The 72,089-nt window shown below is 35.0% G+C and overlaps 2 protein-coding genes across 3 annotated transcripts; one reads left to right on the forward strand and one right to left on the reverse strand.

The window, feature by feature from the left end:
• Window positions 1-22,851: 22,851 nt before the first annotated feature.
• LOC133311408 (bifunctional protein FolD 1, mitochondrial-like) lies at window positions 22,852-29,374 on the forward strand. Of its 2 annotated transcripts, XM_061512466.1 has the most exons (8): window positions 22,852-22,975; window positions 23,579-23,769; window positions 24,405-24,433; window positions 24,528-24,555; window positions 25,925-26,241; window positions 28,430-28,666; window positions 28,733-28,900; window positions 28,977-29,374. In XM_061512466.1, exons 2-8 carry the CDS (start codon window positions 23,589-23,591, stop codon window positions 29,145-29,147), a joined length of 1,131 nt encoding a protein of 376 aa, XP_061368450.1. In that variant the 5' UTR covers window positions 22,852-22,975; window positions 23,579-23,588; the 3' UTR covers window positions 29,148-29,374. The 2 variants fall into 2 exon arrangements, with proteins under 2 accessions (XP_061368450.1, XP_061368443.1); XM_061512459.1 differs by lacking the exons at window positions 24,405-24,433; window positions 24,528-24,555 and having other exon boundaries at window positions 23,579-23,799.
• A 5,836-nt stretch (window positions 29,375-35,210) lies between these two features.
• LOC133311356 (uncharacterized) lies at window positions 35,211-57,882 on the reverse strand. The gene is made up of 15 exons (XM_061512394.1): window positions 57,608-57,882; window positions 57,067-57,194; window positions 53,236-53,368; window positions 47,566-47,722; window positions 47,414-47,492; window positions 46,981-47,021; window positions 46,757-46,873; window positions 45,520-45,600; window positions 39,003-39,065; window positions 38,877-38,928; window positions 36,762-36,836; window positions 36,620-36,667; window positions 36,369-36,404; window positions 36,196-36,270; window positions 35,211-35,715 (listed from the first exon to the last, which is right to left on the reverse strand). Exons 1-15 carry the CDS (start codon window positions 57,765-57,767, stop codon window positions 35,626-35,628), a joined length of 1,335 nt encoding a protein of 444 aa, XP_061368378.1. The 5' UTR covers window positions 57,768-57,882; the 3' UTR covers window positions 35,211-35,625.
• Window positions 57,883-72,089: the final 14,207 nt, after the last annotated feature.

The raw sequence follows: 72,089 nt of genomic DNA on the forward strand, positions 1-72,089 counted from the left end.
ATCGTTGTGTTTGTTTGAAATATTTGACCTTTGTTGTTATCGAGGGTGAAGGCCTGCTCGGCTTTCGATGTTTAGATGGGAAGTTATTTTTTAGGACAACATATTGATTACTGGTGGTGGAGGCCTGCGCAGTCTTTAGGAGTAACATTCATGCCCGGTATAAGTTGTTTGTGCTAGGGGTTGCACATCTTGGTCTTAGTTATATTGTACTTAACTTAAGAAGTAAGTGGTCAATTTTGGCCATTGATTAAGCGGGAAACCTAAGTGAACACTGAAGTTGGATAAGCTTGAGGAATTCATTGCAAAAGGCATAGGAATACAAGGATTGCAAATAGGGGTGTAAATGAGCTGTGCGGCTTGTCAAGGACTCAAGGCTTGGCTTGATTTAAGCTTGGCTTGATTTAAGCTTGGCTTGTTTACTAAATAGAACGGGCTCAAGCTTTAAAAAAAACTTGTTTAGCAAATAAGCCCAAGCCTAATTTAATGAGGCTCGACTTGAAAGTCCGTGAGCTGCCCCGATATATTATTATAATAAATAATTGTCAATCTTCATAACCTTACATTATATACAATTATTCAGCATTCAACCAAACAGAAACAGAGATCAAATAGCAGAAATTCCCAAATAGCAGAACACCAACAAAATACTTCCAAGGATATACTTTACCAAATATTTCTTCGTCTTCCTGCAATTTTATAAAAATTGAGCCCCAAAAGGGGTGAGAAAAATCCCAGTAGTGTGGCAGAAATTCAGCAATGCAACAATGTTAACCCAGATGCAGAATTTCCAAAATTGTCACATCATCAAAAGGTTCCCGAACAGATGTCTAAATGCAACAAAGTGCGTATATAACGCCAGAATACTAATCAAAATGCGTATATAACGCCAGAATACTAATCAAAATGCGTATATAACGCCAGGATACTGTATGTTCATAGTACTAAGGTGCACATACTAGCTAACACAGTGGAGATTCCATTTGGCCCTTAACATAGGGGAATTCCAGCTGCGACCTATGCGAACTGAGCCACGGTTCCTTCTCCCTGGTACCTGAGGGATGTCTATATGATGCGTGCTCAAACATATGCTTACTTTTATCAAATACTTCGGTTTCCAAAACTGAATGCATAATGATGTATGCTATTATATGTTTTGCTTCGCACACACATGACAAAATGCAGTTTGATGATGTTCATGAGCATGACTAAATATCAGAATCAGATAATCATAGTTTACATGACTATGACAACAGAAATTCGAAGCATATTGTATATCCAAACAGAGTTTCCACAATTCATATTCCAAATCAAACTATCATTACCTTCAAACAGAATCAGAATGGAACACATGCACAACAAATCAAAAATCCATGCACTAAATTAACAGTCACAAAGGGTAATCCACCGAACACTTACTTGGTACTTTTAGAGTTCCAACCAAAATATCACCGAATCAATCCCCTTTGATTAGAGGCTTGCACACCTAATTCACCAAATACCAAATTAGAATTCTACACTATATTTCCTACCAAACACATGAATTTTCCATGCTCCCTAACTCGTGGATTTAATCGGATTTAATGCTTCTATTACAAGGTATAATTGCTTCTGACTTAAATTTCATTTACCACTGGTTATCAAGATACAAAACCAAGGTTTCTAACACATGTAGGTTCGGTTCTTTAGCTATCAACACAGGCTTCCAATTTTCAGTTACACAAGTGCCAAAATCCAAACTTCCTTAAGCATACAGGTTCGGTTTTCATTATCAACTAGGTGCTTATAAATTTTATCATTTTACAAAGCATGTCCTACAAGCATATGAGTGCGCTAATGAGACTTTTATACATGCTGTCCACACCAAATTAAAACACGCAAGGCTAGATCATTTTTTTGGTCCAAAAGGGCAGTCTTAAAGCATGATACGGAGCTCTCTTCAAAGCTCTACTTAAAGCATGTACCTCAAAAGCTCGCCACTCAGCCAAGGGGACAGCCACCAATTTTTGTTCTAAAATCCTCAAACGCCTACTCTCCAAGATTCAAGTTCTCAGCTGCATGCAAGAGGGAAAATTCCTATAAAAAAACCGAAAGGAGAATGGGGAAGCAAAGATGTAGAGAAATCACCACACCTCATTGAACGCTGGTGCTTGGACGAACTAAAAATAGGAGGGAATGGATGTAAGCTTGTGCTCCAATCTGCATGCAAGTGAATCTCCTCATCAAACCGAAGAGAGGAGGGATGAACAAGGAAATATAGGGATTACTACACCTCTTTTCCTATAGACATACGGCCGAACAAGGAGAATAGGAAGAAGAATATGTTTAAGTGTTTTGTTTTCTTCCTAGGTGCTCACGGTTTGTGGTGTAGATGAGAAGGAGAAGATGCAAACATAGTTCTCCTTGAGGTTCTTCTTTGTGAGCTTTCGATTTTGTGGAGGAAGATAAGGTTGGGTTTGATTCTGAATTGAAGAAGAAGAATTCATTTTCTTGTGTTGGTGCTTCTTCTTTGCGTTACGGCTTGGAGAGGAAAGGGGAATGAATGATGGGAGTTTGATTTAATTCAGAACACAATAACCAAACAAAATAGATTGCTTCCTCTCTGGTTAGGTGCACAAGAAGAGATAAGGAGGGATAAGATGATGGTTGATTGCATTTTTGGACAAGAGGCACAAAGCAGATTTCTCTTCTTTCTCATTGGTTGCATGGGACGGCTAGGGATGATTTAGTTTGAATACTATAACAAACAACCAACTTGCTTTCCCTTTACCTAATGCGCATAACTAGAAGAGGGTAAGGATGGACATGTGTTTTGATTCTTGTCCAATAACACACCAACATGCATAATTTGATTTGGATAAGCTAAAGATTGGCTAAAGGTTAAGCAAAAGAGATTGTTGGCTGATTATAATCCTCACTTTTAGGCTTGGGCCGTGGCCCTTTAAGGTCATTGGGACCAAAGCTTCATCTCCTAAAGGATCATTATTTCATGTAATTTACCAAGTATTATCTAGGATTCTATTATGTGTTGTAATTAAAACTTATCCTATCTTACACTTACATGTAGTTCAATTTCATGACATACATCCACCTTCCTAATTTCAATTTAAATACTTTCCTAAAAATTATTATTTCATGCACCCACTAGGTAGTAACTAAGGTTTCTACACATAATGTAATTAAAAATTCATCCTACCCTAATTGCGTATGGAGTTCGGATTCAAGACATGTATCCACATTCCTACTTGTGATTTATATAAGTTCCTAATCAGGCGGGATGTTACACTCTCCCCACTAAAATTTGAAGTTTGTCCCCAAACTTCGTCCTACTATCCCAACAATTGCTTAAGTCGAATGCCTGACACAATTTCGTTCATTGTATTAAATTCAGATAGTCATCTACAAAAGTAATCAGTCATTAATTTGGAGTGTTACAAACAGATTGTATTTTACATGTTCATTAGATATATGTATATAATAAAATTTTACTCACACGGAAGGGAATAAAATTTTTCCTAAGATTAATCATAACAAAGCAATTGTCTGATTTCTTTTTAAACCTCATCAAAGACCATACTACAACAAAGATGGGGTAGAACCGACAAAAATGTTACTAAACAAAATTTCCAGCTATCCAAAAATTGTAATGGGGCTCAGGGTTTTAGTGCATAATTAGTTGGCAAACTAAACAAATCCATTCACGCAATACTTCTTCACTATATAAACTTTATACTTGATGGTTGACAGAAAAAAAAAAAAAAAAAAACAGCCACCTAGGTCTCCACTTTCATGATCTCCTTTTAAGACCCAAAGGAATCTTATTCTAGTGCCTAAACAAGATATGAACCTGGTCCTATGCCTTAACAATTCAATTTACAAGGTTACTTCACCATTGGTAACATAACCAGAGTTTCACGATTCCAATTCAGACAAATTATACAACCTGGACAACACCTGCCTATTACTTGCACAAAAAAGAAGATAATTAACTAGTATCTCTCATTACAAATGTTCAGCTTTGCTATGGACACGTTACAATTAAGAGTCGCAACCACTTCCTAACTTACTCCTTACATATGATAAAATTTTAGTCCACTAACTAAACATATCAAATATTGACCTGATATTCAGACTCCGACATTAATTACCTTACTTGATAAACATCACACACAGAATTCCATGACCTAGTAATCTTCCAACAAATGCTCTTATTTTCAAATGAACTTAGCCCATCACCTTTGAGGTATAACAATTTAAAGGTATCAATTAAATGAGTAGTATAATATTTGATACTGTGTTACGGAAGGAAGGAATTACATTGATGGGTAGCGGGTTTTCCCAGCACACATGGTTTAGGAGCCACTTCTTATTAAACTCGGGATACCTGATTAAGGTAAGAGAAGAGGAGAGACATATAATGAAAGCTGTGTGTTTTTAAACTCTATCGAGGAAACCGTATTATAAGGACAAGAGTAGGGATACAGAGGTTCGGATGTACTAACTCCTAACTGTCATAATCACATGAGATGTTTAGCCTATTCATTCATTATATATATACTGTTTAAATACTTTCCTCGAATCAAGTGTCACAAAGTCTATTCTTCCAAACGTACTCAACAAAAATCCAGATACCAACCAGTCATGTATACAGCTAATCAATTCTAGTCTGCTTTTCGTACATATCATGTTAAATGGTACCTCTCATACAGTTCATCAAAACACCCATATGAGGAAACTTCCTCGAGCTTTCTGCTGTCCTAGGTACCTCGGATATAATTGACTCCACTGATCAGAGGATCCATTGACCATGATATGAACTTTCCAATCATTGATACACATTACAATTTTGAAACATCTTCCAATCGTAATTCACCAAAATAGATCATGCTTTCATAATTCAAGTTCATATTAATCACATTCAAATCCTAGTTGCAGTTAAATATCCATTTGAAGTGATAAGTTAAAAACACGGCCACACCCTTAGCAACAAGGTCAAAGTAAATTTTTCGATTTTTCTTACGTTCACGTTACAACAAGATACAGTTATTTTAGTTTTCTTCTTACAAAACTTTAGTCTCAAAATAACTTCAAAATGACTTCATGAGGGGTAAAACAAATTGAGTCACATGAACCCTTTGTAGCTTTCGTACTGCTTGATTTGAAATACAGCCAATAAGCAAAACCATACCCCTTACATCAATTCGGTTCAGATACTCTTCATAATACATACCACACATTAAATCCAGTTTTCAACATAAAAAAGAGTTCATAAGATAAAGTGCTCAAAATAAAAATATAACCCACCAGGTTTCCAAAATAAAAGAGTCTCCGAGAAGTAGTTAGACTAAACAGAACCCACACATTCAGATTACATGACAAAGTGAATTTCTTGAACACAGTACTCAAACTGAATTTAACTAGGCGTCACTACTATGGAGATTGCATACTAGGCGGTTAGAATAATTCAACCATTTCATAAACTCAAATTCTTATATTCGACCAACAATACAGTTTCAATTATTTTTCTTCATATGCTATACCTGACCAACCAATACCAAAACAAAAGTTTTCATACATTCAATTTATCAAACAGAAAACAACTCACTCTTAATACAAACTTAAACACCCATTCAGTCTCAAAAGATTATTCATTACTACCTGCAATCATATGGTGCTACAAAATTTAGTTTACTTATTCCAAATATTCAAGTCATTTCCTAGATTAACTTCTCACATATTTTCAAGCATAGGTACCAAAACCACCAACAAACTTTTTCATTAATTTATTCTCGGTGTTTGACAGTTTGATACCGCTGTGTTACCGAAGAATGTGTTGGTCAGACCCACTCCTGGTAACAGCTGAGATATCATTTCATCAAACACTGGGAGTCGTCAAAATTCCAGACTTCATTATTTATTCGTGGTTCAGGCATTAATCAATTATAATCTATCACACGTCAGACATCTCTCTTGAGCAGGTTTTCGTGCGTCGTTCATACGGTTTCTCCTTTCGTAATGCCAAACAACGAGTGGATCCTACTCATTGCATGGCATACACGACAGTAGACTCCAGGTTGATACACGATTCCCACTTCAAGACAGAATCTCAACTAACCACTCATACAATTATACAATTCAAACATTTCAATTCAGATGCAATACAGTACAATCAGGCAACTCTTGCGCAATTTAGTAATAGCAACGATTCAAGTCAAATATTGCGATGCAGGGTATGGACATCACAATCGAACAGGGCATATAATAAAACAATACATAGTGTTCAACAACCCGAACAGCATTCAAAAACACCAACAGCAAGACAAGTCAATCCAATTGAGCAGGTCAAACTCGATTACTTAACCATACTACACATATCACTGCATAACTGACTTCTACACCACAAGTCGACAGCAAGTTAAACCTATACCATACAACCTAATACATCAGAAAACTCGGCAATACATCATACGGTCATCAAGAATTAAAACTGCTCTGAGTAGATTGATTTTAAACTATTCTGAGTAAGTAATACCACCAGGTGATTTCAATATATCTCAAGATAACTCTGACATTGTAATCGTGCTAAATTCCACAATTTAAAAGAACAGTTCAACACACGCCAATCACGATTCAGACAATCCAGTAATTTAATTCTAACATATAGAAGCCAGCAAACAGTTCTACAACTATATTCAAACAGCAATGATTCAGCAAATATATACAACAGCAAACACTTCATCAGATACAAAAACCTTGAATCAAAACTGCTCTGATACCTTTTAGTGTGACACCCTCCCCTGTATGGATCCAAGGGAAGTGTCTGCTAAACTGATTAGAGATGTGACGTCAACGTATTCAAATTTTTGAAATGCAATTAGAAATCGCGATAAAATCTTGGGTTGTATTCACTTTTCACAAAAAAAAAAAAACAGCTAGAAACTTTCATAAACACGTTTGATGCTGAAATCGTCAATTTCCTAGAAAACCTGCCTGCCTTGCAAAAATTATAGAAAATCGAACATACAAGCTTTGAAAATGGAGTTAATATAATCTGAAAGTTGACATCGGGGGCTTTACGTGCATATAAAATTTATTCCATTCGGAGGTCTGTAGCTCCTAAAACAGGACTCGCAAAGTACTCAAACTAAATCAATGCAATTTTTCCAAAAACCTACCTGTCTTGCAAAAATCATATAAAATCAGGCTTACAAGCTTTTTACATCAACTTTATATAACTTGAAAATAGATATCTGGGGCTTTACGGACATATAAATAATACCTCATTCGGAGGTGTGTAGCCCCAGAAACAGAACTCGCAAGATGCATGAAAAATCAGTGTCCAACTCCGAATTTAGTACTTGCCGTATTTATTAAAAAAAAACATTCATGCCAAAATCCAATTGAACTCAGGTTGTGGCTAACAAAATTCTACCATACAGAACCTGAATTTTCATTAACAATTAATCCATAATGTGAACACCTAATTTTGTCCCAAATACTTAAAAAAAAATGACAAAAAATTATTTAAATTGTGAACCCTAAAAAAAAATGAGAATTAAAAAGGAGCATATTTCTTTTATAATTTGCAATCAGCTAATATTCAAAAAAAGAAAAAAAGAAAAAAGAAAAAAAGGAACTAGATGCCAATTCCGCACCGGACAACATACGCATGCAAGTCCAATATATGATTGAGGTAAGTAGACTGAGAGTAGAAAACAAAAGCAAGGACCGAAAGCAGGAAGTATTCATAAGAAAGGAAATTTCAGAAAAACGAAAAACACAGGTCCAATAAACATGGCTACAAGTTCCCTTGGTCGACGCCTCTGGTGAAGAAGACAAACGCCTTACCTGCATATACAACAAGAGAATCAGAGTTGTCTGTACGCCAAGAGAAAAATAACCAGAATTGATTTGGGGCTTAGCCTAAATAAGGCATGACAAGAAAGTAGGAGAAAAAGATAAAGGCTTCAGCACAAATTTTATAAGCATGGCGCAGAAAATACAAAGAGCAAGAGTACGGCTAGCAAGGAACCAAAAAAAGAGAGAGAAAGAGGCCATCCAGAAAAAACAAAAAAAAAAAAAACAAACGTCGTTCTTTATATAAAGAGGACTTAGGGTTTTTCTGGAGGGGAGGTTCTTTTCTTCTTCAGTCTTAAAAGAGAAAAAAGAAGAAAGAAAAAAAGGGAGAGAGCATGCAAAGGAAAATATGAAATCGGAGTAAGAGTTTGTAATCCATGGTAGTGAAAGGTATTGAAAGAAAAACACCACCAGAAGGAGAAAGGGGGGCTTCCATAAGTTAGAAAACAAAAAGAATTTTAGAGAAGATATCACAGGAGAAACACCAAAGAGAAAAGGTGTGGGATGACACCAAAAACCCACACTTCCAGAAGATGTCTACTGCACCAAAGTTGTCGTCTCCCTCGTGCCACCAATCTGTGTCGCAGGAAAGCTACACCACTGCAAGCTCCATCGGTCACCATTTACCGGTCGCTGCGTGATAACTCTCATTTCTTGCCGCACTGTCATCTGCACAAAATCTCATCACTCTTTTGTCGTACCCATCCATTGGCATACCTCTATCTCCAGTATTCAAAGGAAGAGAAGAATTTATTTGGTTTGACGCTGGGAAGCTATGCTACTGCAAGCTTTGGAAGGAGGTATCTTTATGATTTATTTGTTTTTTATCATTTATTATCTTACGTTTTTTTTATCACCTACCAGCTGTTCTTGTCACGTCATGCAGAGGTATCGTGTTACTAACTGAGTTCACATGGCTTAGTGATATATATATATATATTTTTTATTTTTTTTATTCCTTTTTTCTCTATCATATTAGATTTTTATCATCATCTTACATTTGTCATAATCTGTAAGTTTTAGCGTTTTGTTTTTTTGTTTTTTTTTTGAATGCTTAGTTTTAGCGTTTTCTTTTATCATCAGCCTAGACGGTTTCCTTCTTTTTAAGTAAGTAAATATAAATAAAAATCTGAAGTTATATTATTTGAATACAAAAATAACAAGAGAACTCATTTTTTTCTTTAAAATACTAAATGGCGAAAAGCAATTTCATTTTTACAAGGCTTTTATAAAAACGTTAACTCTCATATTGAATGAAGGGGTAAAATCACATATTAATTGGTTTGCTGTTTAATTTGTACTAGCCTACTGATTTAAAATAATAGTCACCGAAAATCTTCTTTGATTGCTAGACTAATGCTATTTATTTGTTCAAATCAATGTCAACCTCAGTTTTAAATACCGCCACTGTTGTTATTATTTGGTATGAAGTTTGGGAGGTAAGTAAAATTAATTTATTTTAATAGAAGGATTATAACTGAAGGTTCAAAATTTAATAGAATTTATCATAAACTTTATAACAATACAAGTCACAATAATAAAATCATTTTAGTATGTAAAGGGGTAGTTTAGCCGTGACGGCTTGTCAATCCCTTATGTTTTATTTCAGATCATTTTAACCGTGACGGTTTGATGATCTGAAACACATCAAATTTATTATATTTTCATATAAATTTAAAATATATAATAATATTAAAATTATGCGTAAGGGTGATTTAGCTGTGACGGCTTGTTTAATCCTGTGTGTTTGGTTATGGATCATTTTAACCGTGACGGCTTGATGATTCGTAACTCATTAAAATTATCATATATTATTTTTATATTAATTTAACCTTAAAATCATTTAAAGGGGTAATTTAGCCGCGACGGCTTGTCGATCCTATGCGTTCGTTCAGGATCATTTTAACCGTGACGGTTTGGTGATTCAGAGTTTATTCAAATTCATCACAAAATTCGTATTAATGAAAATAATCGCATAAAATTTATTTTTAGAAAAAGGGGTAATTTAGCTGTGACGGCTTGTCAACCCTGAGTATGATCAGAATTATTTTAGCTGTGACAGCTTGGTACTCCGAAATTTAAAACCAACCAACATAAAAATATTACTAAGAACGACGTAGCTTTGAATTCCTCATTGTACCGGAGGATACGTCGGAGTGGAACTCTTTCCGTCAAGCTAAAAATAAAATTTTAATAATTTAGTTTCCTCACTTCCTGAGTAATTATATTATTTTTTAAAAGGGATTAAGCACATATTTTTAAAAGCTATTAATAATTTACACATCTAATTTAAGGTAACCGTTTTTAAACGGATGTGTCAGGGGTGCAGTGGGATTAAGTTTCCACCCTTCCTTGAGCATAATTAGACTCCCGAACCTTTAATCTATAATTTTAAAAACCAGTTTGCAATAAAAGGTTTTCCAATTTTTCCAAAGTAAATAAAATTGGTGGCGACTCCATTTGTTTTAATTTTTGAAATTCGGGTCGTTACATATAATGCCTTATCTACGCTTAGCTGATTAATTCATACTTTACACTTAGAAACATAACTAGCTTAAGCTGAATTTCTGAATAACAGTACCAACATATACAGTTACAAGTATTCCATGCATAGACAAAATTTCATAAGTATGCAATACCTCACCACAAATCAGAATCCGAAATCATAATTGTCAATCTTCATAACCTTACATTATATACAATTATTCAGCATTCAACCAAATAGAAGCAGAGATCAAATAGCAGAAATTCCCAAACAGCAGAACACCAACAATATACTTCCAAGGATATACTTTATCAAATATTTCTTCGTCCTCCTGCAATTTTATAAAAATTGAGCCTCAAAAGGGGTGAGAAAAATCCGAGTAGTGTGGCAGAAATCCAGCAATGCAACAATGTTAACCCAGATGCAGAATTTCCAAAATTGTCACATCATCACATGGTTCCCGAACAGATGTCTAAATGCAAAAGAGTGCGTATATAAATTTTCAGTTACACAAGTGCCAAAATCCAAATTTCCTTAAGCATACAGGTTCGGTTTTCATTATCAACTAGGTGCTTATAAATTTTATCATTTTACAAAGCATGTCGTACAAGCATATGAGTGTGCTAATGAGACTTTTATACATGTTGTCCACACCAAATTAAAACATGCAAGGCTAGATCATTTTTCTGGTCCAAAAGAGCAGTCCTAAAGCATCATACGGAGCTCTCTTCAAAGCTCTACACGGTTCTTAGAGTTCTCAAGCATCCAATCCATGGCTGCTCGAGTGGACAGGAGCAAGGGAAATGAACAACAAAACAATTATCCTCTTATATCACACATGTAGTCTGAAACAGAGATGGTGAGAGGAGCTTGAAGTTGGGTCCTTACCTTCTTGCATGTACCTCAAAAGCTCGCCACTCAGCCAAGGGGAAAGCCACCAATTTTTGTTCTAAAATCCTCAAACGCCTACTCTCCAAGATTCAAGTTCTCAGCTGCATGCAAGAGGGAAAATTCCTTAAAAAAAATCGAAAGGAGAATGGGGAAGCAAAGATGTAGAGAAATCACCACACCTCCTTGAACGCTGGTGCTTGGCCGAACTAAAAATAGGAGGGAATGGATGTAAGCTTGTGCTCCAATCTGCATGCAAGTGAATCTCCTCATCAAACCGAAGAGAGGAGGGATGAACAAGAAAATATAGGGATTACTACACCTCCTTGCCTATAGACATACGGCCGAACAAGGAGAATATAAAGAAGAATATGTTTAAGTGTTTTGTTTTCTTCCTAGGTGCTCACGGTTTGTGGTGTAGTTGAGAAGGAGAAGATGCAAACATAGTTCTCCTTGAGGTTCTTCTTTGTGAGCTTTCGATTTTGTGGAGGAAGATAAGGTTGGGTTTGATTCTGAATTGAAGAAGAAGCATTCATTTTCTTGTGTTGGTGCTTCTTCTTTGCGTTACGGCTTGGAGAGGAAAGGGGAATGAATGATGGGAGTTTGATTTAATTCAGAACACAATAACCAAACAAAATAGATTGCTTCCTCTCTGGTTAGGTGCACAAGAAGAGATAAGGAGGGATAAGATGATGGTTGATTGCATTTTTGGACAAGAGGCACAAAGCAGATTTCTCTTCTTTCTCATTGGTTGCATGGGACGGCTAGGGATGATTTAGTTTGAATACTATAACAAACAACCAACTTGCTTTCCCTTTACCTAATGCGCATAACTAGAAGAGGGTAAGGATGGACATGTGTTTTGATTCTTGTCCAATAACACACCAACATGCATAATTTGATTTGGATAAGCTAAAGATTGGCTAAAGGTTAAGCAAAAGAGATTGTTGGCTGATTATAATCCTCACTTTTAGGCTTGGGCCGTGGCCCTTTAAGGTCATTGGGACCAAAGCTTCATCTCCTAAAGGATCATTATTTCATGTAATTTACCAAGTATTATCTAGGATTCTATTATGTGTTGTAATTAAAACTTATCCTATCTTACACTTACATGTAGTTCAATTTCATGACATACATCCACCTTCCTAATTTCAATTTAAATACTTTCCTAAAAATTATTATTTCATGCACCCACTAGGTAGTAACTAAGGTTTCTACACATAATGTAATTAAAAATTCATCCTACCCTAATTGCGTATGGAGTTCGGATTCAAGACATGTATCCACATTCCTACTTGTGATTTATATAAGTTCCTAATCAGGCGGGATGTTACAACTTATGTTTAGATGGGAAGTTGTTTTTTTAGGACAACATATCGATTACTGGGGTTGGAGGCCTGCCCAATCTTCGGGAGTAACATTCATGCCTGGTATGAGTTACCTAAATGACAATTTCATCATCTTAGACTTTATTTCATTATCTTAGACTTTTTGCTGGGGGAGGTGCTCTACCTAGTCTTTGTTGTTGTCGAGGGCGGGTACCTACTCGAACTTCTAAGACTTATATCAAGGGGTTGTGCATCCCGATCTTGGGAGTAACTGGAGGTGAGAATCGTCCCAGACTTTAGGGGTATGTATTTTGCCTGGAATAATGTAACTATGGGTGGATACCGGCTCAGTCTTCGAGGGTGTGTTTTTTGCCTGGAATAGTGTAACTAGGGGTTTGAACCGTGCCAATCTTTATTGTATACCGAGGGTAAAAACCGCCCCGGTCTTACACTTCTAGGGGTGGAGGCCTGTCCAGTTTTCTTTGTTACCAAGGGTGAAAACTTGCTCGGTTTTCATTGATACCGAGGGTGGGGACCTGCTCAGTCTTCGGGGGTACATTCCCCTCCCGGTATTATTTCCTGGATGGAAAGTTCATCATCCTAGACTTTGTTTTGTCGGATGGTGCGCATCCCGGACTTTGTGTTACCGAGGGTGGAGACCTACCCAGTCTTTGGCGAGTACATTTCTCTGCCCCGTATTAGTTGTCTGGATGGAAAGTTCATCATCTTGGGCTTTGTTTTGCCAGAGGGTGGCACATCCCGAACTTAATATTTTCCTGTGGTGAGAACCAACCCGGTCTTCTATGACTTGTGCCGAGGGGTTTCACATCCTGGTCTTAGTTATACTGTACTTAATTTAATAAGCAAGTGGTCAGTTTTGGCCATTGATTAAGCGGGAAACATAAGTGAACATTGAAGTTGGACAAGCTTGAGGAATTCATTGCAAAAGGCATAGGAATACAAGGATTGCAAATATAAAGATTACATAAGATGTCACCAGTCAGTAAAAAGACACAGTTACCCTATTGACTAGCTGTAGTACTTCTTAAGTTTGTCAGCGTTCCATGCTCTGGGGATTGCTTTTCCATCCAGTGTTTCTAAAGCATAGGTACCTCCTCCCAGCCTATTTGTTGTTCTGTAAGGGCCTTCCCAGTTGAGGGCGAGCTCCCCTTCACGAGCGTTTTTGTTGCCAATATCAGCTCTCCTAAGCACCAAGTCTCTTTCTTCAAATCTCATGGGGACGACCTTTTTGTTTTATCGGGCGACAAACCTTTCATTTAAGGCAACATCAATGAGCTAGGTTTTTTCTCTGCACTTCTCAACATGTCAAGTTCTAGTACTAGTGTTCCCCAACCATGAAAATGTTTAGTTTGTAGTAGGAAACATATCTAAGTCCATAACAGAAACAAAGGATGGAGATGGAAACAATATGGAAATAAACATCTTACTACAAGGTAATTGAAAACAAGAAAAAAAAAAGAAAGGCAAATTACATAAAACCACCTTGTACTAAGGTGACTTTTAAAAAACCACCTTGCACTTTTAATTAAAACAATTAATCTCCTTCTACTTTAAAATTAAAAAATTAAGCATATTTAACATTTTTAATACCAAAATATCCCTTCTATGTTGGCCATCGCCTTTCACACCTCCCTCTACCGGTAGCTTCCTCAACTTATTTTCTACCAAGTTCCCTCTTTTATACGGTGATGAATTTTTCTATTGCTTCTCTTTTCATCTGTTGTAGTTTACCATCGTTATATGAATCATTTTGGTATAGATTTTGGAATCCAATTAGATGAACAAAATAACCTATGTCTTCAGGTATGTCTCACTAAAGAAAACCTCCATGTAACTTCTCTCTTCACAAATTTCCATTTTCTTGTAGCTGATGTGATCAATTTTTTATTTATTTTTTGTGTTTATTAATTAACTAAGAATGGTGAAGATTGAAACTATACAGATGAGGGGATAATAGAGTGGCTATGGAAAAATGACTTGGTTGTGATGAAAATCATTGTCCTTATAAGAAATTTGCCATTAAGGGTGTAAATGGACCAGGCCGGCCTGCAGGGGCCTATGGTCTGGCCTACGAAAAGCCTGTTCTGGCCTGGCCTACGAGGTACTTAGAATAGGTCAAGGCTTGTATATGAGCCTGTTTAGAAACAAGGCCGTAGGCTAAAAAAAAATGCCTGGCCTTTTAGCCTGTAGGCCGGCCTGATTAATATTTAAATAAAACATATTTTACATATTTATTTATTTATTCTAAAAGTTAGATAACCTAATTGCTTTTGTTTTAGTATGCGCCGCTCTTCTCACTCACACTATCACCCAATTTCTTCGATCCCATTTTCTCTGAAGTCAGTAAGTTGAAGTCCCTCACCGCCGATCACCCATCTGTTCTCACCGCCGTTCATGTGTGATTATTTGCCTGTTCACCACCGCAACATCTTCGTCAATTTCGATTTTTGTGATTTATCAAGGTATACAAACCATAACCCACAAACCATTTCTCTGTCGATATGTCCCTGCTTCATACACTGTTTGATTTTCATGCACTGATCGATTGCATTTGCTATGTTGATGCAGAAGTGGTTTGGCTTTCAATAGATTAGGTGCTCAAAGTGATTTCCCAAAAGCAAAAGGCAGCCTTGAGGATTTTTTTCTTTGGATTTGCGTTCACCAAGCACCAGGTACTGCTTTTTTTCTTTTCTTTTTTCCTCCAAGAAAGGTGCAAGTAATGTGCTTATGCATGTTTTTCTTTGTTGCCTCTGTTTCTTTTTATCACCTAAATGTACAATTTTTAGATCTTTGTGAAGCTTACTTTGAGATATTTTGTTGTTTCTTTGTTTCCCCTGTTTCTTTTTATAACTGACGTGTACAATTTTTAGATCTTTGTGAAGCTTACTTTGAGATAGTTCGCTGTTTCTTTGTCTCCTTTTTTTGTATTTCTTATGGATATAACTGATGTGTTTCAAAAAAATTATAAATTTATATGCTTGTCATGCATTCCTTCCTAATACAAATTTTAGTGTTAACTTATATATAACTTCAGTTTATTTTTTAATTTAAATTTTAGATCATAAGCTGAGGTTTGAAGTAGTATTGCCAGAGTCCCTCTTCTATGTTAATGTTTAAGCATTATAGTTGTTTTGTAAATGAGGTTCTGATATGAATAATCGGTTAATGAGGTTAGGAATTAGGATAAGGGTCTGGAATATAGAACTCTGTAGCAGAGAAATCAGGAATGCCAATTTTCCATATGGTATGTCCATTTCTTGTTCTTGTGTATGTTCTTTTTTGGGAGTGTGAAATTGAAATGAGCTTTATGTATCAAATGAGTTATGAGATGAGATATTTAATATTTTGAATTAATTTGCATTACATTAATTATTTATTTTAACCTAAAATACAAAAACAAAAATCGGTTCATTCTAAACTGCTTTAAATTATATTAGATTGAATCAGATTTAAATTTAGAAACAAACTAGTTAGATAATGAAAATATGACTCGAAATTCTGTATTTATATAAACAAGGAAGATGATAAATATATATATATATATATATATATATATATATATATATATATATATATATATATATATATATATTGTTTTTTTCCCAAAAGATAAACACGTTGATGTTTCTTTTCAAAGTTTCATGGACTCAGCTGAACTAAGATTTTCGAATGAATGAAAAAGATACCTGTTGGCATAGATATTCGACATTGTGTGTCTTTCAGCAAATTTGGACTTTCTAACATTTTGTGCACTCATTGGTAAAGAGACACCTATATAAAGCTAAATGGAATGGAATGGAATGGATTCTTAAGGTGTTAGTCACTAACATGTATTGCTTTGAATGTAATAGATTGATTCTTAAGTTTGTGTTAGTTTCATGTATTTTTTTTTATTCAAGTTTGTCTGCTTTATATGTTTTGCAGGTTACAAGGTTTTTACCTCACTCACTCTAATGAACATAACTTTATTTTGCAGGAAGATGATGTTTCATAGATTCAAAAAGTGAAAGTGTATCAAAGTAAGAGGAAGATAAGAAGGCTCACTAGAAGATTGTGACATGCCAAGAAAAATTTAATATTTGTTGTCATGAATTTTTATAATCTATGTTCTTGTTAAAAATATGTTGTAGAATTTTTATAATTTGGATCCATGCTAGAAATGTTGTTTAATGAATGAGATATTTCATTTTTTTTAAAATTTAATTTGCAATATGGTAGGCCTAAAAGGCCTCATAGGCCATGTAGGCTTTTTATTTTTTAATAATAGGGCAGGCTTGGCCTTTAAACTAAGCCTTTGATAAGCTCGTAGGCCAGATAGGCTCAACATTTTTTTTTTGTAGACCTAGGTCATGAAGGCCAAAGTCTGTCATGCCCTAGCCTATTTACACCCCTAATTGCCATTGTTAGTCGCCCCTCACTGAAAAAATGATGAAAAATTGCCGAAAAGGATGTCAATCCCCTTTTAAACCAATCATAGAAAATTCTTGTAAGTATCATGTTCCTAGATCGCATCAACTATTTTGTCTGTATATGGTGTCTTCTCCTTAAACCTATCAACCATATTGTCATGAATTTTTATAATCTGTGTTCTTGTTAAAAATATGTTGTAGAATTTTTATAATTTGGACCCATGCTAGAAATGTTGTTTAATGAATGAGATATTTTATTTTTTTTTAATTTAATTTGCAATATGGTAGGCCTAAAAGGCCTCATAGGCCATGTAGGCTTTTTATTTTTTAATAATAGGGCAGGCTTGGCCTTTAAACTCAGTCTTTGATAGGCTCAACATTTTTTTTGTGTAGACCTAGGCCATGAAGGCCAAAGTCTGCCCTGCCCTAGCCTATTTACACCCCTAATTGCCATTGTTAGTCGCCCCTCACTGAAAAAATGATGAAAAATTGCCGAAAAGGATGTCAATCCCCTTTTAAACCAATCATAGAAAATTCTTGTAAGTATCATGTTCCTAGATCGCATCAACTATTTTGTCTGTATATGGTGTCTTCTCCTTAAACCTATCAACCATACATCCCAAAACATCAACTTTCACAGGGCACTAGGACTTTTCAATAGCAACATTATTCTTCCAATGCCTTCTAAGAAACCAAAAGTAATCCAGTGTTAAATTTTTGTTTGCCCCTGTCCTGATGACGCAACTATTTAAAAGTCCATGGCAAGCTTCAAATTTATTAGGGTGAGAGAAGTTGATAGTAAGCTTCTAAGCAAAATTCCGTCATTGCGAGAAGAATAAGATTTGAAGTTGTGATGATGGAATCCCATTAAAGTTAAACAATATTATTGATGATAAATATTGTGGTAGAAATTAAGAATAGAATACAAAGACGATACCATTATAAAAAGGTTTGGTTGGATGGAACTTGAGAGGTGGTGACCGATGGTAGGTAGAAGATGGTGAGTATGAGTATTTTTGTCTTAAAATTATAAAATATATTTAATTGTTATAATATTAAAGTTTAAAGGGGTTATTTATTTTAATTAAAAGTATAAGGTGATTTTTTGAAAAAGCATTAAACTACGAGGAGATTATGTATAATTTAGCCACAAAAAAAAATATAACATAAAAATAAAAGATTACTCAAAAAATTTTGTTTTGAAATTTTCTCTTTCTAGGACTAGTTATTTTTCTCTTTTAAATCTCCTCCTATATAGCACGAACACGGTCTTTTTTTGAAAATTTGCGTGTCGGACACGTGTCCGATACGGACACACTCCGACACCCTCGGACACGCGTCCGACACACGGTCAATATTTGGGGACACGCGGTCAACTCTCGGACACGTTTCGACACGTTTTTCCGACATGCAGTCAACTTTTTCGGACACGCGGTCAACGCTCGGACACGTTTTTTTTTTTTACTTTTATTTTTTTTATTTTTAAATCTTAATTTTATTTTGTTAACTAAATATAAAAGAAATAATTTATAAATTAATTTTTTTCTGTTATGAAATTTGACATGAAAAATTAACAAAGTACGAAAAATTATTTATATTTATGTTATGAAATTTAAATATTTGATTGGTTATATGACTTATTATGGACTCTTATATTTATTAAATATAAATTATATTATATATATTAAGAATTTTATTTAATATCAAAATGTGCCCCAACGTGTCAAAATATGACATTTTTTAGAATTAACATGTCGGCGTGTCGTATCGTGTCTCGTGTCCGTGCATCATAGATCTCCTCTATTCATGAGCTACAAAACCAACTCATCAGTCTTTTTGCTTAGGAATAAGTAAAATAATAATAATTTTATATGAAATTTAATATCATTAAAAATTTTAAAATATTTATATATAAACTTATATATCATTAATAAAATATTAATAATTTTAAAAAAAATTAATATAATTAAATTTATTAAAGTTTTTAAGAAAAACTATAATTAACATCTCTTAATAATTTGTAGTATAATATAATTATATTGAAATCATTAGGCTTGCTCACTTGTATAATGTGTGAGTAGTCTGAAATCCTGTTTGGTTCTGCCGCTGTTAAGTAGGGAATTGAGTTTACCCTAGAAAATCACGACGACAACTACAAACTATTGGTTCTATTATATACTAAAAGGAAAGGAAATAAAATGAGATATATATGATGTGGGACTTCTAAACCACTATTCTTAACATAATCCATTTGCTCTTGATTCATTGTTAATTTCAAAGTTCTTCCCTGTTGTTGCCAACTTTGCCATCCCTTTACTCTTCTTTTGTGACTCCATCATATATCTATATGGTTCACGCTTCTTACTTTTTATCATGACTCTTCTCTTTTTGTAGTTGCCTATTTGTTATCTTTGAAACATATCTTGTATTTATAAGTTTTAGGCCAATAATTTAAAATTTTGGTTTAGATTTATTAAAGCAAAGCATAATTTATTTTCACTCTTCCTTTTCTTTTAAATTTGAATATGTCCATATTTTATTAAGAATGCGAATGTTATTGTTTGGTATATATGCTTGTTACAAAGGATATGCTAGGAATATAGGAATTAAATGAATCCCGAATATCATTCTCAAGAAGAAAACGTAAAAATAAGAATTAAAGAAATTGAAACAGATGTAAAATATTAAAGAATGGTGGGTAACTGCAATGGAACTTAAGAACAATAAATTTTGTAGAGACAAAGAACAAGCATAATAAAAAAGTTTAGTTTTCCAAAGTCTAGATGAGACTAAAATCAAAGTTATAAACCAAACACAAAAAATGGAATACTGGAAAGAAAGTTGTTAATTGATGGAGAACTAGTTGGAGGATACTTTTTCCCATACCAATGTTATAGCATCAATGCGCACTGAGGGGTGTAAATAGATCAGGCTGGCCTGGCCCGGCCTTCAGCATGGCCTATATTTGGTCTGACCTAGCTTAACCTTTCTGAAAAATAGAATAGATTTAGACTTATAGAAAAACATTTTTAACAAATAGGCCATAGGCCAACTTTGTCAAGTCTGGCCTAAAGCCTTGTTGGTAGGCTGGCCTATTTAATTTTTTAAAATAATATAATAAAATACATTTTAAAATTATTTTTTAATGTAATTGTATTTCCTTCTTATTTTCCTCATTTCTTTGACTCTATTCCTTTCTGATATACATTCTAGAGCTGCGGTATTATATTGACTCTTTCTTGTTTTTCATTTTTTATTTCTTATGAGAAATGTAAATGCATGCATGAATGAAACTTCCTTTGCTCTGTACAATTATTTTCCTTGCTTAGTATCTTTATTTGGAGGCCTATAAGGCCTGTATGCCATATCAGACTTTATAATTTTTTTTTTTTTGGTACATTGCCAGGAGGTATCCCCATTCAACCTTCTTCGGGCACCATGCCCTCGGGGTACGGCCCGTTTGGGCTAGCCCCTCATTGTAACAGTGGGTGCACTAAGCTTCGCAACCGGAGAAAGGATGAGACTAATCCCCCAACCGAAGATTTTTTGGCTTATCTTCTGGCCCCCAAAGATTTTCCAAGAAACTGCTTGAGGCAGGGTTTGATCCCTGCACCAAGCAATCCCTTGGGAGCTCAGCTGCCAACTGAGCTACCCTTGGGGGTTGACTTTATAATTTTTAATAATAGGTCAGGCTTGACTTATAAACGAAGCCTTTAATAGATCAGATAGGCTAAAAAAATTTTACATAGACTTAGGCCAGGAAGTCAAAGCCTGGCCTAGCCTGATCCATTTACACCCCTAAATACGCTATAGCACGCGCCACATCAATTAAATGCTACTTAGGTTATTATAGCATAAGCACAGATTTCTCCAAGCAACTTAATTTAAAACCTTAGAATTTTATCTCACACATTTCTATGTTAGATCTAGGGGTGGCAATCTGGGTTGACTAGCCCCGACCCGTCCCGCCCCGCCACCAACTTGCCTAAAACGGGGCAGGGCGGGTTGACCCGCCAAAAAATATGTGTTGAAAAAATGAACCCACCCCGTTTCATGGTGGGTTGGCGGGTCAACCCCCAACCCGCCAATTAAAAAATCAATTAATTAAAGTTCAAAAATAAATTATATTTTTTGAATATTTCTAATATTATTTTATTTTATTTCACACTTCCCTATATTTTTTTAGTCTCAATCTTAAATTTATACTAATATTTGTCAAACATTCTTTAGGAATTTATATATAGATAACATTTGTCATAAATAAAATTGTTATTCTTTATTTTTTCTAGGAAGTACTAAGATAAAAAAAAAATTAGATATCACAAAAATTTAAGGACTAATGAAATACTACCTAATTGTAAAAAAAATATATATATATATAACCCGGCGGGTCAACCCGCCCTGCGGCGGGTTGAACCCGTTTTGACCCACTTCTAGGCGCGGTGGGTTGAGGTGGGTTGGTGGGTTGAAAACCTCAACCCAACCCGCCCTGTTTTGGCGGGTTGGCGGGTTGACCCGCCGGACTCAACCCATATTGACACCTCTAGTTAGATCCAGCTCCATAGATTCTTGGTTCCAAGCTCAAAACCATTATGTGAATGCTCTGACACGGCTTTTTTTTTTTTGAAAAAAATGTGTGTCGGACACCGACACGCTCCGACATGTTCGTCACGCGGTCAATATTTTGGGACACGTGATCTTACACGTTTTTCTGACACGCAATCAACTTTTTTTGACACGTGGTCAACGTTCTAACACGCTCTGACACGTTTTTTTTTCTTTTAGTCTTAATTTTTTTTATTAACTAAAAAAAATCATTTATAAATCAACTTTTTTCCTGTTATGAAATTTGACATGAAAAATTAATAAGGCACAGAATTTTTTTTATATTTATGTTATAAAATTTGAATATTTGATTGGTTATATGACTTATTATGGACTGTTATATGTATTAAATATAAATTATATTATATATATTAAAAATATTATTTAATATCAAAACGTGTCCCAACGTGTCGAAATATGTCATTTTTTAAAATTAACATGTCATGTGTGAATGTATGTTACAATTCCTTTCGGAGGATGCATATGAGTAGTTGTAAAAGCAAAAACCGCAACACACAACTTAATTCAATATCTACATAATGCGACTTTTCAGCAAACAAAATCCTAAGATAATTGCTACACAATGTTATTCATAATAACAAATGAAAATTGAATTAAGCAAATGATGGAAATGTTTTTGTTTTTGGAAATATTTCAATCAGTTCATTGTTTCGCAACTAATTTGATTCGGAACGGGTTCAAGATTAAGGCTTTAAACCCCTTTCAAAAGTGATACCAGAGAGATTCGAACAGATATTCTCATCCCTATTTGTTAAACTCTCGTGCGCTAACTGAGCTACCATCATTTGGTTACAATGAAAATGTTTAGCTCGTAGTAAAAAGCATGTGTAAGTCCGCAACAAAAACAGAAGATGGAGATGGAAACATTATAGAAATAAACGTCTTACTACAAGGTAATTAGAAACAAGAGAAAATAAAATAAAAATAGAACATAAAAACAAAAGATTACTCGAATTTTATTTATTTTTTATTATTGAAATTTTCGCTTTATAGGACTAGCTATTTTTCTCCTTTAAATCCCCTCTATTCATGAGCTACAAAACCAACTCAACAGCCCTTTTGCTTCAGGAATAAGTAAAATAATAATAATTTATATAAAATTTAATATCATTAAAATTTTTAAAATATTTATTTATAAATTTATATATCATTAATAAAATATTAATAATTTTAAAAAAATTCAATATAATATAATATAATTTGTAGTATACTATAATTATTACAATTTCTTGAAATCATTACTCAGTTGTATAATGTGGGAGTAGTCTGAAATCCTGTTTGGTTCTGCCGCTGTGAAGTAGGGAATTGAGTTTACCTCGGAAAATCACGTCGACAACTACGAACAATTGGTCTGTGAAGTGAAGGTACCTTCGTAGCTATCAGCTTTTCTGTTTACTCTCGTTTACCGTCAAATCCTTAATTGGTAAGTCAGTTGACTCGGAAATTAAATTTTGTAATTAGTGTTCTTGGCTGTTAATCATCATAGATTTACAGTTCTAGATATGTGTTTTTCTATGTATTAAAAAATCTGCTTCCAAGTGTCATAGGTTGGTGGTGGTATTGGTATAGCTACTTATCTAGTTATAGTCCATTTCAAATTCAAGCTTTGGCCTTTGGGTAACTTTAATTTGTTCAAGGTTTTATTTACCATGTCATTTGCCGTTTCTCTCCTTTGGTTAAAAGTATTTCAATTCAGTTTAATTAGTTCCTAAATTAAAGTTATGTCTGATGAATATCTTTCTGATCAATGTGGGGAGTTCATCAACATCATTATGGAAGGAGTTTAAAGTCTTAATCATTGACTCATCTCGAATCAGACTAGTCCCGAAGCAATTAACTGATTGAAATATTTCAAAAAAAAAAAATGATATGCACCTGGCTTTGTTTTTTATTTTATTTTATTCCACCAATTGTGTTCCTTAGAGAGAGAGAGAGAATTGATTCCGTGATAACCTTGCTAATGGCAGAACGGTCTTGATGACAAGTATAATGGGCTTGGTGGCAGTGACATGGCTGAATTGTCTAAGAAAGCGTCTTCCACTAAAGACAAGGTTTCTTCATACCTTGAAAGACGACGGTGGTCAATTAGGCCAAATTTTAATGTCTCCTCCTCTTGCGTCTCTGGACCTTCCTGACATCTGGACTCCTAATTCTTCATGTCAGAGTATTCCAGTTATGCATAAAAGATGTATGTATCTTATCCCCTTGATTTGACAATAATGCTTTTATTGCTATTTGTTTGGTTCTTAAATTGTAGCATATTAAATGTTTTGATGCTTTTTCGTGCACAAGGTTAATTCTCTTTGTTCATGTTCTAGATTATTACTTTATTGAGCAAAACCTGGGTTTTGCTGTCATTGGTAGACTCCCCCAGACAATTATATAGCTTCAAAATTCTCTTCTAATGTAAGAAGTCTTTTCATTGACAGATCAAGAAGGTTTATATTTGATTTCTTGGTCTATTCAATTTCATTAGTGTGTGATAACTGTTTCTTGAATGAAAATCAACAACTAAAAGTGATCCTTTTAAGATCTTTGAAGGAAAAGAAAGCAAAACAAAACACATGCTGACCACAAGTATGGCTTTGCACGCTGCTTTCCATGTGTCAAGTATTAAAAAGAATACAATTACCTCTATCGGATTAATTTATTTATCCAAAACATATGCTAACAAATAGGCATGATTTTTGATATGGTGGCTTTCAGTCTTAAAGTTCATGATAAGACTCTCCCAAGTTCACTTTTTACATACTTTGATATGATATATATAGCTTTTTTTTAGTCTCTTTAAAGACAACTATTTTACTACATCCACATCAAATGTTATATTCGATTGCTTCATGTTGAGATTATTGTATCCCTATGAATTAGGGATTGTATAGTTCATACTTTTATATTTCTGCATTTGGGTTGTAGATATCCATTAGAGATCCGCTTTTGATTTGTTTCCTTCAAACAGATTTGTTTTCTTTTATTAAGGGATGTGTTGAGATTCAAATGTGGTGGAGTCCCACGTTTGTTGGTAATGGGAGGACCATATAAGTTGAAGGACCCATAAGCTCAATACCTTAAGGTTTTGGGTTGAATGTAGTGTTCGTTCCACTTGTTGCGGTTGGTGTAACTTAAGGCCAATTGGTGATAATTCTCCCCTACCATGGGCTCCCTCTGCCCCACTTGATAGTTGTATCAGAACCTAGTTTGGCTTGGGCTAGTGAGGTGTGGATTTCACACTAGGGGGAGACTGTTGGAGGTTCAAGTGTGATGAAGTCTTACATTAGTTGGTAATGGGTTAAGTGATGACCATATAAGTGGAAGGACCCACAAACCTTATGCCTTAAGGTTTTAGGTTGAGATGTGGTTTTGGTCCCACATGTCGTAGTTGGTGTAATTTAGTCTATTGTTGATAGTTCTCCACTACCATGGGCTCCCCCTAGCCAATGGAATGTTAGCTTGGGTTTGCAGGGCAAATTCGTCCCGACTATTAGTTCCCAAAAATAAAAAAAATAAAAAGTCCTAGTTGGATATATTCATATAATGCAGTTCAATTTGTGCAGTTGGGCCTGTATAGAATGCTAAGCAAGCAAGTTCCAGTAGTATTTCTGACAGAGTTAACAGTTGGGATGAATTTGGTGAGCTTTAGACAGATTTTGGACAAAAATTATGGACAAGGTAAACTTAATGGATGAAATATGCATGTTTTCCTTTTTGTAACAAGCTTGGAATATATGCAATATATGTTCTAAATTGAGGGGAAGTGTTACAATTATTAGGCAGCGTAAATAAATAGTTCATCTTCAATTGTGTTGACTAGCTTCTGACTATTAGGCTGTATGTTAGCTTGTAATTTGCAGCTAGTTATCTGCTCGATTACTCCCTTGATTGATTGCAATCAGGCTACGAATAAGAGATTAACTGTGTAGTGGTACACAATTTCAATCAAACTCTTCTGCTTCTATACCTACTAATAGATTGTTAAAATTTGTCATTCTTTTCTTTTTCTTGTGTTATGCATCCTTGTTAGAATTGTAAATATCGTGTACAGTTGTAGTGTCCTTAGAGAGCATATTATGTTATTACTTCCTGGCATATATTTGTATTTTAGGAGGTTAGGATATTTGGCCCTTGAATCATGGGATTAGACCATACCACTATTCTCTAGGAATTTCCTTTTTTACTTTGTACTGTACTCTGTAAACTATAAATCCGTTCTCAATTAAATATATGAATTGTCACCAACTTTAACAATTATTAATTTGCTTATCCTGTCGATTTTATTGCTTAAAATACTGTATTGAAATTGATGTTTGCCACAGCTAATGAGAAAGCTGCTGTTGTACTTGATGGAAAGTTGATATCAACGGAAATCAGGTCTAAAATAACTGGTGAGGTAAGAAAAATGAAAAAATGCCTAGGAAAAGTTCCGGGATTAGCTGTAATTTTAGTGGGCCAGAGAAGGGATTCTCAAACTTACGTTCGCAACAAGATAATGGCCTGTGAAGAAGCTGGAATCAAGTCTTTGGTGACTGAATTACCCACTGACTGTGCAGAAACAGATGTTCTTAATGCTGTAACGAGATTTAACAAGGATCCATCAATTCATGGTATTCTAGTGCAACTTCCTCTACCACAAGTAATTTCTGAATCTGTGACTTTTTACAATAACTTAGATATCTGCTGAAATTTTATTCACGAAAAGGGGCGTACCACAAAACGTTTCAAAGATTTGTCAGAAATGGTCAACCAGTGAAGTGTTTTTCAATCAGGGGCCCAGGATTAAAACTGCCTTAGAAAGGGTGGGGTTTTTCGCTCTGATTGTGTGATTTATCACATTGATCAAAAAGAAAATTAAAAGCATGATGTACTAAAATAACATTCACATAAGTCTCTTAGAATTTGGTTTTATTATTGCCAGAATATCTGCAAAATATATAATATCTTTATTTTATCTTATTAGAGTTCCTTAGATGGTCTCTTATGAGTTGTTCCTAGAATTTATTATATTTTCCTCATTTGTTTCTTTATTTGATGTGTTTTGGCACTTCCTGAGATAGTTTAACACTTTTCCCTTTTGATTTGATTATGTTGCACCACCCGCAAAGCAACATGCTCTGTTTTTTGTCTTGATTTTATCATAACATGTTAGGTGAAGACACATGAATGATTTATTTTATCTCGAACATGTCATGAATCAACTCTCCCCAAAACTTAAACTGTTTGGTGAATACACATTAATGGTTTTATATTACATTTCTAACACGCCCCTCACTCAAGAGCCATTTAGGTTTGAAGCTTGAATAATGAACAAACCCAACTATCTTATGTTAAAATTCTTTTTTTATTAGAAAAAGGGTGGCGTCAGCGGGGATAAAAACCAAAATGCCACACTATTCACAAAAAATTACCTGAATGCTACAGATCGGAATTTTTTTTCCAAAATGCCACGTCACGTAACTCGCTACAACACCTAGCAAGTTAGGTGTGGACATGTGACAGTAGGTTTGTAGACACGTAAGCCGCTGCACAGTGCAGCGAGATTACGTGGCAGACAGCTTTTGCCACAATCTGCCACGTGGCATAAAACGCTAGGCAGCTTGGCATGTTACGTGTCAAACTCACTATACTGCATAGCATGTTATGTGTCAGCTTTTCTGACACATGGCCTTACATGCTGTGCTGCATAGCATATTATGGCTGAAATTTACACATAATATGCTATGCAACACACCATGTAGCTTTTCTGACACGTAACATGCTATGCAGCATAGCAAGTTTAACATGTGTTAGACACGTAACACACCAAGCTGCCTAGCGTTTTATGCCGCGTGGCAGGCTGTGGTAGAAGCTGTCTGCCACCTAATCTCGCTACACTGTGCAGCGGCTTACGTGGCCATGAATCTGCTGCCACATGTCTACACTTAACTCGACAGGTGTTATAGCGAGTTAGGTGACGTGGCATTTTGGAAAAAAAAATTCCCTACGTGGCATTTTGGTCGTTGTCCCAGCGGCAACGATTAAACTCTAGACTACTTGGTTGTAGAGGCTCTGATACCATGTCACAAACCAACACTTCCAAAAACTGAAGCTGTTAGGTGAAAATACATAAGTGATTGTCTATTATATCTCTTAAAACTTTAGTCTTCATACTTATTTAGGCAGTTTTGGTGCCACACAAACTGTTTTTATTGATTTTGTTCTGTTATTCAATTATCTGTTTTTTGGTTTGCTTTGCTTTGCCTTTCCCCTTGATTTGTTTTTTGTTTTATAGATGGCATGCACTGTTTTCACTGCAATGGTTATCCACTACCCACACATCATTTTCTACTCACTCATTCACAACACACTTCTCAATAGTTATCGGCTCACGAAACAATACATACATTTTACACAGCCGCAAAATACCCCCTTACCTGAACCAGCAAAACCTAGGTGTATCACAAGCAATGAGACATACTCATGGAGTGCATCTTTGGAGACAGTAGTTGATGCTGTCAAAAAAAGGAACATGGGAAATAAAATAAATATTATAATTTATTTGATTCTGTTGATAAATTAAATAATTTCATCAATAGCATAACCAGTTGATGTAGCTATTCATAGAATAAATAATATAATTTTTGTTAACCTAAATTTGGTTGTCTGAAGGAATCATTTGCAAGTAAAATATTCTTTTATCATTTTTTATTTTTTTTGAATAACTAGTTGTTTACATGTCAGCTGCAACTTCATAGCAAATAATTAAAAATTGAGGATTAGCACACATGTTCAGAATTTGCTGATTTGGTGTGTGTGACTGACTGGTTGCAAAATGTTTGGGACAGCATCTAGATGAGGAAAAAGTTTTGGATGCTATATCTCTAGAAAAAGATGTGGATGGTTTTCATCCTCTGAACATGGGGAATCTTGCTATAAGAGGAAGGGAGCCACTGTTTACTCCCTGTACTCCAAAGGGCTGCATTGAGTTGTTGATCAGATCTGGGGTTGAGATTATGGGGAAGAAAGCCGTAGTGATTGGAAGAAGTAATATTGTTGGTTTGCCAACATCCTTGTTATTTCAGGTACTGTTTTTTCCCTACTGTTTTTTTCCCTCTACATGAAGGTGTAATATCATTTTATGTTTGCAGAGACACCATGCAACAGTCACTGTTATACATGCATTCACAGAAAACCCTGAACAGATCACTTCAGAAGCTGATATTGTAGTTTCCGCTGCTGGAGTGCCTCATTTGGTCCGTGGGAACTGGATAAAGCCTGGTGCAACTGTGATCGATGTTGGAACAAGTCCAGTTGAGGTGAGTTGAAACTTAAGATGCTTTTTATATTTTGCTTATTGCATATCAATTACCAAGGAAAAAAATGTGTTGGCAGGATCTTAGCTGCGAGGATGGTTACCGTCTCATAGGTGATGTATGCTATGAAGAAGCTATAAAGGTGGCATCCCTCATTACTCCTGTGCCAGGAGGTGTTGGCCCCATGACCGTTGCCATGCTACTATTTAACACACTAGATTCTGCAAAACGAATGCTTAATTTTACTTGACCTCAGCGCCTTTTGCTTGTACAATACTTTCAGCGTGGCGATGAAAATTTTAAACAATTTTCGTCATGTAAAATTGTATATCATGGTCCATAATAGTTTCTATCAGGTAAGTTTTATTTCGAATCTTGGGTCGTAATTTTGTAAAATAGGTGTTCTTTTGTGTTATTGGTCAAATTTTGGAATTATTATTTCTTCTGCTTTATAATCGAGGTGTTACAAAATATTAATGGATGACGTTTTTGTATTCTGAAATGGTAATTCCCAATCTAAGCAGTTGATATTTATCCACCAATTTATGATTATGTAACCATCACATAATGATGTATTGAATTGTATCCACTTCCTTGTTCATGTATATCCTATATAAGGATGAATAAGAATTAGATTCTATTCTACTTCCGTGTCTCTCTTCTTTTCTCCTACTGCCTTCCATTTTTCTTATTAATTTTATAATACGTTATTAGCACGATAGCCTCCACTGTATCACGCTTTCTCCACGGAGGCTTCTACCCTTATATATTGTCACTCTTGCTCCCTCTTAGTCTTTCTGTTGATGTATACCGCAAATTTATTTTTCTCATCAATCAATCATTTGAGAAGGGAGCTTTGATTTTTTTGTTTTCTCCACGAAGGCTTCTACCCTTATACATTGTCACTCTTGCTCCCTCTTAGTCTTTCTGATGGTGTATACTGCAAATTTATTTTTCTCGTCAATTAATTATTCGAGAAGGAAGCTTTGATTTTTATTTTTATTTTTAAAAAGGCCAACGACAGCACAACCACCTGCATCGACATCCTCCTTTCCATCGTCCTCCCTCCTCTTGGGGTTTCCTCAAGTATGGTTATTGTTGCCTTGCTAACAGTTATGCAAACGTGACAACAAGTAATATAGGGCGTATTTTAGACCCTAATATCGTTCCCACAAGGATCTTTGGTGTGTTTGACTTTGAATAAAATTGTAATTGCTAATCAAAACCAAAAATAAAATAAAATCAAATTAAGTGAACTGCTATTCTAAGTCAAGTGCAACGAAAATATTTTTGAGAAGATTTTCTTTTTCAAATAGAGATTCAGTTGATGCAGGAAGTTGAACTACTGACTGGAAATTAATTAAATGGAAGCATTGTAATTTTTTTTATGATTTTCTCTTAAGTTTTAGAACAGAAAATTAAAATTCTGATTTGAACAAAAATAAGAAGTGGCAGCAAAGATTGATTTGAAAACAGTATTTGAAAACAAGTTGGATTTCAATTTCCCCTTCCCTCATTTATTATTAAGTTGCTTGAAAGAAAATAATTGTTGCTTTTTCAACAGTTCCAGCTTAACAAAAATATAAAATCAACCATTGTTTCCCGACAACATTTTTTTTCCCCATAAATAACAGATGACACATCCATGTGTATCCATTAATACAAGACCTTGAAGCACCATTTCCTTAAGTTACATGGGGTAACTTCATCCCTGGAGCTATACCCATTGAGAGATATCTCACTCAACTTTCCATGTGCTTACTGTGAGGTCTAGTGTGGGTTATTTTCCAATAATTCCTCACCACTAGGAGTAGCCTATGTGTGGCCATCACATATCAAACTCGGAATGAAAAAACACACATTAAACAAGCTAGAAATTAACATTTAAGCGTTAAAACAGCAACTAATAACAAATGAGTTCCGGGTACTCTTTCAACCCAACTCTAAAGAAATTTAGCTCATTGCCATGGGTTTATGAGCATACAAACAACAAAGGTCAATTACAAACAGGAAATTAAAACTTACGAACAAAGAAAATTAAGAGGCAGAAGCTATATCCAGAGAATAGCTCTGCTACAGTACTCAGAAAAAATTACACAGAATTAAAATCCCAAAACAGAACAGATGCACTAAAATAAATCCAAAGAGACGAATAAGAGAGAAGAGAGACCCCTACAATGCTTTTTCTCCCTCCTTTTATAGCTGAAGCTCCTTCATGCAGAACGGTTCACACCTCAGCCAGCACGTGTGCTCTACGCTCTTCCCAATCGTGTGTTTCCTTTGCTAGGGTAGCAACGCACTCCAAAAGAATCTCCAGCCAACACTCCTAACAAACTCCAGCTCACCAAATCAGTTACAAGTAGTGTTTGGCTTTTTTTGTAGCAAACAAAATGGCTAGGATCAGTGTGTAGGTTGAATCACTCACTTAATGGACCATGGGTGAGGATTAAAGCTTGATGGTTTGACCGAAATCAGGGAACGGTCTGGCTTAGTGGGTCGATTTGTAGAAGGGACTCAGGATTAACGGTTTGAGATGAGGGTTTGGATGCTCACACGATGGTTGTGCTAGGGTTCGTGTTTTTTCTTCTCTTGTGTCAAAGCTGCGTTGCCTTTCTGTCAAACTCTTTCCTTTTCTTCAATTTGGGCTTCTGACTTGCCTTTCAAAAGATCAGCCCATTCTTTCTTTTCTTGATTTTTTTATTCTTTTCTTTCTTCTTCCTTTACTTTTCTTTCTTTCCTTGTCTCTTCTGACTTGTAGTGTAAAGGTCCAGCCCAACTCTTTGCCTTCTTTTTGTTCCTTTCTTTACTTGGGCAGTATCAACAAGTGGGCCTGAAAATTACAAATAAAAGCCCATTAGCACTTAAAACAGAATCATTCAACTCAATGCATTTGGGGCTAATATTATACACAAGATATTCATTTCATTTACATTTTCATATTAAAACCACATGTTTCAAGTCACATTTCATGAACTTATCAGCTGCCAAGTTGAGTTCTGGATCTGTTTGGTGCTGATCAGCGGTGTACGACGGTGGAGAGTTGCTGCAGACCTGTCCATCGAAGAGCTCGGCTGAGGATGGCGATCGATACTAGATCTGACTATTGGAGGCTGCAGCAACGGCAGACATATTATCAGATAAGTTGTTCCTCATCTCCCACTAACCATGTTTTGGCTTATTAATCGAATTTTATTAGATGAAGCCAATTTCAATACAATAATTGGCAATATAAAACTTTAGAAGAGCTAATTTGTGATTACCAAGGGTGACCAAAATGACTATAAATGATATCATAATGAGGCCACAAGTGGTGGTAAAATTGCTGATTATTACAAATATTGCAGGTAAGAAATGTGTATAAAAAGAAAAATTACCTGTTTTGCTTCCGATATATATTATTCTAATATTAGCATGATTGAAAAACATGCCTTGGTAAATCAAAAGGATATTGATTATAATAACTATATTATTTGGCATCATCGGATGGATCATCCCGGATCAAATATGATGCGAAATATTATTGAAAATTCATATGATCATGCATTGAAGAACCAGAAGATTCTTCAATTTATTGAATTTTCTTGTGTTGTTAGTTCTCAAGAGAAACTATCACCAGCTAAAGTTGAGATGCAATCTCTTTCATTTTTAAAATGCATATAGGGTGAAATATATGGGCTCATTCATCTATCATGTGGACCTTTCAAATATTATGAATTTAATATATGCATCTACAAAATGGCCATATGTTTGTGTATCTTGACATTTGTGAGATTATTTGCTCAAACGATAATATTTAAGAGTACAATAAAGATAATTCATCTTCGTAATGCTGGTGAATTTATATATTAGCAAAATTATTTATTAAATGTCTCAAATTGATTAGTAGAACATTGCCTGTGAGAACAAAGCTTCCTATTTTTGCATGGGGATATGCTATATTTTACGTTGTAGTACTTATACACATCATGTCAATAAGTTATCATCTCCCTATTACATTGGCTTATGGTCAGGAGCCAAATATAATTTTTAAATGTGCGATCTATATTCTAATTACTTCACCATAACGCACAAAGATGAATCCTCAAATATAGTTGGGAATATATGTTAGATATGAATCTCCTTATATCTTGAAATAACGACTGGAGATTTAGTTAATACAATAATGGATTATTGTTATCAATCTTTCCAACATGAGGGGGAGAGAATAAACAGTTAGAAAAATATATAATTAAAATGTATTATCAATATCTCATATAGATCCTCGCACAAAACAAATATGAAAAAATGATATTATATATCTACTGACTGATGGTTTAACTAACCAATAAGTCTAATATTCCAACTGTAAATACTCCAATTCATATTGTACATAGAAAAATGATTGGTTCCAAGGAAAAAAATCCTCAACAAGGGAAGAAAGGAGCAAATGATTTAAGATAGTCATAATATGGAGACAACTCTTAATCCTAAAAACATAACTTTCATTAAACCTCAAGGAGGTTCAAGTGCCTCAAAATAAATGAAAATGAAGAGATCTCTGTTGATTATGTCATTATAGGAAAAAGTTGGAACCGTAAAGATATAGTTGTCGACAACATTTTTGCATAAAATGAAATGATGAAATAAGACGAGGATCTTAAAGATAAATTTGTTGATGATGATTGGCCAAAAATATAAAGACGCAATTCAAATTCAAAGTTTTTGGATCTATAATCCAAACATACGAAGGTGTAAAGCCAGTGGGGTACAAATGTGCAAAAATTATAATGAAAAAATGAAGTGTGAGACATAAAACACGACTTGTAGCACAATAATTTTCACAAAAGCCTGGCATTTATTATATGAAAATATATTATCTTGTGGTGGATGCAATCACCTTCAAATATCTTATTAATCAGGCTGTATATAAAAAATTGGCATACGTCTAATAGATGTTATTATAGCCTATTTATATGACTTATTCGACCGATAATGAAATTTATATCAAAATCCTAGAAGGATTTAAAACTCTTTAAGCATATAAGAATTCCCGAAAAATTTATTGAATAAAGCTTCAAATATCATTAAATGGATTAAAGAAATAAAGGCATAAGTGGTATAATCGCCTTGACAAAATATTTATCAATTGATTTATAATTTAAAGAGATTGTATACGGATAAAGCAAATCCATTGAGTACCCCAATGGTTATGAGATCGCTTGACAAAAATAAATTATCCATTTCACCCTCATGAAAAATAATTTCTTAATCTTGAAATGGCATAATATATAGCGTGATAAAGGAGATTAACTATATGGCTCGGTTATGAATGATGACATTTACTCATATGATAATTACAATAAATATTCAAAGGATGTTATAAGAATTGCACTCTTTTTTCTTCACCAAGTTTGTAACCCACTGAGTTTTTCTTGGGAAGTTTTTTTAACGAGGCAATCTTATTAGCATAGTGAACATCTAAGGGAGAGCTATAAAAATATCAAATAAGTGGATGTTCAACTTTCTAACTCCACATCTTCTCCCATTTTATCCTCACATTTTTACTTTCTTGTTTGTAAGTCTATCACCTGAACCACACAAAAGCAAATCCCAAACAAGATTTCGATCACAAGTGGAAACACAATTATTGGATGGAGTTCAACAAATTTGCTAAAGAAATAATTTGGTAGATATAACTTAATTCAAATTTTGAGAAGCTGATATATGAGACTCAGAGACATTAAATGATGTTACCACCAGGGGGAGTAAAATATGATTGTACTCTTTTTCTCTTTTCCAAGTTTTTATCCCACTGAATTTTTTCTTGGAAAGATTTTTTATCAAGGCAGTCTATATTAACATATGAAAGGCGGTATATTAATTACAAATATTGTACTCTTTTTCCTTTGCTAAAGTTTTATCCCACTTGATTTTTCTTAGCAAGATTTTAATGAAACATATTCATATTAAATCGTCATCCAATGAGGAGTTTTATAAAATATTGATGGATGACAGTTTTGTATTCTGAAACGATAATTCCATATCTGAAAACCGTTGGTATTTATTTTCTAACTTATGATTATGTAACCACCACATAATGATGTATTAAATTATAGTTACTTCCTTATTCATGTATATCCTATATAAGGATATGATGAATAAGAATTAAATTCTACCTTCTTTTTCTCGTACTTCCTTTCATTTTTTTCTTATTAATTTCTTAATCGAGGGAAATTTTATAACGGTTGTTACAGACATTATGTACGATAAAACATCCAAATAATTGTTTTTTGCTGTCTCAATGCCATACCATTTGCATACAACTTAATACTAGCAAAGTAAACTCACTATATCATGCTATTTAATCTGCTGTTGTAACTTGAAACCATTATCACTGATCCTCACCCATTAACTGTTTGGCTTTCGACTGCAATTACTTAAAGAGGTAGAATATGCACGATTACTTGACTAAGCAAAATATGCTTCCTACACTCCGTATTGCAAGGATTTCGTTTGTGGCCATTGCAGGAGAGTTACAGCTTTCCTACAGCCACACGATATCACTGAATGTAAAACAGTTTTACACAAACATTAATTTTGTTCTCAATTCCTTTCCCCTTCCCTTCAGAGGAATAAATTGAACGTATGTATCAATCTTGGCATAAGAAAATGGAACTTTTGTTTTAAATAAGATTAAAATTACTAGAGCAAATCAGTTAGTCGGACAGCACTAGCTCATCCTGCCTCATTCAAAAGGCCTTCTCTTCCGCATTTTTGCTCAAGTCAGACTGCACTGGCTCTATGACTGGAGGTATACAGTCTACCTTGTACCGTAACACCTACATTCCACATATAATAATGCATATCAGAATATCTAACTATTTTCAGTACATGCTGAGTGAGTCCATGGGCAATGGCCCATAGCTCACTAGAGAGACATGAGTACTGACGTATCAAAAACTGTCATGGGAAGACATGAGCGAACAAAGCACGACACCCAAATAATAATAATAATAATAATAATTCAAATGAGAAAAGATGCTTTAAGACTGCCTTGTCCTATCATTTGAAATGTCAACATGGACAGTCAAAATTCATAGGATCAACCAATTCCTAACAAAAGAAACAAAATCACGCAATAACAATTAGCAGATCATGCGATAGTAATGCCGGGCAAGGACCAGTATCACATTTTCCATGCAATTTGATCAAATGTAAGCCCGACACTAGAGCACTAATATTGAGTAACCAGTCCAGGTGGGATAATTAGATAATAATACAGTTTGAAACTCACTGAATCAGTTAAAAAACCTGCATACCTTTCTAAAAAAAGTTGAATATGTGTTGTCCCAGATCAGTTTGTAGCTTCCAGCCATTAATGTGCAGAAATTCCCCTAAAATTATATGGCATAAAATATAAGATGAGTACTTAGTACTTACATGTCAAATGCCTAGTAAAGCGTATAAGCTGCAACAAACAGGACAAACTCACTTGATCAGACTCATAACGGCGGTAAGGTAACATTGGCTGTGTCGTAACCAATCAGCCCCCATGAAAATCAGAAATGACAAAATACATGTGGAAAGAGAACAAACAAAAAACAAAACAGAAAAAAGGTGAAAAACGACTGAGTGATGCCTGACAGATTGAAGGTAAGAATGGCTAATGATGAGAAATGATTATGAAGAAACCAATTGAGAATATGATACAAACAATAAGAAACAAATGACATTTGAACTTACAGTTTTTTCCCCAGAAGGACTTTCAAACTCCAAACTAAATCCAATATCCTGACAATAAACAACAGGAAGTTCACTAAGAGGGATGCCTAGTGAAAATATCATGACATCTTGAAATAAAGGTGTAGCATCACTGCGGCAATACCATATTTATCGTGCCTTGTACTAATGAAAAATCCCATGCAATGTATGAGTTTACTGCGTCCACTGAAAGTAAAACCTAAAAAAGAGAACTTTATCATATAACATGGTAAAATCAAAAACAGCACAACAAAAACTCTTTATTAAAGTAACCAAATGGTCGAGTCACTGATTCATTCAACGGGAACTCTCAAATGAGATAACGCAACTAAATTATGCACAAAAAGACCAAAAAGAAAAAGTTTTTTACATCCTATGCAGAACAGGAAACAAAATTTATAAATTAAATTAGCAACAATGATTCAACAGTCTTGCTAGTAGCTTTATTAATAAATACCTAGGCAAGAATGTTTCGTACACCCAACACCTAAGTTCCAAATTCAAGCATAAACTAGGCTAATGATTATATATTTTAATAAGAAAGACATCCGAAGTTTTGACACATCTATGATATTATGAGTCAATTGGCACAGGTCTCCTGACATAAGTTAACCTCCTCATACCACCTACAATAGTAACATCTCTAATTATTTTATAATGTTTATACAAACTAAGTTCATTTAATAGGTTAAGATACATATTCTCCAATAAACATTGATCAAAAGTTTTTCAGATTTTTAGACTTAAAATGAAAAATTTGAACACATTTACAAATATTTATCATGATATTTATATGCCTACAAAATACTGTATATTTTAATAAATAAAAACATTATATGCACATAGATAGCAGTGAAATAGGCTAGGCAGGCACAACTTTGAATTAAATAAGCCAGGCCTGTTTTGCACAAAATTGACCTTAGACTGACATATTATCAATCATAGCTTCTTTTATTAATTTTTTTCAGGCTAGGCCTGACCTGCAAAATCTGTTTAAAGTCCTATATTGCATGAAGGTCTTCAAATAGGCCAAAAAGCTTTAACAAAATTTATTGCATTTTTTATAAAAAAAAAAATTATATATATATATAAGAGAGATATTTTGACTACAGAGTAAGATTTATAAGTCTCACTTTCCATCTTAACTGTTGATTTCCACTCATCTAACGGTTATAGTTTAGGAAGCCATACTAATTAATTAATTATTAATTACACTACAAATGACAACCTTTGATTTCCGTCCATCAACAGCTGAAATAGGGAGTAAGACTCCTAAGTCTTACTCTGGAGGAGTCAAAAGAACCCTCCCCATATATATATATATATATATATATATATATATATATATATATATATATATATATATATATATATATAGCTCACAATTTTTAAAATAACCAGACAATTTGAAAAGCCTAGGCCTAATTTATAAAATAAAAAGACTAGGCCATTGGACATGTCGCCTTGCCTATTCCCACCCTATACATCAGTTTTTTTTTAGACATAAATCATAAGGACCAAAGAATGGCAAAAATGAAATCTGTATCTAGATTCTAGACAAGGCTAAGTTCAATTGGAATTTCACATAATCATGTGCATATTAGAAGAAGAAAATATTGAAACAATAATCTCACTATTCAAATAAGGAAACATAGATTAATTGATGCATGTAAAGATTCAATAAATCTCTTAACCATAAAACATTTTGTTCTTTACTGTAATTTGTTAAATTAAAAATCCATTCCCATGAAACCCTGACTTGCGAAACTAGGGGTGAGGTAAATCCTTGTACAAAGCCTCACCCTTATATTTTTGCAAGTTGTTTCCTAGATTTCAACCCAAGACCTTTGGTCATAAAGGAACAACTTTACAGCTCTAGGCTCGCCCTCTTTTTCTCTAATTGACAGAATAAACCCGACACAAATATGAGAACTCCCACATTTTTTTAATAAAATAACTTCTCCACCGTTTGTCTTCTGCCTCCCATGATCGTATAAATTTTGAGATACCTAAATTTGGTTTAGTATTTGTTTATTAGTTTAGATCGTTTCAAATTTCTTTAACACATGGTCCGTCAAATACAGATATTTATGAAGAACATTGTTAGAGTAACACATACGTTGCCAATATAATTTTAGTTCCCAAATGTCAAAAGATGTTCAGATTCATAAAGAAAATAAACACACGTCCCAATCAACAAAAGACAAGTTAATAAATTTCACTAGTCTGGTAAATATACCTCATAAGCTTTCCCAGCTGGGACACTTATCTCTTTGTAGTCATCATTTTTCCTGAAATGGACGAACGTGAAAGTTGACTTGGAAAATAGAGAGAATCAAACAAGAAATCAAGAATTGATATTGACCTTGTTTCCAAATCACCAGCAACCTCTGCTGAAATGAAGAAAGGCGAGTTTGCAAAGACCTCACTGATCAAAATAACTAGCAGGTTATTCAACAATAATTAAAAATCTAGCAGCAAAAAAAGATTTCATTTTGAAAGGTTTGATTAACAAGTTCAACCAACCTAAAAGCTTAGGTTGATATGTGGAGGCAGTTGCAAAGCTGAATATCTAGAAATGGGAATTGTAAAATGTAAACACATATGGTAGCTAGGAACAGTTGCTCATAGAGTTGAACAACTGTGAATGCAATCTTCAATGAAGCTCATATTTGATAATCAAGCAGCTCTACTTATAGCCTCTAATCCAATCTTCAATGAAAGGAAAAAGCACATTGAAATTGACTATTACTTTGCATCTGAAAAATTCTGCCCAGAGAAGTTGTTACCCTGTAATTCTAATGACCAGTTGACAGATATTTTCAATTAAGTCTCATGGAGGTCCTCGAGTCAATAATATGGTAACACAGTGCATATGATCCATTCGCACCAGCTTGAAAGGACTTGGGACATATGGGGTTCCTGATTTTCAGATCAAGATAGTTTTTGGATTGATTTTTCAGGTTAAAGGATGCCATAAGGTTGGGGCATGTAAAGTAGAAAGATATATGGGAAAACCGTACCCAATGCGGTTGAGGTCTGTTGCATTTATAGTCAGTAAATTAGGCTAGCATCGTGATGGAAAATATTTATACTGATAAGTTTCCTTTATTAGCCAGATTGTTTCCTTTATGAGTCAGATTGTGTTCTAGGATTTAGGTTTACTCCTTTAGACCCATTAGCTTCTCTATAAATTAGTACTCATTGTGTATATTTTCTACACAATAGATTAATAATATTTCAATTTGTTGTTTTCAACATGGCATCAGAGCTCCAATCTTGGAGGCATGCTTAAGCAACGAAACCCTAAGTCTGCCTTTTTTCTGCAGCCACCTACCTTCAGTGCAGCCGCCGCCTCTAGTACCTCTTGAGTGCCCAATCGTCGTGCCTTGTCAGCCGACCATCTCCAGTGAATCCTACCACCGTCAGCCACCACGTGCCACCCCATCCAATGCAGAATCTCCTGATCTATAGTTTTACAACCTCTCATGCTCAAAAAGTTCTTCATGCACTCCCAATCGTGCCTCAAAGCTTCAGAATCTCAGCCATCTCTAGTAGCCAACCTTTGTTGCCGCTTTTCAGCTCCGACCACCTTGGCTTAGGGCTGCACTCCTCTGATCGGCCAGACACCAGAATCCCAGCTCCGGTAGGCGGCGTCGTGCGCGAGTCTTTGCTTCTACACGTGAAACTCTCAGCCGCTTTGCAAGAACCGCATGGAGCTTCTATTCACCATTGTCCAACCACGTCCGATGTCGTCCAAGTCTCCTCCACCTAGATCTTCCTGATACTCGTCCATTTGAGGCGTTTAGTGACTTAAGGTGTTGCTACCCCTTTTCTTCGTGCTCTTTCTCTCACTTTTTTTGGCTTGCCTCAGACATACCATCTCAAAGGAAAGAATTACTTGTCTTGGTTTCAATTTGTTCACACTACTCTCAAAGGACATTGTAAGCTCACCCTCATTGAAGGACCTGTCCTGCCAAAACAAAACCTATGGAGTGGGATGATGAAAATTCTCTTATCATGACCTGGTCGTGGAATTCCATAACTCCTGAGGTAAGCCAACACATCATGTTCCATCCTTTTGCACTGGAGATTAGGGAGGTGCTTCAAAAGACATATTCCAAGAAAAAGGACGTTGCAACCTGTAATGAGTTGAAGAATAGCATTTTCTCTACCAGACAGGGCTCTCTTTCTATAACCAAATACTATGCATTTTGAATAGCCGATGGATAGAGTTGGATCAATATCAAAATCTAAAGATAAAATGAACGAAGACTTTGCCACCCGGCATCCTTTGTTGAACAAGATAGAATCTTTGAGTTTCTCTCTGGGTTCAACTCAGAATATGATCTTATTCGGGTCCAAGTGCTAGGTAAGGAAAATGTACCCTCTCTTTCTGAAGTATTTCAAATTGTTAGAAGTGAAGGAAGTTATAGGGAAGTTAAGATGGATGCCAAGCCTACTGAGAGTTCAGCTTTGATCTCGTCTAAGTCACTACAAATGGCACTTTCTCTAAAACCACCACCCCAAGTCCTTCCATGTCCAGTAATTAAGGACGGTTCACCTACTATAAGAAGTCTAGTTGCACCAAGGATATTTGCTATTGTCTCTATGGGAGGCAACAAGTTTTGGAAAAGCTTGGCCATGCGAACAACTCATTTGACATCGCCAAACACAACTCCGCATGGTGAAGTTTCATAGGTAACAGATGATATTACTTCTCTTAGCCGGGAGGAGCTAGAACGACTTCGGACCCCATATGGATAGTCTTAGTAAGCTCATGGCGCTTGTTCCCTAGCTATGATTGGAAAGACCTTATGCGCTCACTCTTTCCTTGCCTCTTGCACTAATTCCAAAAGGTCACAAGTTGTCAATTCTGGTGCAATTAGTCAATGACTTGCCTCTCGGATTTTTTTCTCTTTTATCAACCTCCTTCTGGTATTTGTACAATATCTATCACTAATAGATCCCACCATCAATTGTCGGTTCTGGTAACTTACAAATGAAACCTTCCATATACGCTAAAAATGTTCTTCGTGTTCTCAGGCTCTCCACTAATCAGGTCTTTGCACACAAACTTACCAATGATATGAATTGTGCATTAACCTTCTTTCGCACTCATTGTGTTCTTCAGGATCTCATCACCGGGAGGACGATTAGAGTAGCTAAGGAGTAGGGTGGGTTGTACTATCTCCTTCTAGAAGATACAACAAATAACAATAGAGAGCAGTCACCAATGACCAATCCTCAATATACTGCATAGTCGTTATCATCTACAGTCTGGATTCATCAAAAGTGTCTAGGGCATCCACCATTTAGTTTACTTAACAGTTGAATTTCATAACAAGGTAAGGTGAGCCTGTGTATTATCTATACTTCAAACCTGAAGGCCTCTTGCATGAAGGGGCATAGAGTCTTCACCTAACAACTAAAACTTTTAGAAGAATTGGTATTTCACAACTATTAACCAAACAAGACCCCTAACATAATAAGAATCCTTCCTTATATTCTAATTGTTGTGAATAGAATTGTAAAGTAGCTTAGTGTAAAGGACAAAGCCCCACATCATGTATATCTGATGGGCCTAAAAGTGAGTGGGCCAGTTAATTAGTTATTCTCGAATATTCTGTGGGTAGAATAAAACGTGAGTGAGTTGTGTAGTGAGGTATTCATGTATTCAGAAGTGGTTAGTGGGGAAATGAGAGACCTCTAGGGAACTCTTAAGCCTAGGTATTTGGTTTGAGGGGAAGTTGAGGCTTTCTTGGGTTTATTTTAGGGTTTTTTTCTGCAAATTAATGTATGTAAAAGAGGCATGGCCTCCATTATCTCTATAATTTCAATGTTATTTTTCTGGTTCCATCAATTTGGTATCAGAGCACGTCCGATCTAGGGAGTGTTTCTGGTCCAGATCTAGAAAAATAAAAAAAAATAAAAAAATGATGGGATTCAGTGAGCGTAGGGAAGGTTTAGAAAAAGTGATGAAAGTGTTAGAGGAAACCATTGAGTGGATGAAAACACGGAGACTTGAATGCGAGCAGATGAAATCACAAGGTTTTAAAAAATTCGAGGAAGAAACTAAAGCAGAAGCGGAATAAGAAGAGAAATCAAAAGTGGAAGCAGAAGAAGAAAAAAATGGAAGCTCAGCACAAGAAGAAGGGGAACTTGCTGAAGAAGAAGAGGCAGAAATAATCGCAGAAGAAACCGACAAAGAAAAAGAAGGAAAAAAAGAAAAGGTAATAGCAAGATGCATAGGAAACGAAGAAGGTGAAGCGCAAGAGTTTGACGAAGAACGAGAAGAAGCCGAGGAGGACAGAGAGAACAGACCAGGAAAAACTGAAAAAGAAGAAGAAGAAACAGAAAAAGAAGAAGAATTGCACGAAGAAGAAGACGAAGTTAGATCTGATAGAGGGAGACGATGCACAAACAGATCTGGAACCAACAAGGAGACTACGCGCGAACAGGGGCGGCGGCACAAGAAGTTCAGGCTATCGGTTTTGCTACTCACCAGAGAAGATCACGGACACAAACGCGTTGCTGGCCGGACGTGCTTGACCAAGGACAACCCAAGGAAACAGATGAAGATGAAGAAGGTGCAAAAGAAACAAATCAGCGACGAAAAAAAAGGCATAAAGAAGGAGGTTCTACTGCAGTTTCTGCCAACAAGCCCACAAGCGACGAACGGCAGTTTGATTCTCATGAATTTGAAACAAAAGTGGCCGGTGGATGATGGAGGGATCAAATGGAAGCACAGGACAACTCATAGTACGGGAATTGAGTGGGTTGAAGGAGATGGAAAGAGAGGAAGGGCAGACTTGGAATTCTGCCATATGGGTTTCCATTTTAACGTTTTGGGCTTGGCCCAAAAGATAGGGTGGTTGACAGGAAGCCAAATAGGCTTTATCCAATCTATTCAAATTACTTCAGCAGGTATGTGGGACCAAGGAAAACTTGTAGTGATAAAATTTAATAATTGGATCCTGAAATTAATAAAGGTCCAAGAGCTGCAGGGCCCAAAGAGGTTAATGATGCTTCAATTAGACTTTATTGCGTTGCCAGAACTGCCAAAGAAAACAAAGCTGATTCAGTGATCAGAAATGCCAAAGAAAACAAAGCATGTTTTGTGCCCAAATATGCGGAAGAAAACTTAGCATTAGAAGACAACAAAGGCACAAAAATTGCAATGGTGCAACGGGATACAAAAGCAACGTGTTAGCTGCAAGCAGGGGAATTTGTTTCAAGCAATGGGATCCCGGTAGAAGTTCAATCACACCCCTTCTCCTCTTTTTTTCACCTTGAGGACAAGGTGAGTTTTGAAGGGGGAGTAATGATGGGCCTAAAAGTGAGTGGGCCAGTTAATTAGTTATTCTAGAATATTCTGTGGGTAGAATAAAAGGTGAGTGAGTGTGTGTAGTGAGGTATTCATGTATTCAGAAGTGGTTAGTAGGGAAATGAGAGACCTCTAGGGAACTCTTAAGCCTAGGTATTTGGTTTGAGGGGAAGTTGAAGCTTTCTTGGGTTTATTTTAGGATTTATTTTCTGCAAATTAGTGTATGTAAAAGAGGCATGGCCTCCATTATCTCTATAACTTCAATGTTATTTTTCTGGTCTTTGTATGTCTCTTTCTATTAGTTATATAATAGAGTCTCCTCTATGTAGTTAAGACACACGGATTTACATCGCATACCTCTCGGGTCTTGATATTTAACATAGTATCCAGAGCATAACATCAGGAACCCTAATTTGTGTCAAACTTCTACCAAATTAGGGGGAGTCATTCTCAAATCCAGAAAGAGATAAAAAATTGGTTGGGAAGTTGAAGTATCTCATAGTCACTTGACTAGATATCTCTTTTGTGGTCAGTGTAATAAACCAATTCTTGAATTCTCCTTGTGAAGATCACTGAAAAGAAGTTATCCGTATTCTCAAGTACATCAAGAGAGCTCTAGGAAAAAGTCTCTTTGTATGGAAACAAAGGTCATACCAGAGTTGGGGGATACTCAGATGCTGATTAGGCAAACTACCCCACTGATAGATCTAAACTTTTGAGTATGGTATATTTGTTGGAGATTACTTAGTTTCCTAGAAGAGCAAGAAATAGAGAGTAGTTGCCAGACCGAGTGCTAAAGCAGAATATCGTTCCATGGCCGTAGTTGCTTGTAAACTCATCTGCCTAAAACAACTACTTACGTAACTCAAAGTTTGGAGATACAAACCAACCAACATCTTTCATTTGCGATAATCAAATTGCTTTGCATATTGCTTCCAATCCAATGTTTCATGAAAGGACCAAGAACATTGACATAGATTGTCATATCATTAGAGAAAAGGTCCTTTTAGGATATATGTCACTAATTTTGTTCACTAAATAATCAACTAGCTGATGTATTCACTATGTCTTTGAGAGGGTCTCTGACAGATCACATATGTAACAAATTTGGTGCATATAATCTATATGCTCCAATTTGAGAGGGAGTGTTATGAATAAAATTGTATAAAGTAGTTTAGTGTAAGGGACGAAATCTCACATCATGTATATCTCTTTCTATCTGTTAGTCAATTATGTAATAGAGCCTACATAATGTAATTAAGACACAGATTTATTTACATCACATATTTAACACTTTACTACACACACACACATATATATATATATGAAATTTCAAAATATACACTTTGAATACCTAATCAATCGTACCGTCAGAAAGCCACTGTCACAAAAATATCAATATATACAAATAAGCTGGAAAAAATTTCTATAAATTTTGCATGGTTATTTTGTAATTACAGAAACAATTTAAATTAAGCATCAATTTAACATGATTACTAACAATTAATAACAGAAATTTAAAGTATAAGCAACATCAATTTCAGCATTACTGTACCTCATAAATTTCAGGAACCTTTCAAACTCCATGGTGTAGACATCAACAGCTTCTTCCACCACAGCCATTTGTTCCTTTTTTCTATCAAATTATATTCACACAGAGATAAGATAGAGTATTATTAGAGTGCTCCATATTGTAAAAGAATACAAGAACACCAAATCTATTGAATTAAACTAACAGCCCCTCAAACTCTCTAAATACTAGCAGATTTCCCCTACATAACCTGAGCAGACACCAAACAGAAGCGAGATGTACAGTTCTGTACCAAGATAAAATAATCTTCAAAGTCAAAGTCAAGAATTTTAAATCACCGCTAAATCCAAACACCAAATAAAAGAAAACAAGGAAGATCTCCATGGGACTTGATCCTCCCTCTTATCAGTTCTATGATATCACCTAGTCCCTAAAATCTTCTAACCATTAACATAACATGTACCGAAACTTACAATTCAAATCCAATGAATGATAAAACCCCATAAATATTGTAATAGACAACTTGGGTGTGAAGGATAAAATCCCACATTGTATAATATGTAATTGTTATAGTATGTCTATATAATAGAATCTCCATTGTATTATTTAAACATGCAGATTGCATCACATATCTCTTGTTTTCCTCATTATTCAACAGTTACAAAGTTTCTTTAGGATCCTCAAAGCAACTTTATCTAAAATAAGCCTAGTGATATGCTCTAACTTGAGAGGAAGTTTTGGAAAGTATCTCCTATTAAGGAAAAATATCTTCTGCTTAGGGGTTGTACATTTGTTGTTAATAATTAGGATTTGATTAGTATATTTTCTGAATTATATCCATGTTTTCATTCTTTCCTAAAATTAGAGATTGTAAATCATGTTATATATATGCATTCATGTTAAGGATTTCCTCAAACTATTAAGATATTTTTCCTCACTTTTCAAGTGGCTGTACTGGGGAGCAGAGTGTGAAGTTACGCCATCTCTCAACAATGTGTATACTTGCTTACAATGGAAATGCAGAGATTCTGATAAAGAGGGTACATTAGCATCTTATTTTAGTGAAGATGTGTATTGTACTTATACACATGTTCAAGGTTTAAAGAGATATAAATGGATTAGCTAAAATACCCTTATAGCAAAACAGAATATTGAGACTTCACATTATTGCTCGTGCTCAACATTCATAAACTAAGAATAGTTTAACAAAATCAACCATAAAAGCCAAAAATTAAACTACCAAAGATGCAAGGTATCTCACAATGTCATGGCTCCATATCGTGCCCATGCCAATGAAAGGAAGAGACGAATAGAAAGAATCATAAGGGTGAGGCTGTATAATGGTGGTCCATAGCGATGTCGCTGCTCCTCCATGGGCCTACAAGTAGACAAGAGCTCTTGCGTGATTGTTATTCATATATTATTATCACATACAGATATGAAGAAAGAAAACTTGAACAACACTGAAAAACAGTAATTTCATACCCATCGTCATCATTTATCTGCCGGGTAAAATCAAGCAATACCTACAACTCAAACATAAAACTGTTTCTGAATATAAACAAATCATGAGTAAAACAACGAGTATTTTAAAACACAATAATCCAAGCAGTCCAAATGCTTTTAAATTGAGCAGAAATACCAAGATGATGATATCAGCCATGAATCAACCTAAACCTACCTTCATTTAAACTAATACATGTTACATGGAATACCTAAAGGAGTCAGCTAACCCTGTTATTTGAAAAAATTGAAATAAAGCTATGTATAAGCCAAAAAAAAGTTTGTACAAGCCAAAAAAAAAGTTGCATAAGCCAATTTAAGTAGACAGAATCAGATAATAGATGCCAAACATGAAGAAAAATAAAGAAAGAAGAGTTCAGCGCGGCCGTGAATTGACAATTCAAGACAGCCATACCTCAGGAACCCCAACCAGGTACTTCACGAGTGTTTTATAGACCCCTGTTGCAGAACCAAGCTGAGCTAATTGGCTTCTCCTGTATCACATAAGTTGTTTAATATATTTCTTATGAATTATTCACAATGAGCCTGACAAGTGTTGAACCTCACCTGTCCATTTGTTGTTTCCACAGCAGAGCATATCGATCGCGTATGCTACCACCAGAATTTACCAAGGTGTCAACCTCTGCTTGTCTATTCCTCTCCGAGCGTTCCCGTTGTTGTCTAAGGAGGGTTCCTCGAAAATCTTGAGGCAAATAAGTCATAACTGCACATAAAGCTTGTTGAGTTAGAGAAGAAAGAGGCAAAAGATTGAGTGCACCATGTGCCTCAATTAAACCACAAACTACTGAAATTGGACAAGATATAAACTAACTATTATATGTACTATGAATCTGGACATTTAAGTTACAAGGTAATAAACTGATTGTACAAATCATCAAATTCAAATGCCTCATGAATTTAGTTGAATAGAGAGGGCAAAAGATCACATGTTTGAGTTTAGGGAACAGCCTTTTTGCAAAATGCTAAGGTATAATAACTATTTACAATCGACTTCACCCCTACCCTCTCAAAGTTGGTAAGGCAACCCCTTATGAATTTGTTGAACAGAAATTTCAAAATCTCAACAAATAAATGGAAATCAATATGGAAGAATGAACAGAAAAGCAAGTACGGTCGGGCATATGTACAGCTAGTCAAAAATATTTTTTTAATAGAAAAGCAAGTCAAAAATAATAATACATGCGTCGATATGTTATGACATGTATAACCATAAAGTTGATTCACTTGGATACTAACTTGTTGATGTCATTCTACAGAAATAAACCAGAATGAAAATGAAAGATCATTAGCTCCAAGGCACTACCAAATTGTTAACCAGCCATCTTAAGGCAAACACTCAACATCTTAACAAGTGTAGACCTTTATGTCCCATCTTAACAAGTTCATAATTAATAAGTGCAAATATAAATAAGAGCACAAGTTATACCCAACATATTAAAATTTGTTGAGGAATATTGTAAAATTGCAAATATTTGAAGCATGTAAACAGAAAATAGAATAAAGAAGTGAAGCAAAACATTCGCAAAGATGTGTGGCCAAGGAGTTTCATCAACATGCTAGATTTAACTATAACGAAACCTTCTCCCCTGTTGTAAAGCCAGTTACAGTTCGTACTATCCTTACCCTTGCACTGTCTAATCACTAGCCATTCCAACAAATGGATGTCAACAATGCATTTCTCAATGGGGTCTAGAGGAGGAGGTTTATATGACTCAACACCCTGGTTTTGAGTGGTCTGACAGGTCTCTTGTTTGTAAATTACACAAGGCATATATGGTATCAACCAGACACAAGGGCCTGATTTGAGAGGTTTGCTCAATCTCTCATGCATTTGGGGTTTAAATCTAGCAAATGTGACCCCTTTTATTCATTAACAAGCGTCTATATTTTGGTTTATGTTAATAACATAGTCACAGGGCAGTGACTCTTCTCTGATTCAGCAGCTTATCCCAAGGCTACACTCTATGTTTGCTCTCAAGCAGCTAGATACTCTTGACTACTCTCTTGGTCTCGAGATAAAAACTTGTCTACATGTGCTCTTTTAGTTTCTCACCCCAAATATATTAGAAATCTTCTTGCCAGGACTAATAAGCCGGAAGCTAAGGGTATCTCCACACCTATGCCTGCAAGTTGCAAGCTCTCCAAGCATAGGGCAAAACTACCATCCAGACCCTCAGCAGTATAGATCCATAGTAAGAACACTCCAATATGCTACTCTCACTCGGCAAGAGATTAGTTACTTTGTCAATAAGGTTCATCAATTCATGTCTCAGCCTTTAGAGGAGCATTTGAAAGTGGTCAAAAGGATACTGTAAAGGGTATTATTTCTCATGGGCTTCTCCTTCGGCCCACTGATCCAAACAGCCCTCTTGTCTTAACAGCATTATTTAATGCAGGTTGGGCTATTGACCCGGATGACAGGAGATCTACTTTTGGAGCTTGACTCTTCGTTGGTCCCAACCTAATCTCTTGGTGGTACAAGAAGCTAATGTGGCACGATCCAGCACTAACGCTGAGTATCACAGCATTGCAGTTACCGCATCTGAGATTCTTTGGGTTCAGACCCTCCTTCAAGAGCTTCAGGTTCAAACTCAGGTGCCAATTATCCTTTGTGATAACCTCAGCATAGTTTCTCTATCCCATAATCATGTTTTGCACACAAAGACTAAGCATATGGAGCTTGATATATTTTTTTATACATGAAAAGGTCTGGATAAGAGCTAGGGATGCTACCATGTTCCTGCCCAAGATCAAATTGCAGAAACCTTTATAAAGCCTCTCTCAGCAGCTTAATTTGGTGAACTTAGGGACAAACTCCTGGTCGTGGACCACTTACACTTGCTAAAGGCCTTGAGTTTGTGGGGGAGTATTTAAGAATATGTATCTTAATATTTGTATTTCCCTATATTTGTAATAGTATATTATGTCATCCTAGAGGTTACAAGTCTGTTAATCAGTTGTTCTTTCATTTTCTCTCAAACTCTATTAATGTTGATGCATCATTATAATAGAGGAGGGTCCATTCGAGAAATGCCTGCTACAGGAAAGGCTGACCACTGAATTTAAATTAAAGACCTTGGAAGCTGAGATACTTTCTTGGGATAGAAGTTACCTACTCCAAACAAGGTATTTTTATTTCTCAAAGAAAGTATGTTTTTGATCTCCTTAAGGAGGTTGGAAAACTTGGATGTGAAGCTACCAACATCCCTATTGAGCAAAATCACAAAATAGTAAGTGAAGAGGAGAGTACCAAGATTGACAAAGGGCAGTATCAACGGCCATCATGCCAAACCTAAATTTCTTCACCCACCCCCAAACTGTGAACTAAATAAATGTTTATAAATCTATGCATACAAATATGAGTGTAATCAGTGTATGCATGTACTTATGAATATTTTATTCATGAATGTGTCTATGTAGCACCGACACTTCAAAAAACCTGAAGTGTTGGACACCCAACATGATCTGACGCTCTCCGACAAGTGTCTGACAAGTGGTCAACATTTCCGACACGTTGACCAATCCAACATGCATTTTTGTAATAAAATCATAATTTTTAAAATATTAAAATATATTAATAAAATTATAATTTCAAACAAATTAAAAAGCATTTAATAAAAAGTTAAAAATCAGTGTTTCCTTCCACTCATAAACAAACCCACGAGAGACCAAATAGAAACCCATTTCTCTCCTATCAAATAACAAAACCATAAGTCCCTAAACCAGACTGTGGTGTGCCGACCGACGGTACCCGCAACTGCGACGGAGGGTGGTTGTGGCTGAAGAACGAGAATCAACGATGAGCGGCTGAGTGCGGTAGAGAGAGCGTGACAGAATTGTGAGCTGTGACGGCAACTCAGCAAGTTCCAACGCGCAAGCGACAGCGACTTCCAGGGACTGGCGAGCGTATGGTGCAATGGAGAGGTTAGGGAAACTAAGTATTTTCTCAGTTCAAGTATCACTCTCCCTTCCCCCTTATTTTCCTTTTTTTTCCCTTATCTTTTCAATTAGTTGAAACTTGGGAAAGAGCCTCTATTCTTTGAAATTATATATGTTATGTTTGATTGTTTGGCATGTTATGTATGTTTCTTTCTTCGGTTAGCATGTTACAAAGATGCTTTCCTTGCCTCCACTTGAAAAAAAAACTACAATAAATGATTGAGATGAAAACAACAAAGTAGGTACACGGTTTTGTAGGTGGTCCTACTTGAGATTGAGATTTTTGTGAATCTTTTTGGATACTAATAATGGTTTTGACTACAAATTGGACAGAGAACATGTTAGTGTCAGTTCACAATTTATTGGCATGCAATTCGCTCATAGAAATGTAATATACACTACATAAATTAAAAATATTATTAAGTATTAAAACATGCCCCAACGTGTCAAAATCCAGATTTTTTTAGAATTGACATGTCGAAGTGTAGTACAGTGTAGTGTCGCTTGTCGGTGCTACATAGTGTGTCATATATGTTCTCACCTCCTATTGTGCTTCCCAGTCCACGTTCATGCTTCATAAAAATGGATCATAAATTTCTCATTCCTGAGGCAGATGTCCTTTTTATACAAGTAATGCTTAATTGATAAACCAACAGGATCTTAAACGCATTTAAAGTAAGGTAGTTGTCCTTTTTTACATCTTTTGTGAACAAGGATCTATCTGTTCACACTCCCCCTCTTGGCTTGGTCTCAATCTCCTCTTCTCAAATTCTTCCTTACTCTTCCCTTTCACCACCACATGATGCTGAAGACTACCATTGATTCTCCCGCTTTGGAAGAATGGAGAAAGTTTTATGTCTACCTAAGGCACTGTCTGAGTTGTTCCTCAGCTGCATGTCAGCTTAATCATATTTTCATTACCACCTTATGCTTCCAACATAGCTCAACATTCAACAGTATTCTGGCAGCATATACTTTGAATGGCCACATGTTTAAGGATTTGGATCCTCTAAAGTAAGGGATGCAGTTTACACAGTAAAGTAAATGATTATAACGATTGACAAGAAAATAAGGATTAGAGAATTTGTAAGTTATAAGCACCTGCATGATCATGGATATGTAACAATCGACTTCAGTGATTTTCTCATAAAGGGCTACAATCATTCACTTTACTCTCTAAAGTACACTCCTCACCTTATAGGATCCAAATCCTATCTTTAAGCCCCCACATCAGATTTTCCAGTTCCACCACTGACATGTAACCATTTTTTTTAAATGATTCTAATTAACAATGTAAGAAATAATAAAGGGAAGGACCCACAAAACAAAAGAAAAGTAAAGGATATTTATCTTCATAAAAGTAAGTTGACAAGAAAATGAGAGCATATAATCTTTTTCTTAATAAGTAAAATTTATTGAAACACAAAGAAGATGATGCAAGGTCAAAGAAATGAGATGAAAATCACACCCTGGATATGAAATTCATACAAATAATAAACCAATAATAAGGTTAAAGTAGCAAACTCATGGAGGCATAAAAAAGGCATTGTATTGAAGTAACCTTTACTCCCCAATGATAATGGTATTATTTTGCTCCAGTCTTCAGTTCTATAAAATGCAATACAACATTTTCCACACCATAATCTCTTGACCAGAACCATTTTTTCATACCTCCTGTGGGCAACTGGGAATAACATCTGACACAAACAACCAAGCTGGCAAGCTCCAAATTAAAGCAATAAGGTATCATCAACTGATTCCCCAATGTCTTATTCTGATGCAGATAATATTCATATTTATGGTTTGCTGTTCTTATACTCTTTTTCTTGGCAGAAGAAGATATGTTGTCGTGTGTCTTCAACTTTTACATACAGTTCAACACTTGTCTAGACATTAACTATAGGACAAAAATAATAATAATAATATCCAGCTAGCTTATAGAAGAAATTGATTTTTCAAATAGGTTTTGCCTTCTTAAATTAGTGTTTTTCTAATAGAAATTTACAAGTCTAAGACCTTTTCTTTGTACTTCCTAAATCAACCACAATTTTCCCATTTCTCTCCTTATGCCCCTGTATACATATGTTACAGACTTAGTGCTGCTTCATGATTTCCTCTACGACAAATAATACAAAATAACTATACTTGTAGAAACAAAAAGCCAAGTATGAGCCAGCAAAATGAACTTTGTCACAACCAAATGAAATTGATACATAGGCAATTAGAAGCTTGCTATCTATTGAAAACAAGCAATTCAAGCCAAAGGCAAGGAGGTACCTGTGTTAAATACATGTTCAGCATTTTTATTTTGGAAAGATTCCAAAACCTTCAACATATTATGAAGTTTATCTTTCAGCTTCCCAATCATAACAGCAAATTCAACATTGTCAGGTGTGGACTGCTGTTTCAGCTGCATCCAAAACATTGCTGTTATCTAAGAATGTGCACAATTTGTAACTATTAAGTGTTTTATATGAACTTCACAAAAACTAATATCAAATTATCAATAAAAAAACTACTGTTTATAATAATCATGTTGAAAGATTTCGGAAAGTATCTCCTATTTAGGAAAATACTTCCTCATTACTCACAGGAGTCCCGCTGACATTAACACCTACTTTAGTGCTGCTTGAGCTAATCCTTCATTGTTTTCACACATTAAACATAAGAATACTTTTATTTGCTAATATGATGGCTCATCACAGTTCAGTAAAGATTTGAAGTGGATTCACTTAGACTAAGCTATGTATGAATGACCTTTTATAATTCATAGGAGTCCTTGGTCCTTTATTTATAGTTCTTGTATTGACCAGTATGAAATTAGGTATATCTTTATCACAAATTCATGTTTCTACAATCTCAATCTGTATTTACTTGAATGATGCTACAAATGAGGGTTCCTAGATCAAGAACCCCTGACTCCCACTCCAACACCATTGACACATCAGCCTTTGTAATTACCTCCGGATCTTGTGGTGGATGTGGAGGCCATTGCAGAAAAACAGCCCACAAAGGTCTTGGTAGCCTCTCCCATGTATTTAATGTAAACAATCAGACCACACTCAGGAGACCTATAATTTTGTTCATGAGTTTCCCAAGAAAATTGTCAATGTCACTCAACTTGACCCTAGTCAAGAAGAAGAAAAGAGATCTAAAAGTTTTCTTGGGTCTACCACCTTTTACAATTTCAAAGATAGAGCTCTAGTAGTATCCCCACTTGAAGTCAGCCAAAAAGGCCCAACTACTAATACTACCATTGTCATACGGATGATCCTACAATTTTCATTTCTTATACAGGTAATAATTCAACACCTTGGATTCTTGATTTAGGTGCCTCTTACCATGTAGTTGGCAACCGGTCACTTTTTTCTTCTCTCTTCACCTTATTTTCTCGTTTTATCATCCAATTGATGGTTCAAAAGTGTTGGTCCAAGGCATTGGTCATATTTCATCCATTGCATCGATATCATTAAAATCAATCTAACACAGATTTCCTTAAGTCAACTTTTGAGATGATCAAAAACACTGAATCTTTTGTGATCCAAGACCGTGGTATGGGATAGACAATTGGCATAGGACATGAATCACAAAGACTATACTATCTCAAGTTAAACCCTTAGACGTTGTGTGCTGCTACAGAATCTCTCAATTTTCTCCATCAGCATCTCAACCATCCAAATCTATCAAAACTGCAACAAATGGTTCCAAGTTTTTCTGAGCAAGTCCAAATTGTTCCACCTCAGCAACCCTTTATCACCTATAGACATCGCCCAAAGGAGATCATTCCTATGACTAAGGAGACAAGCGAGGGTCCTCGTGAATCATGTCCTACTCCTACAGGTTCTCCTGCAATGGACCAATCTGCCCCTGGTGAGTCTATCAATGATAATCTCATTAACCTTCAGAAAGGTATTTGGTCCACTTGAAATCCCCATTCTATTTATAATTTTTTGAGTTTTCACCATTTATCCCCATCATATTAAGCTTTCATGTATTCCTTGTCTTCTGTTCAACTTCATAAAACTACTGGGGAGGCCCTTTCACACTCTGGTTAGAGGCAGGACATGACTGATAAGATGATTTCCCTTGAGCACAGTAGTACATGGGACATGGTTCCTCTTCCCTTGAGGAAACAATTGTTGACTTTTGTTGGGTATATGCTATAAAGGTAGGCTCATATGGTCACATTGACTATCTCAGAACTCGTCTAGTTGCTGAAGGGTACACTTAAACTTATGATCTTGGTCACAGTGACACATTCTCTATAGTAGCCAAGATGGATTCTATTAGACTCTTTTTTTACATGACCGCAATTGGACATTGGTCGTTGTGTCAACTAGAAATCAAGAGTTCCTTCATTCAGGGTGACCTTGAAGAACAGATATATATGGAGCAACAAAGATCAGACACCAAAACTTAAACACATGCACAATACTGGATTACACCAAATTAAAAAGTTAAAAGAAAGAAAGACCAATCGTTATCAAAGGAAAAAGTAGAAGTCAGCCAATAGTATCCAAGAAAGCTATACACACCAGAATAGCATCAACACAAAGACAACGTTGCAGTAGAAGTTGTACAGAACTAAATAACCAACAAGCTGATAATTTCTGTGTCCATGAACCAGAAGTAATTTTTTCAAGAACTGAAATTGTCCCCCGAGCTTGGTCAAGAAGAGTTATGTTTTGTTGTAAGTTGAAAAGGTCTCTTCATTGGCTGAAAAACAATACTATTGTGCAAAAGTTTGGTATGACACTAAATGAAGTTTATAACTGAGTCTTCTATCAGCATACTCCATCTAGTCAATATATTTATCTGATAGATTATATGGATGATATAGTTATTACATGTAATGATCATGACAGAATATCTTAGTTGAAGGAGCCTCTGTTTAGTCACTTTCACACCACTTGGGTAGACTCCAATACTTTCTTGGTCTTCAAGTAACTCAATCTGGGAATGATATTGTGATTTCACATAGAAAATATGCTTTGGATATATTGGAGGAAATTGGTATGATAGAAAACAACCTATTAAAACTCCCATAGATTTGTACAGTAATTACAAAATCAAGAGGAACCTTATTCAGTTACTGACAGATATAGGTGAGTAGTTGAGAAACTAAACTACGTTACACTAACCAGATCAGACATTTCCTTCGCAGTCAGTGTTATAAGCTAATTCATGCAATATCCATGTGTTGTTTATCTGTAATGCTATGAATCATACGATATTTTGAAAAAGCTTCGGTTGTGTAAAGACAAGGGTAATGCTCTAGTTGTGGGGTACTCTAATGTTGATTGGGCTAGTTCACCTATTGATAGGAGATCTACTTCAGGATCTTACGTCTCATGTATCCTGGGAAAGCAAAAAGCAAAATGTAGTTGCATGGTTCAGTGCAGAAGCTGTGTACAGAGACATGGCAATGGTCACTTGTGAACTTATATGGAAGAAATAGATACTTTGAGAGTTGAAGTTTGGAAATATTGACCACATGAAGCTATACTGTGATAATCAAGTTGCTTTACATATTGCATCAACAACAATTTTCTATGATAAGACCAAGCATATAGAAATTGATTGTCACTTTATTAGGGAGAAAGTTCTCTCCAAGGAAATAACCATTGAATTTGTCAATTCTAGTGATCAACTTACTAATATTTTCACAAAATCATTGTAAGGACCTCAAATACACTTCATCTATGACAAGCTCGGTGCATGTGATTTGTATGCTCCAACTTTAGGGAAGTGTTGGAAAGTATCTCCTATTTAGTGAAATACTTCTCATATCTCCTATATAGGGACTATATATACATATAAATAATAGAATTTGATTTGTACTATTTTCATTAATCTCCTAGTTTCCTTATTTTCCTAACTTACTAATATTAAGATTATAAATTCCTAGTTTCCCAATATTAAAGATAGTAAATCACTTATAATAAAAGAGGCTGCAAAGGATTTCCTCAAGCAATTCAGAAATCTATCTTCTACAAAGGGAAATCATTAAGTTACCATAGCATGTATTCATAGGTTACACATATTGCCTTCATAAAAGTCAGATAAAGAGTAAAGAAGGGAAAAATGAATTAAAAAAGTATGCATTACCGCCTCTGGCCAATTATATCTTTCAAGTAAAAATATTGTTTCTTCAATGTACTCTCGATTCTTCCACATGTTCTCATCAATTTTATGCGGAGCTTGGCCATCAGCTTCCTTTATCAGTATGCTTTCTCCTGGAGAAAGATCAACTCTCAAATAAGTTTTTTTAAACCAAAATACTCGTACTCAAAGGCAAAACAGTTAAAGATGAAGGTGCAGACACCATATACAAGTTTAATTTTTATTTTATTTTTACTTATAGGATGAAATACAATGTTAGTTATTCTCTATAACAACTCATACGAGCTGTTTTGGTGAGCAAAATTGCAATGTTTAGTTGATTCACATTATCTTGGATGCGTGAGTATGAAATGCATAGCCTTGTAAGCATACCAAGCAAGTTGATTGAAATAATTACATGCAAAACAGATCTGGCAATCAGGGATTAGCAAGTAATGAAGCATATAATAATAATAATAATAATAATAATAATAATAATGAAGAGGGAGAGAGGGAGAGAGGGAGTGAGGGAGTGAGAGAGAGAAACCTTGTGTAGGAGGTTGTTGATTGAGGAAATCATTGGAGAGTGAACGAATCTCAGAAGAAAGGCGAGAGACATCAGGAGAAAGAGGAGTAAAAGGGTGTTTGTCGTAATAAGAAGCAAGAAAGGCCCTTGTTATGGGAACCAGACCCTCTGTAGAAGCCATCGGAATCGGATGATCAGATCAGATCTGATCAGAACAATAGATAGATCTCTCTCTCACTCTCTCTCCCTTACTTGTGTCTTCTCTTTACTCTTGTTACCTATATTCCATTCGAATATTACTTCGTCTTTCCCTTGTTACGATAATGCTTTATTCCTTTCGAATATTCTGTTTACTCACTGGTCAAGTCAGATGCGATGGAAAATTAGTCATACATAGAACTGCCTCCACTACCGTACAAGGCTAATCTCGCCCCTTTTCAGATTTTACGAATGTTTTAGAAGATTTGAAGGCTGAATTGTCAATACAGGCCAAGTAGATTTCAAGTTGAATTTTTATCAAATATATTTTTGGAAGAAAATTTAGTTTTGATTTTTATTAAATATATTTTGAGAAAAGTGTTTATCCGTTTAAATGACATAATTTGTGTCATTTTACTCTCACAAAATAGTGGAACCTATATACCTTTAATTTTTATTGTCAATTCTCTCTTCTCTTTTATCTATTTCTTTATCCATCGTAAAATGATACAATTTTACATTCTTTAAAATGACACGTGTATATTTTTGGTAAGGGATGAGAAACCTTAATCATGTCTAAGTCTCGAGACTTTGGGATTAGTTTTATATCTAGTTCAAAAAGTTATGTCCCGATTTTTATCAAATATATTATTGTTAATATTATATAAAAAATTAATAAGTTGATAGTATTATCTAAGGGATTAATATTTCTCATGTTGTTGAAGATAAAATTATTTTGAAATAATAATCTCGTTATCTAATTTCATCATATACTCTGTTATTTTTTCTTTTCTTTTTTTCAATCACAAGTTTAAAAGTACATTAATACTTTGTGTAACATTCTCTAGGAGGCGTTTGGTTAAGGAGAAATTTTTTGAATACTAAAGAAATGTAATTGATAGGAAAATGGTTGGAAAGTGAGTTTGGTAGGAAAATGTAAAAAAAAATTGTTTGGTTAGAAAAAAATTTACCGGGCAAATTATGTAAGATTTATAAAGTCTATGTTTGGTTTGAGGTAAAATATAGATGGGGAAATAACTTCAAATTACAAATATAACCCCATAAAAAAGTGAAACCTTGACACTTTAGATGAGGGTATTTAAGTCTACTAGTGGGGTGCTCTTTTGCCATTTAGCTAGTTAAATATAAAATATCACATTCAAGTTGTCTTTCTAAATAGTAACTTTGCATTGCTTTCTATGTACAAATAAAGAATGCTATGCAAATACAATACCTAGGGAAATTTTGTAAAACCTTCTACCTAACATTGCTTTCTTACTTTGCCAATTTGATTTGCATAGCTAAATTTTAAGAAATCTTCAACCAAACGCCACCCTAGGAATTCCTTTTTGCCTTAATATATGTGGGAATTGAAGTTTAAAGGTACGTCAATTATCATATATGCCCTTATAGTTTGCAAAAAGAAAAATCATCATATCATTTTGTTTAACACCGTTAAATATTACTCAATTCTTCCAATTTTGCCCCTTAAAACCCTATTTAATGAGTGTCTTATACTTGGCATTAGATTGATTTTACTTGTAATGAATGTGCTCTTCTAGTAGTCAGTCTCCTTTCATCGTGCATTTTCCTCTTATTTAGTTGGTTGAGAGGTTGATTAGTGCAAATTTAGTTTGTGATGCGTTAGTGATCCTTAAATACTGATCTTTACACTACCTCTTCTAATGATTGGTTTTCTTGATATTTCAACGACAACAATAACAAGCCTCATTCCCTTAGATGGGAGGTCAGCTACATGGATCAATGCCATTGGGCTCTATCAAACACCGATTTTTTAGTTTGTTTATAGCAAATTCTTGTTGATTATTTCTCCCAATGTTTTCTGAAGTCTTCCCCTCCTTTTTATAATCGACCTAATCTTCCACTGAATCCATTTTCACACTAACTTCTTCTCACATGATCAAACCTCTATTGGTCTAGACAATTACCCAAAGAAAAAGTAATATACATGATAATAGTGCTATTTTATAAGGAGATTTCTTATTAAAAAAAATGTCAGTCCCAAATGCTAGCATTTCCACAATGCAAGCAAAAAGTGTATAGATAAGCATAAGCTCTAAAGGGATACTAATCAAATTGCTAAACAGACAGGACAAAAAATGTAAGAACCTAATGTCTCTCTTGCAATTTGTATATAGATGAAATGTATAATATGGTCATCAAGAAAAGCACTTCAACAATTCCTGTATACATAGGGATCAACATTGTCTAAAGCATTTCAGGCATCCACCTAGATGCTGAGTTGAGGCCTTGCACGGACCAAGACAGAACACCTTAATGATACTTTATAAATGCTCCCACATCTGGTTGATGTGGGATGAAGTACCAATGTTTTTGCTTTTCAGAAAAAAAAAAAAAAAAAGACAGCCACAACTGTTTGAACAAACTTACAACCAGTGAGGATGGAATTAAAAGGAATATTTGAATCTACCATTCTTATTTTAAGCTTAGAAAACAGAAGAAACACACACACAAAGCCATTCCATCAAGTGTAGGAGTTGCTAATTGCCAATCATGTGGGGAGCTAGGACAAAAGACATGCTAATTTCAGAGGATTAAGAGCTCTTAAATGGGACATGCAAGGTCAACAGACTGAGTTTTGTGGTATTTTGGCTCCTTCGTGTAAGCTATTCTGAGTATTCTCCCTCATTTCTCTCTTCTCTAGCTGAATCACACTTCTATTTTCTTTTCCTGGTCACCTCATACCAGACCCAGTACTTGACTTGTTAGGAATAGAAAATACAAATGAATAGGGGTAGTGGTGAACTTTCCAGAGGTAAAATTGGAAGCATTGAGTAATATTTAACAGTGTTAAGTAAAAAGATACGGTAGTTTTCATATTTGCAAATCACATAGATATATATAATAAAAGAAATCACAGGGATATAGATTTTTGGTTTACACTGGAACAAAATAAAAATAATAATAATTAAAGATTAAAAGATTAAATAATAATTATTTAATAAATGAGCTTTATTAATCTTATGCAATAAGAGAGAAGATCTCTATCCACTAGGATTAGCCTAGTGGTGTGGGGTGTGTGTGTTAGGTGTATGTAGTATAGTGGTGTGTGTTCAATTCCCAAGTAATGCAAAAAGAGAGAAGATCTCTCATGTTATAGAGACAATCATGTGTGGAATCCACTCACTTATAAAAAAAGAAAGAAAAAAAAAGTAATATGAAAATCGATGTATGTGTAGAAAAGATACTCTCCCACAACATAAGAGTATATTTTCCCTTAATAAATATCACCTAAAATAAATTAAAAATTAATAATATTATGTTACTGAATATTTTAAAATATCTTAGTAAATACTGAATTATTAAGTAATATAATATTGCTTAATTTTATAACAAATATTGAAACATTTTATTGAGACATTTTATAGTGATATTATTAAGTAATATTGAATCTTCAATAATAAATATTTTAAAATTAAGTAATATTATTGAGTCATTTTATTGCAATATCGAATAATTTTATTGAATTAAAAAATAGAACAAAACAAAACAGTTCACCATCAATTTTTACTAATTTTGCATGTTTTGTACCAGTTTTGCTTTTTTTTTCATCTATTTTTTGAGCTAAATAAATTGAACACCTGACTTCAGTTAACTGAAGTTTCATACGGCTTTTACCTGGAAGCATGGACAGGCGATCTTCTAAAATATTTGTGTGTCTCTAACACGCGTTTGATATGCGGTCAATATTTTAAAACACGTGGATAACTCTTCGAAGATCAACTCTTCGACACGTTCTGAAATATTTTTTTACTCGTAGTCAACTTTTTTGACACGCAGTCAACGATCTGACACGCAGCCGACACGTTTTTTTTTTTAGACTTAATTTTATTTTATTAACTAAATATAAAAAAATAATTTATAAATCAATTTTTTTCTGTTATGAAATTTGATATGAAAAATTAACAAAGTACGAAAAATTATTTTTGTTTATATTTATGTTATGAAATTTGAATATTTGATTGGTTATATGGTTTATTATGAACTATTCTATGTATTAAATATAAATTATATTATATATATCAAAAATTTTATTTAATATCAAAACGTGTCCCAACATGTCAAAATATGATATTTTTTAAAATTAACGTGTTGATGTGTCATATCTCGTATCCCGTGTCGATATCGGTGCGCTTTTACGCCTTCGCCGTGGGAAAAATAAAACGACATATGTAATGAAAATTTTCCTCACAAATTTTACCCTATCATGTAATAAGCGTTAAGTTTTACATAAATTATTTTTCATTCATATATATTCCAAAATGGTTGAAATAACCTATGTGAAGTCCCTATTATTGTACGTGACGTGGCTGTGCAAGCGACACTTCTATCCCATGGAAAATGATACTGCCATCCCAAATCATAGTTGTAATTTGCATAATGTCCACCTAGAGAACATTCACACAAAAAATTGCAGTTATTTAATTAATAAACTACAGAAAAAATAGGATTTAATTTTGATACTATTATCTAATCAATAATTAACAACAAATCATTACAAAAATAACTATCTTAATCAATCTTTATGAAGTTTAGTTTTTTTTTTTTTTTTGGAAACTGATCCTGATTATCTCTTTGAGGCGAATCAGAACCCCCCGGTATTCCTACGGGTTCGACTCTTTGAGCCGTCTATGGAACTAATCCATAGTTCGGGTGCGAGTTCAAGAATTACGGTACTTATGCCCCTCCCATATGAGGTTGGTGGGATTCGAATATGAAATTTAGTTTGTTTAAGATGTATCAACACGTAATTAAATAATAATATGAAAAAAATTACATTATAATTCATTAAATTTAAAACTTAAAAGGTGTATGAATGAGACTAATAATCAATATTTAATCATGTGATTTGATTAGTTCAAATATAAATACAACAAGTTGCTTTTTATTATGAGTTTATAAATACCACTTAAATCATAATCTTTAATTTTTATCCATAAAAATATCATATACTATTTTTTAAAGTATATATAAATAGAAAATTATTAAATTAAAAAAGCGTCATGCAATAAATAAATAAATATATATATATATATATAATAACCAATTAAATAAAAATAGATTACTTTACTAACTATTTGTTCTTATTATTATATGATAATTATTTCTTAAAATTATTGTATTTGAAATATATTAGATGAAAATTATTATATTAAAAAAATCGTCATGCAATAAATAAACATAAACATATATATATATATATATATAATAACCAATTAAATAAAAATAGATTCCTTTACCAACTATTTGTTCTTATTATTAGATGATATTTATTTCTTAAAATTATTGTATTTGTAATATATTAAAGATTTAAACTAAATAATATTATAAATTATGAGAGTTCAAAGAAAAAAATAATCTATCATATTGATATTTAATTGATTGGGATTAATTAAATGTTTATTCTCATAATAATAAATAAATCTTATTTTGGATCGATTTGTTGGGTATGCCAACCTCCTTATTTTCTTCTATACATGTTACCTTAGCACTTAAAGAGTCATGCTGCCTCAAATTTAAGTGGGACCATAGGATAAAAAAGATTTTGTCTCACCTTTCCCATGCAAGGAAAACTCCTCTCCATGTTATGTTGGGTTTTGCTATTTTACTAAAGTTCAATTGAATCTAGTGAGTAAAAAGAGTCTTAGAAACCTAGAGCTCATCCAGCTTAAGGCTAGGGTTCCATGAAATCCATATATGTTCTACACTTATAGTCATCAGCCTCTTAGGTCTTCACTTGGTGGTTGTAGAAGCTGAAGTAAGGTTCTTTTTGTGATAGTGATAGAGCGCCCACACGTCAGCCCTATTCCCCCTTAAGAGATAGTCTAGAAGATCTACCATCAGTCAGCCTCAAAGAGATTGTTCATGTAAACATAAAATGATGATGATTCGTTGCATCTCAAACCGCAACGGTTTAAACGCTTATGCAAATCCAATTGTGCCTACAATTGGTATCAGAGCCGGATTACGTGTTTGGTTGTGGATCTAGTTTTTGATTTATTTTTCATGTAATTAGTTTTGCTTCATGAAATATGGCACCTAAGGTTCTATGTTTATGGGTATGTATTTAGCATGTGTATTATAATACCATTATTAAGCCTATATAAACTTCTTTTTAACAACCTTAATTAGTACCTAAAATACTCTCATATTATCATACAACAAGTTCTTTAACCATTTTTCCTTAATAAAATAATATTTCATTATTGTACATTGATCGCTAAAATGCATGTATCTACAAGCATTTGCCTCTTCGCTGATTTGCTTGCTTAAGCAAGGAATCAACGAGCAGTTCATTTTTCAACCGGAAGCCATTGTCATCAACAGAGCTAGAATGTTGAACTGCTCACTCAAGAAAGCAAGTCAGCGAGCATGCCCTGTTTCCCAAAAATGGTTCACTTTGCTTTCATGCTCTAACTTGGGATTTTGGCTCCCATTTTCTCCATCTTTAGGGTACCTGATTAACAATATAACAACAACCATACTCCCAATAAACATAGATGTAACCCTTTCTAAAAATATCACATATCAAGCATTTTTTAGACTCCAAGTCTCATTATATTACATCACCTACATCTCAAGCATACCATTAGAGGTGGTAATTTGGGTTGAACCCGACGGGTCAACCCACCAACCCGCCAAAACGGGGCGGGTTGGGTCATACTTTTCAACCCATCAACCCACCTCAACCCGCCCCGCTTAGTTGTTGGTCAAAACGGGTTGGCGGTGGGTCGGGGCGGTTGGCCCGCTGGTCATTTTTTTTACTAATAGGTAGTATTTTAATTGTCACTAAGCTTTTGTGATATGAAATTATTTTTATCTTAGTACTCTCCTAGAAAAAATAAAGAAGAAAAACTTTATTTATTACAAAGGTTATCCATATATTGAGGCAAAAATAAGTTCCTAAAAAATATTTGACTGAATATTAGTATACATTTAGGTTTGAGATTGGAAAAATACTAAATGGATTGTGAAATGAAAATAAGAAATATTATAAAATTAATAAAATATAATTTATTTTTATTTTTAATTATTTTTTATTTTTTAACCCACCACAAAACGGGGTGGGTTGGAATTTTCAACCCATATCAAAATGTGGGGCCTGGCGGGCCAACCCGTTTTTGGCGGGTTGGCGATAGGGCAGGTCGGGGCGGGCCGACCCGTTTTGCCACCTCTACATACCATTGAAATAAGTTATCATTCATCATATGTGCAACTTCCAAATTCTCAAAATACATCATTGAATTTAGAATACACAATTGCTCATATTACACAAATCCTTTACATTGTATCAAACCAAAAAATGCATAAAAGCTTTTGCAACATGAAGGATAACATGATACATAATTCTCAAAATACATTAACCCATCTACATCAATACATAGTCCAAATGTCAATGCCTTCAACATAATCCACCTTGACATAATTACATACATAATCAAAATGTGCCAACTACAACTCCAAAATATGATAAGAGCATGATATTATGTCAAGGGGTACAAATTAAAACATGAATGCCACTAATCCCTACTCGGGCCTCCTGCCAGGAGAAACATCAAATGTGTCACTCGGGATACCTGAAAAAAAATCCCCACACAGGATGAGATACAATCTCAGTATACTTAGGGGCCTTGGAGACTCCTCCAGCCCTGAGATCACTTCCATGACATGCAAGCATCAAAATGACATTTTGCAATCAAAGCTCAAAGCATATAATCATGCAAGGTGTATCAAAATCAACTATGCCATTCCTCAGGTCCACCAGCCATCCTCGGAATGTTGGTAACAAATAATTCTTCTCGCCAAAGAATATATACAAACGTGCAATCAACATTGCACACATATTCACAATCTCAAGCAACACAACTAATTTCAATACCAATACATAATTATGTTATACAAACCACAACTCCTCTTAGAGTGTGGCGGAACATCAAATGGGGAAAACCCCCAAGGTCAAAAAGTTTACCTGTCACGGTGTTAATCTCTTGCTCTTCTCGGTTCCCCAAAACAGTCTCAATACCAAATCATCTGCAACACATATTTAAAGTATGTGGGAATCATGAACAATAACACAAACACAATTTTCACATTCAAAACTCATAAATCATCAAAACATAGGATTAAAACTTACATTTTTTGTTGACAATCTCAAGAACTTAACTCAAGGGTGATTCCATACCAAGATCACTACCACTAACAACAACCTTACAAATAGAAGCATACATTCAAGCATCAAACACCAAATCTATGGTTTATTTTCGGATTTCCCCCAAAATCTCAAGAAATCTTAACTCACATTTCATAAAATCCAACATAACTCAAAGAATAGGGTCCTCTCACCTTATACTACACATGAGGAGGAGGATACCAAGCTTCAAACTCCAAAACAATAGAAAATTCACCCTCCTTTGTTCCTAACTTTGAGGAAACCAAAAATGGCTGGGAGGAAGATAGTTTTGTTCTTGGTGGTTTTAAGGTGATTCCATGGAGAAGATGAGTTGGTGGTTAGGTTCACTCAAGTTTCTTGGAGAAATAAAGAGCATTGACGAAGGTGAAAGAGAGGAAAATTTTGACCAACATAAGGGGAAGAGGCTGCTCATAATTTAAGGTTGAATAAATGAAGTGAGGAGTGTTTTTTGGGATACTTTTACAACTTTCGTGTCTGCTCGTTGAAGCAAGCATGTCCGCAAGCAATATGCTTGCTCGCTAGGCTGCTCGTTGAAGCGAGCAAGCCAACAAGCAGCACCTGATGCTGTTTTTCCATCTTGCCTCAAAACTCAACATTTAACCTTACTCATCTAATCTCAATTAGTGACATTTAATCATATGGGTTATTATACACTACTCTGATACCACTTAGTTTGAGTAACATCCCAGACGCTGACAAGGGTAGGAGTGATCGGCGATGCAAAAGAGATGAGGCACAGACAATGAGCGGTTCCTGATAATTTTCCAGTAGGATAGGTACATGAATGAATCAATTCAAACACCCGAACGAGAGGGATTAAGAGGCTGTGAATTTATGGGATTGTACAATTGAGTATAACTTAAAGAAAATAATATCTACTACCTATACTAACAAGATGCATCTACTTTCTGGTAGCCCATAACTTAAAAAATTCATAGTTACGCGTGCTTGACTTGAATCAATTCTGGGATAGGTGACCTTCGGGGAAGTTTCTCAGGAAGTGTGTGAGTGAGGTGTTAAATCTCCCAAATGAGAGTTAATTTGGTATTTTTATGATAAATTTGCTGCATAAATTCCATATAAAGTGTCTTAATTGCATGATAATTGAGTTAAATGTTGTATATTCATGATTAGTGCTTTGAGACGACTAAATATAGAAAAAGAGACAATATTCCTTGGTTTTGTGTAAGAAAAAATGATTTGTTGAGTGTTTGTCTTTGCAGGAAAAGTTGACGCCCGAGTGCTGTAGCAGAAAAGCTGACGGGCGAAGTAATGATATAGCAATCGATACAGCATGACAGCGAGGACAAGGGAACAACTGAAATTCGAAGTTCAAAAGTTAGTTATTCCCCATCAAACGGATAAAGCACCAGCAAGCAAGGGATAAGGACGTTTTTGAAGATTAAATCACATCTTAAATCCCAACAACCAAGGATAAAAAATTCTTATCTAATCAGCAACAATATTGGCAGAATAAAATTAAGAAGATCAAGATATTATCCAATCAAGTGCCAACAGCCCAAGAAAATAAGGATAAGATAAGGCTGCAGCAGCATAATTCGTGGATTTTCACTCCCAAACCTAAGGCCCAATTAACCAACCACATTTTCCTATTTAAAGAGGACTATATTACGAATTCAAGAAAGGTTGGGAAGAATGTAGTACCCCATACCACGTTTAGAGAGAGAAAAAGGAGATTCTTGGAGGAAGAAGAGCTGCTGGAGCATTGTTGGAGTAAGACTGTGGCAGAGTTTTACAACAGCATCTTTTTAGTCTTCTTTTCTGTTTTTCCATGGATTCTTTCTTCTTCTTCTCTGTTTTCTTTTATTTCATTATGAGCTAAATTGCTCTATAGGTTGGATGATAAAGTACCTATGTTGTAATATTGTAATGGATGCTTAACTTTGTTTTTATGAATGTTTAATTAGTTTTTCAATGAGTTTGCTTATTCTTATTCATGTATGTATGTCGAGAGATACATATATGATATTGAGGTGGTTGGGGCCGAGAGGTTTCCGAATCCAGACCCTTGTTGAATTGTGTTGATTAATTAGGTTAAGAAAGTAACTTAATTAAGTTGTGGGTAGAGAGATCATTCACACCACATACCCTTTGAACTTGAACTTTAACAATTCAGTAATTAGTTTGGCCATAGAGATGTGGGAATTAGTTATTGGGTATATATGTTAGGTTGGCCAAAAGTCCCAGCATACCTTAGTGTTCAGTTACTAATTAAGCATTGACATAGCATCGTTATAGCATCGTTTCAGTATTGCTGTATCAGGAAAATTGAACCTGACCTATATCTCATCCATCACTTTAATACCTTAGAATTAGTTTACTGTTTTCTTAGTTTAATTATCTTTTATTTTATAAACTCAACCATAAAAATTAATCTTTTCTAGTTTCTTTACTTAAATAATCATTGCTTTATAAATCATCTCTGTGGTAACGATCTTGGACTCACACATCCCTTTATTACTTGTGACACGTGCACTTGCGTATTTGTGTGATTGATTTAATTGATTGCAAATTGCATAACATGAGGACACACACAGATGGAAAAGATTGATTTTTCGAGGAATATGGTGTCCGATGGACACACAACATTCCGAAGAAAACATTTAGAGGGGCTGAAAATTTTCATGGTAAATATATGAAGATTTAATGGAAGAAACAAAAGTAAATTCCCTTCAAGACTAGGAAATCAAATCACAAGAATCTGAGACTGGTTGGTCTGTGATGTGATTTTTTGAAGATTGTTTCTATTTCTCTTATTTTTTAATCATGGGAAATTTTGAAGAAGATAAGGTGAGATGATGGAGGTGTTGTCATGTTGAAATTTTGATGAGAATAATAATAATAGTACAGAGATTGGGTTATGTGTAGAAAAGTATAGAGAACACGGTTTTAATAAGGTAGAGAGGGGAAGGTGGGATTGGGTGTGGTTGCTGACAGTTAGAACTAAATCAGAAAAGAGAGATAAATGGATATTTAGGAGGTGGACAACCCGCGAGCCAACCCGTTAGCATTATTTCGAGCTAACCCGCGAGCTTTTTTTGAGCTAACCCGCGAGCTTTTTCCCGAGCCAACTCGCGAGCTAATTATCAAGCCAACCCTAACCCGGCTCGGGTCGAGCTGGGTTGGGTTTTCTGGCTCGTTTCACTTTTCGGGCCAACCCTAACCCGCCCCGTTTTTTCGGGTTGAATGCGAGTTGGGCCGGGTCGAGCCGGGTTGGCCCGTTTTGCCAACTCTAGCTCTAAGGATACAATCATGAGCCTACATAAATCCTTAACATAATCTCGATACAATAATTAAGCATGTTAACAAGTCTACATGCCATCATAAAATCCCAACATAATATAAAATAAACAGCTGCATCATCCACTACTCCACTGCGGGGACCTTGCCCCTAGAAGCATCACCACTACTTTGGGTACCTGAAATGATGTCCCCAAACGAGGTGAGATAACCACATCTCAGTAAGCTCAAGGTTCATATATGATCCTCTAACCCCTGAGCCCACTTCCTGCATGACAAGTCAGATATAAAGCATATAATACAGACATACAGCATAAACATAGCATCATCATAGCATCCTTGTGTAACCCCAGGGTCAAAGCCATAGACAGTTACACATGTGTTACTTCTAGAGTCAAGCCATAGACAGTCAACACAACCTCAGTATGAAATAGCCCCCAGAGTCAAGTCATAGGCAGCCTACATACCATGATCACTGGTCAGGATCCTTATAAACATATATCATCAGTGCATCATCATAACATCTATATGAATGTGAATGAATGCACATATACATCATACCATATACTTTCATAAAATACAACCATAATGCTCACCATCATAGTAGGGCCACACTCCAACAGTATACATATGCTCCAACAAAATCCTCAAGTGCACGGTTCTCTAGGCACAACTAGCGTAGGAACCATTCACATTATTAATTACATATTAATTTATCAAGTCATATCCATGACTTAATCATTTAATGATTCCACTTTTTATTCTCATATGTCAATAATATGCCCATTACAAGTCTAGACCAATTATTACATAATTACATATTTTAGTGCATTATTACAAGCTACCTAAATCTTCAATTAATTACACAACTTAGAATCACATGCAAGGCTCACTTAGGTAACTTAGATTATTTTCAACTCATCCAAGCCATATTTACGATTATTATAAGTTACTAAGGGTTTCCCTAAGCCCACTTAGCTTAAATATCACTTTTACGGTTTTTCCCATAACTGTACTTGCTTTTTTTTTTCTAGTCACAGATAGAGGTGGAAAAGTGGGCGGCCCGGCCCACCCCGCCAAAAAATGAGCCAGCCCGCCCCGCCCCGTTTGGCAGGTTGGGTGGGTTGGCACGCCAGCTCGAGCCTATTTTACACTGACCCGCCTTGGCCCGCCTATGCCCACCATCAACCCGCCAAAAAATGAGCTCGCCCCGCCCCGCCCCGCTTTTAAGATGGGTTGAAAAACTCAACCCGCCCCGTTTGGCGTATTGGACGAGTTGGCCCGCCGAGCCGAGCCCGTTTTGCCGGCTCTAGTCACAAAGCGCAACTCACTTGTTATAACATTCTCATCTTTTAGTATGTTACTTTAGACTCAATTACCTTTCCAAAAGGTATCACATGCCTCATTTGGAGTTTTCTAGCTCCGGTTATCACCATTTGAAGTTGGACAAGCAAAGCTGTTTGCCAACTCCAAACAGGGCCCTAAACATCCTTTACCATTTCTACGATTATAGAAAATCTACTAAACCACTTGCTGTCAAATTTTTATGTAGACAACTAGACACCTTTATCTTTAATTTGAGATATTATGAACCTAATTTGAGTAATCACAGAGTGAGAAACAATTAGTGAAAGTTGCAGCCATGTACAACCCCTGCACATGGTCTCCCTGTGCAGTCCTCACTCAAACGAACATACAGAATGGAATACATCTTCAATTGATACCAAATTTTGACACCACATAGATAACATCTCAAGCTTCAATTTTATATAAGGCACAACCCTATATGACCTTTGTGGAGGGAGATATGCTCTCCCCAATTTCGCCTAAAAACTGGTTACTTAGCCTTAAATGTGTTTCCTTAACAAACCTTAATTACTTTTGATTATAAATCCTAATTCACATTAATTCTTGGATTTTTGTATTATTAAGTCACATTATGAAATCTCCTTAGTCCCGTTATGTCATGATACTTAAATTGTACTAATTACTTAATTAGTGTACCTAAACCCTACCTTAGTCCAATTTTAGAGTTAAATCCTTAATTACTTTTGTGAATTAATTCCTACCCTTAATTAATCTCCTAATTCATCATCTCCTTAATTTTAACACAACTAAACCCTTATATTCTTTATGGGGCATATTTGATGAGCTATTTTAATTAGGGTTTTTAGCCATTATTAATCATGATTGGTGAGTTTTACTTAGAGTTAACCCACCTAGTTAATCTTTCTAATCATTTTTCCACACTTAACAACTTAATTACATTTTTTTATCATCAAACCTTATTATTACATGACATGGCTGAAATCATCAAGGGTCCATACAGGGCTCATGTTCATCTTTTCACATGAACAACACACAATGGTCCAAATGTGGCACCTTTACTCATCAAATCCATGATTCCTTGGTTCAAAACACACACACACCCTTAAAGATATTCATCAAAACATTACTTTACAAAATTTTAAACAACATTCTCCTCATGAACATATCAAAACTGAGGCACTCAACAAGAAAAAAGGAGACTTTTTGGTTCATATTTCCCAAGTAGGAGCTTACATCTTCAAGGTTCCTCCTTTAGCTCAAGTATCCACCTTTTTCCACCAAGAACCCTCCTTTAAGCAAGAAAAAACCTTCATGAACATGCTCATGAGTTAGGCTCAAGAACACAAGAAGAAAGATGAGGTTTTTCATGAAAAAAATCAAGAGAACTTACCCACAAATCACAAGAACCAAGCAACCAAGTGTGGTTCTTCAAGAGAGTTTAAAAACACAACTCCATGCCCATCTTTCTTCACCAAACCATGG

This window comes from Gastrolobium bilobum, unplaced genomic scaffold (assembly GCF_033153095.1).
Source record: "Gastrolobium bilobum isolate Gb01-03AN ecotype WA unplaced genomic scaffold, APGP_CSIRO_Gbil_v1 utg54577, whole genome shotgun sequence".
NCBI classification, from domain to species: Eukaryota; Viridiplantae; Streptophyta; class Magnoliopsida; order Fabales; family Fabaceae; genus Gastrolobium; species Gastrolobium bilobum.

Bases quoted from the DNA above. Each gene is read 5' to 3' on its own strand.
- LOC133311408 (XM_061512466.1), top strand. From the start codon at position 23,589: ATGACAAGTATAATGGGCTTGGTGGCAGTGACATGGCTGAATTGTCTA. The intron at 23,770-24,404 runs GTCAGAGTATTC...GTCTCTTTAAAG, and splicing joins CTGGACTCCTAATTCTTCAT to ACAACTATTTTACTACATCC. The intron at 28,667-28,732 runs GTACTGTTTTTT...TTATGTTTGCAG, and splicing joins CAACATCCTTGTTATTTCAG to AGACACCATGCAACAGTCAC.
- LOC133311356 (XM_061512394.1), bottom strand. From the start codon at position 57,767: ATGGCTTCTACAGAGGGTCTGGTTCCCATAACAAGGGCCTTTCTTGCT. The intron at 47,723-53,235 runs GTACCTCCTTGC...CTTTATGTGCAG, and splicing joins TGAACATGTATTTAACACAG to TTATGACTTATTTGCCTCAA. The intron at 36,837-38,876 runs GTATATTTACCA...TCTCTTTTTTAG, and splicing joins CAGCTGGGAAAGCTTATGAG to GTTTTACTTTCAGTGGACGC.